The 72,089-nt window shown below is 32.2% G+C and overlaps 2 protein-coding genes and 1 pseudogene across 3 annotated transcripts in view; all 3 read right to left on the bottom strand.

Annotated features, from left to right (window-relative positions):
* Positions 1-3,553: 3,553 nt before the first annotated feature.
* On the bottom strand, positions 3,554-5,680 carry LOC132743086 (tubulin alpha-3 chain-like; annotated as a pseudogene).
* A 20,925-nt stretch (positions 5,681-26,605) lies between these two features.
* On the bottom strand, positions 26,606-34,751 carry LOC132743087 (ficolin-2-like). The gene is made up of 7 exons (XM_060731596.1): positions 34,350-34,751; positions 33,899-33,986; positions 33,073-33,249; positions 31,952-32,085; positions 31,161-31,257; positions 30,376-30,543; positions 26,606-29,007 (listed from the first exon to the last, which is right to left on the bottom strand). Exons 1-7 carry the CDS (start codon positions 34,665-34,667, stop codon positions 28,739-28,741), a joined length of 1,251 nt encoding a protein of 416 aa, XP_060587579.1. The 5' UTR covers positions 34,668-34,751; the 3' UTR covers positions 26,606-28,738.
* Positions 34,752-62,685: 27,934 nt separating this feature from the next.
* Positions 62,686-72,089, bottom strand: part of LOC132743088 (uncharacterized) — a 20,847-nt gene continuing 11,443 nt past the window's right edge. For both annotated transcript variants that reach the window (XM_060731597.1, XM_060731598.1), the window contains exon 2: positions 62,686-65,492. In XM_060731597.1, the coding sequence (XP_060587580.1) occupies positions 63,599-65,314 (1,716 nt within the window). In that variant the 5' untranslated portion in view covers positions 65,315-65,492 and the 3' untranslated portion in view covers positions 62,686-63,598. The remainder of the gene's footprint in view (positions 65,493-72,089) is intronic.

Here is a 72,089-nt window from a genome sequence, read left to right on the forward strand (position 1 = left end):
CCAGTATTTAATTTGGCGGTTCGGTTGTACATATTAAGGCGCCAGAATTAGTTGGTGCGTTATGAATATTTACAACAGCTGCTCTCGTTCTTTTACATGCCAGGTGTAAAATACTGATAAATGTGGCTTTGGTTTATAAGGCCTTATCATAAAACTATTAGTGTCATAAGTGATAAAGTGGGTGATCCAATTTGCGACCCCTAGTTACGACTCCGCTTTCAATTTCATTGACCAGAGATCAAAGTACAAATAAAAGAGGGCATTTATGAAACAAAAAGTTTGGTTTACGTCGCACCAGTACTGTAAAGGTCATATATCGACACTGGTGCACCTGAGGTGCCCTTCTGTAATTTATTTCTATCATGTAGCACCCTGAGTAGAACCAGTGGCATTTCGTACATTAGCTGGAAACCCCGCCGGGATACGAATTCACAGCGGTGAGGTGCAAGTGGTTTGAAGACAACGACCTTAGCTACTCGATCACGGACGCCAACTAAAACCTTAGTACGACCAAGTTCTACTTTTTTTCTATGTGTGAGGACTTTCCTCGATAGGTTTATTCATTGTATTTTTTGTTTATCGTAACTGTTATCAATGACATTGTATTGTTTAGCTTGCAAACATGTTTAAAGTTGAGAGTCATATGTTTTCGCGGATAAACGTTTTACATACGTATTTTGATATTCATCTATATATCATCATATTTTTACTGTTTATTGTTAATACGCATTTTATGTGATAACTATGAACTTTTTGTAAGTAAAATACAGTTTAATAATTGTTTAGACAATTATTTAGAATAGCATGTTCATGCCATATTTGGAAAGAGCTCGGTAAATGAACCCAAGGGCAATAAACGACATAAAGTCGAACATGTAACATATTGTTTGAACATTACTAAATAAACGACATAAAGTCGAACATATAAAATATTGTTTTGAACATTGTTTATATGCTATTTGTCTCTCTGAACATATAAAAATTCATTATTATCTTTCATCTTTTGTTAAGTATATACAGTTATAAGTGCCAAATTAATTAATTGTCAGTATTATCATTTGTGCCAATGATTTAGATTGTTATTGTTTTATGCATAATAGTAAATTCTCAAGTTAAGTATCTATAGTAGCAGTTTAGTAATCATCAGTTTAATATGTTTTTATTTCAATCAGATATATAAATAATTAAGGTTGTGTTGTTAATCAGGTTATTATCATTCATTCCAAACATTTTACATTGCAGTATTATAATGATAATGATTTATATTTTAATACTCTTTGCATGTACCCCTAGACATGAGTTAAGTTGAAACGTTGTTATATTTTTAGTTGAACAATTAGTTAGTTAAATGTTTTATGCCACATGTTGTTATGCAACGGCAGTCTCCACCATGTTTTAAGTAGAAAGAATAAAGGCAATGAATTAAGTACATATTCTTTTCCTTTTAGACTCCGTATCATATCTTCAATTTGACCCGGCCAACATATGTACAGCAAGTGGCCTGAAATAATGATGTTAGAATTTATGTTTTCTGATCTTGAAAACATTACTTTATGGAAACATAGATACGCCATCACTTCAATAAAAGTTTCGCTAAAGTCATGGAGGGTTTCACGAAACCATAACAATGTTTCATGAAAGTAAGATTCATATCTGGAAAACGTTGATACAAATTAAAGGTTGTTAAATACGAAAGGTTGCGAGAAAAATATCCATTTACGGGGAAATGCCCTGTCTGGATTATCTATTATTTTCAGGAATCTTCCCTTTATAAGTAGTGGCAGTTTTAAGCATTAAATAGATAGAGGATATTTGTTTAGTTCAGTGTAAGATCGGAATATATTTCACCGAGTGAGCACCAAAAGGTATATTTCACGAGTGGCGCAGCCACGAGTGAAATATGAACTTTTGGTGTTCACAAGGTGAAATATATTTCGATCTTACACTTAACTAAACAAATTTTCTTTTTTATTACATGCAAAGAAACGTTTAAAAAAGACATCAAACCTAATACTGAATGAAAAGCGCGCCAAATAATAATACAACGTGACGTCATTTACGACGTCATGTCATTAAGTTGGTACCCAGTACTGTGCACGCTGCTATTTCACTGAAACAACGTAAGGGGCTTAAATTCAAAGAGTGAAATTATCAAAGTGGTAATTTCACTGTTTCAAACAGTGAAATTACCAATTTTATATCACTCTATAAACCACCGAAAAGCATGTAATAAATAGAGGATATTCAAGTTTTTTTCTATAAATACATGATTTATTTTCATCGAGTGGTATGAAAATAAATATTTCATGAGTGGCGGTAGCCACGAGTGAAATATGGTAATTTTCATGCCACAAGATGAAAATAAATCATGTATTTTTAGAAAGAGAACTTGAATTTTCTGTTTATTATATACATTTTTCTCTTTTTTTTGCGATAAAATTTGAAAGACTTTCCCTTAAATTTTGTGTACTGGCAGAATTTAAAAGAAAGTAGTCCGGCAAGACACCAGTGAAAAATACGGAAAATATGTTTCACTGCAGTGAAAAATAAATTTTTACAGTGAAAATACGGAAAATGAAAATCGCATTTTATTTCATCAATATTTCTCAATATTTCATTTATAAGTATATAATAAATCTATTTAATGCTTAAAACTGCCACTTCTCTTTAGGATCATTAACCACATGAACGTTTTTCCTTGTTTTCTGATAAATTAATGTTAATTTCTCAAGAAAACAAAAATATTTTTTTTAAAAAAGTTTTTTTTTTTCGAAAAGTTGTCATTGTGATGGCATATTCGAGCTTCATTGTGAATTTAATGTTGTTCATTTCTGCGGCAGCTGTTGCTTGAGATGGTGAGATGGCAAAATGTCCAACTTATTATAGGTGATATTACCTCACACGTGTTCTTACATTTTTAACAATTCTAGTAGTTGTTCATATACAATCTTGGAATTTAAATTGCGTCTTGCACAGCACATTGTTACATTTATATCCAGATATAATTTTGAGCTTGCATTTTATGTATCTACATTTTGTATTTCTATAGATTTACACCAATATAAATTGACCAGTCGAGTTGTTTTTTGTACAGTTGCTCCCAGGAAATACATGTACAAAGCAATAAGACCATTGTGTCACTGTATAACACTGCTGGAAATGTGTTAGACAGATTAGTCGATAGAGCTAAGGAACTGAATACAGATTGTCCCTGGCTCGAGTCCCGACCAGCTTGCAAACTTTTTCTACTCTACTACGACATATTTTGACAGGTTATATGGCTCACATTTAACTGTACACCAAACAGCTTGGCGAGCCTTATATAAGAGGCCGCTACCTTTCATGTGCATATCAGCTATGGCTGATGTTCGAGATTTAGCTGAACACATAAAATATGTGCAGGATGAAAATGTGCACTTGACAGAGTTAAAGGATTATTCCGATACTGTAGCATCAACGTCAACTCTATATTTTCAGTGATATAATATGTACCTCATTGTACCTCAAAATTTAATGCTAAATTATCTCGTGTATATATAAAAAAAAACTAATATAAATTTCCCTCATTTTTATTTTATACATTCTTAAATTTGGTTTACTTAACAAAATTTGAATAACCCTCAAAATATAAATAAAGGAATACGAATTAATCAATAGATAAATAAATAAACGTTAAGAGATTTATCTAAAAGTGGATTTTACCAGTCATAGTTACATAGTTTTGAACAATTTAAATGTCTTATTGTTTACTTAATATTCTTCTTCTTCACCTTCAGCCTCAATGGAGTCGACACCAACCACCTCGTAATCCTTCTCGAGGGCTGCCAAATCTTCACGGGCCTCGGAGAACTCTCCTCCCTCCATACCTTCACCAACATACCAGTGAACAAATGCTCTCTTGGCATACATCAAGTCAAACTTGTGGTCGAGACGAGCCCAAGCCTCGGCGATGGCAGTGGTATGGCTCAACATGCACACGGCACGCTGGACCTTGGCGAGATCACCACCTGGTACAACGGTTGGTGGCTGGTAGTTGATACCAACCTTGAAACCAGTTGGACACCAATCAACAAACTGGATGGTTCTTTTGGTCTTGATCGTTGCAATAGAAGCGTTGATATCCTTGGGGACAACATCACCTCTGTACAACATACAACAAGCCATGTACTTTCCATGACGGGGATCACATTTCATCATCTGGTTAGCTGGTTCAAAACAGGCATTGGTAATTTCAGCAACTGACAGTTGTTCATGGTAGGCCTTCTCAGCAGAGATGACTGGAGCGTATGTGGCGAGAGGGAAATGGATACGTGGGTACGGTACCAAGTTGGTCTGGAACTCTGTCAAGTCAACGTTTAGAGCACCGTCGAATCTGAGAGAGGCAGTGATGGAGGAGACGATCTGACCAATTATTCTGTTCAAGTGTATGTTGGTCGGTCGATGTCAAGATTACAGCGGCAAATATCGTAAATAGTTTCGTTGTCAACCATAAAGTCAGAGTGCTCTAATGTGGTATGGGTGGTCAAGATAGAGTTGTATGGCTCAACAACAGCAGTTGATACTTGTGGTGCTGGGTAAATTGCAAATTCCAATTTAGACTTCTTTCCGTAGTCAACGGACAACCGTTCCATAAGAAGTGATGCGAATCCTGATCCGGTTCCGCCACCAAAGGAGTGGAAGATGAGGAATCCCTGGAGACCGGTACACTGGTCAGCAAACTTACGGATTCTGTCGAGGACAAGGTCGACGATTTCCTTACCAATGGTGTAGTGACCACGGGCATAATTGTTGGCGGCGTCTTCCTTGCCAGTGATGAGCTGTTCGGGGTGGAACAACTGTCGATAAGTTCCTATTCGAACCTCATCTAAAAGGAGAAATTATCGCTGCAGGTTTTAATAATATTCAGTTAATTTCAAAAATTTATAAATTAAATTACATATATAAAACAGCTTTACAATGTATTTTAGTTTAAAAATGCAATTGTAATATCGGTACATCTAGTATATAAAATGTATAGACATACCGACTACTGTTGGTTCCAGCTCGACAAACACAGCCCTAGGAACATGTTTCCCGGCTCCAGTCTCGCTGAAAAAAGTGTTAAAGGAGTCGACTCCACCTCCGATAGTCTTATCACTGGGCATCTGACCATCAGGCTGGATACCATGCTCGAGACAGTACAACTCCCAGCAGGCGTTACCGATCTGGACTCCGGTTTGGCCCACATGGATGGAGATACATTCACGCTATAGAAATAACAATAAATAATTATAAAAAAATATTTTCAAAATTTTTATAATTCAAACAGTAGTTTCAAATTATTCCATACTTGAATATTAATCGGTTACAATTGTTGTGGTAATCAAAATAGAAAAGTGTACTTGTAAACACAAACAAGTCATATGTTTGTCCAATTCACATTATTTTGCTTTTCAAATATATTTAATACGAGTAATCATAAAAAAACGGAAAAAAGTACCATTGACAAATAAAGTTCAAACAATCACATGCCCACAATTAGTATTTTTTAAATTAAATTTAATAAAAAAAATATATAATGATAACTCACCATTTTGATAGTTTTGCTACATTTTCCCTTCTGATACAAAGACAAGAATAAGGAAAGAGCGGGTGTGAAGCGTTGCTAGCGACAAACGTTAATTTATAGTTGTGACGTACGGGGTATGTACTTCACGTCATTATTAACGCGATGCTAATATTTGACTATTTCGATGTAAACAAATCATCTTAAAGTATTTGTCATGTGAAAATAACGAAAACTGACACTGAATATGTGGTTAAGCTATGTTCAAGTAAACGGGCCATTTTTTAAAGCAAATCAAAATACACACATACGGCTGCTGTGGCATTATACTGTAATCATATTTCCAGGAATCCAATATTTTACTTGTAATAATTATCATTTGTGAGAACCTGGGGCTTTATATCTTTTATAAGAGTCTCTGGTGAAAATGACGATCTGACAACCGTTTAGAATGCGACATTTGTGGAAGTACAATAACGCATATAAAACTTTGTTATTATGATAATCGACATGCCTCGGAAATTTACCAAACTGCTAGTCTCATATATTATATTACCGGTACATTGTAATTTAAAATATAATGTTTAAAAAAATATTCAGTGCATTATAGCATCTCATTTTACCTCCATTGGGAGATATTTTGAATTATAAGATGTGCTTTTGCCTTTTATTATTAAATATATGTATCCTGACGTAGGTTAAGGTCTTCAGCGAACCTCTTTATGCATGTTACTAAATCAATGACAGCTCTAAGATCTGTGCTGTCAATAGCTGTTTAAAAGCAGAGAGCTGTTTCTATGTACAAGAAATACTACACAGAATATTTAGTAAGTTTTGTAAGTAATGGCTTTCTTAGAGATAGGATAAACAAGGTATACATTAATTGATAATCAACGTACTTACCGTTAGCCTCATTTAAATATTATTATTGAAAAATATGGTAAAAATGGGAAAATATATCTATACAATATGGTAGAAATAACACGTTATGTACGAAGGGGTACATACAACTTTGGTTTTAATTTTACTGTTGTTGAAAACTTTTTCTTGTCAAGTCATACGCTAGTATTAAGGTTACTAATGTAATAGTTAATGCTACTTCTAGGAAAACAGCGGCCAGAATTTGGCCAGTATTAGTATTTGGTCGTAGCAAAATCTCTGTCAGATGTTGACTTGAAAATCTGAAAGTGGTAAGGTTGCGTACTTATACCTAAAAAAAAATTGGAATCCCCTCAGTAAAAGTTATTTTTCTTTAAAAAGAGCATGTTCAATAAAGTCTTAACAATAATTTTAATTTCCTTGAAAAACATTACCCTCAAACCATTTAAATTTAGATTGAGACAGTTACCTGACAGGGTTTTTTTAGTTACTTTTTCTAGGAAATGGGGTATCTAATTAGTACGGAAGCGTCCTGGTGCCAATTCATAATGTTCTATTAAAAAATCCTACATAGGAGATAAAAAAGCCTAATTAGGAATTTGTAACTTATAAAGTCCTGCGTAAGTTTTTATAACTCCTACGTAGGAGTTTATAAGTCCTACGTAGGAGTTTATAGGCTTTACGTAGGACTTTATAACTCCTACGTAGGAGATAAAAAGCCTAATTAGGAGTTTATAACTCCTACGTAGGACTTTATAAGTCCTACGGACTTTATAACTCCTACGTAGGAGATAAAAAGCCTAATTAGGAGTTTTTATCCTGTCACTTGTATCAATTTCGGCCCGATAACAAGGTGCCGTATATTTTTACTGATCTACGGCACTTGATCACGTGGTATGCATGTTTGCCGGAATACTTTTTTAAGAAAAGATATATAAACTGTCGTCAAATCTTCTGTGTGTAGAATAACGAATTTTGGAAACGTTGATAAAACTTTGTTTATTTATTTTATTTCACTCTATAATTTTTCAAGCGAAATAAAAATTATTAAAAGTGAAAAAAATGTAAAACTTAACTCGTTTGCGACATTAAAATAGCGTACTTGATTTGATTGTTTTGCACGTGCTGTTTGGCGCTACATTGTGACGTCACGTAAACAATACTTTAAACGTCTGTACAGCGTTAACGACTGAATAAAAGATATTGGTGTTCGAATTCATTTTCTTAGTTAGACCATTTTCTTTCATTCTAGATAGTTTTCACAACAAAATTCGACAAAAAATTGTTTTTATTTATCACATTTTTCAAACAAAATGGCGCCCTCAATGTGACAATACACAGGGAGATAATAAGAACGGCGAGTGCATTGTTGTAGAATAATGCACGCTTCGGGCCTTCTTTGTTTATATAGAAACATTTCCGATAGTGTGATTAAAGGTAGTTTGCCTTATAAAATTCTTTTGAAAAAACGGTGACAGGATAAATAGAATAATAGATTGGTGCCGTGGATGGAGAAAGTTTATCTGGCTCTGCACCGGAATTTATTGGGTTCGCCTTCGGCTCACCCAATAAATTCCTCCGCCTCGCCAGATAAACTTTCTCCATCCACGGCACCAACCTATTATTCTCTATATAACTCCTACGTAGGACTTTATAACTCCTACGTAGGACTTTATAACTCCTACGTAGGACTTTATAACTCCTACGTTTGAGATAAAAAACCTAATTAGGAGTTTGTATCTCCAACGTAGGACTTTATGACTTTATAAGAAATGCATACAATGGAACAAGACACTTAACCCCCCCCCCCCCCCCCCCCCGGCCTAAATTTCAAATTTTAAATATAGAGGACATTTCACCTTTGGTTTATACAGAATTTATTTAAGTTTGATTGTGTAGGAAGCTATAAGCTTATAGACACACTTTCGAATCCGTTCCTGGAATCAACCAGTGCGTACTGAGCAATGAGTGTAAAGTTTCTTGCTCAAGGAAGCAACGGCTTGCACCTAACGGGATTTAAACCCATGCGGCTAGCGATCATTAGGTTACTTGTCACACGGCCATGCCGCCACACTTCACCTTTTAATCAAGTGTCTCAGGTTTCTAGAGTGTACAGTGTCTTAGGGTGAGGTGTCTGGAAGCATTTGCGATGTATCCCGAAAAATTGCTTTACAGCTATAAGAAAAACTTACTCGACAACAAGCATACCTAAAATATGAATATATCAAAATTTTAAAAGGCTTTAACGATTACTTTTTTCCATACGAACTAGCTGAACAAAACGAGCAATTTATCCAATTTCGGCCGTTTCAAATGATTAAATCCTTATAGGGGGCAGGGGGGGGGGGGGGTAGTGAAGTGTCTTGTTCCTGCTCCTTAAACTTTAAGAAGAAAACGGTTTGCGGAGCATTATGCATGCATATGTTTAATAATGAATGATATCCTACTTTGAACAAAGTTTAACCCATACATTTTTGTACATGTGTATAATCAAAATAACTAAACGTACATATTACAGAATCATCGTTTAATATATGCAGAGAATGACAAAATCATCTCTGGCTACAGACTAAGGGTATTAAAAATTTTACTTAAGCGGCTTTCCACAATTACAACTTGACACATATAATTTGTTTTACTACATAATATGCTATCTTAAGTTATACTCTAGCATACATGACCGTCGAACTCTGTGCTTTCAGTACTTTGATATGTATCCTACGTAGGAGTTTAAAAGTCCTACGTAGGGTTTAAAAGTCCTACGTAGGAGTTATAAAGTCCTAATTAGGCATTTTATATCCTACGTAAGAGTTATTAAGTCCTACGTAGGAGTAACAAAGTCCTGCGTAGGACTTATAGGAGTTATAAAGTCTACGTAGGAGTTTTAAACTCATAATAAACCTTTTCATCTCCTACGTAGGTGTTTATTTTTTTTATAGAACATTATGAATTGGCACCAGGACGCTTCCGTAAATTAGGCTTAAAATCATTTTTAAAGTCCGCTGATGTTGATTGAATAAAGGTATAGTATGACAATCATACAAGTGAATTATGTTTGGTGAATAACTGTCATGATTTGCAAACACATAAGAGGCTCGGAAACTACGCCTGTGAGTGTTATTGTTTTCTTGCTTTCTTTTGATCTCAGACCAGTCGCTAACGGTAAATACCAAAAATGAGCGGAATGATACGTTTATTTACGATGATGCAGTGGGCGGGAAAATGGGCGGAGCTTATTTTATCTCCTATTACAAAACATGTACAGCCGGATTATGCTGGTTCGAATCGTGATGGTTTGACAATGTAAAGCTAAGAAAGTAACTTCTGTTTTTTGGCATATACACGAACAATGAGTATTTGATGAACATTTGGTATTGTTACTCTCAGAAAACCAGTTTATGTTTTGTGGTTGAACAAAATGTATTTTGTTGAAATACATGTTTACAATGTTAAATCGGCTAACTCAGTCCGAGAATGCAACATTGGAGTTTACATACACAGGAATACAACTGTGTTTTGTCCGTAAACAATCTGTTCAACTAAGATCAACAAGGCTGGATTTTTGGCAACGAATAGCCTCCATAGCTAATAAACAACAGCTTGTTGATGTGTCAGGTAGTTTTTGGGGAGGCTATGCCTACCCAATGTTAATACCATCCGTCAAATCTTACTGCCGCGGTAATCAGGTCAAAAAATAGTACCTTGATTTTTTCTAAGCTGACTGATCACTCATCACAGACATTTACAATATGAAAATATTTTCATTCTTTTATTTCATACCTGCAATTTGTAAAGATAATAATTCTCTGAAAAAATTTTGATTTTTGTTTGTTATTTTTTCAAAATCACTACTCCGTTACGTCATACTGCCGCGGTAATCAGGTTTAGGCATACGTACGTTGGTAATAAATAGTTCTGGTATGAAAACCCTTCTATATAATAACTTTATCAATATTTTTTAAACAAAAAGCATGAAAGAAAAGTTATAGGTAAATGCTTTAATAAGGTGGCAAATATTCTTTATTATTTTTGATAACAATTTTCCAATTACTACGCAGCGACCAACTGTTTATGACGGGTCATTAACTAGAACGTTGCAACACCGTAGTCTCAATATCATGCATGTTCTTTTGTTGTTATAAACCATTAATAGTCCTTAATATTTTTTTAAAGACAAATAATGGAAAACTGTCGCTTACATTAACTAAGGAAAACTAACTTATTAGTACACCTTAGGAGGCTGTACGCGGAAAACGCTCATAAACCGCTATATCATATAGCTGTTAGTAAATATTTTGCATACATTTAACTAAAATTCACTAATGGTGATGAACATATAGTTTGAAAACATTATATTCTTAAACCATGTATCGCCGAAAAAAAAAAACTATTTAACTACAAAATCCGTAAGGACCCTCCGACAAAATTTCACCACAAGATTACATTTCATATTAGCAAAATAAAAAAAGCAATACTTATATTTTCATCTTACATAATTCATTAATCAAACTTTTAACATAAAAGTATCTTTTAAAAATATGTCTGGCAATTGACAGATCCCTACTCTGATCTTTTATTTGTAAAGAAATAAATTTAAACATGTGCACTTTTGTTTAGGAATATTTTGTAGTGAAAGTCTTAATATATCAACTAATCTCATCATTAGAATTAGACAGGTCAGGGATTTATACAACCAGTAGTTTAGTTATCTACGCCCATTTTAATCCCAATAGAAACATTCAAATATTTGGGGTAAAAACATGACCAAAGTACCTAGTAGTCGTTTACCCGGTGGTGATCCCATTAAACTGATTATAGATTCGAATAGAAAACACAAATAGAAACATGTGTTTCGGTACAACAAAAATCGGAAGTAAAGTGAACAGTTAAATGACAGAAATATGTGGTCAAATAAGTTTTAACAAGGAAATAATTATTTCAGAGAAAGACGCAAAGATCTGTCTTCAATCAAATGAATGACCCCGTATTGTGTAATAAGAAAGTTTATTCAATTCTAGGGCAACGAATAATAATTTGATAGTCCATGTGTAATAAAATTTTCAATACAGATTATGAGATACATAACAATATTAAAGAATAAGAAGCTTTAAAAAACAAAACAAAAAAACGCATATATATACGAATGACTTACAGTCGAGCATCGGAAATTCATCAACATATCTTACGAAATTTTAATTTGAAAACGATATTTGCGTGCGCTGAAGTGATTAATGTTTATTTGAATAAATCAAATAAAAAGAACTTATATGTTTGTGTTCTAAAAATAATTGGCGGCATAAGACGAATTTCGTTTTCATTTTACAACACTTGAAAAATTACTACAGAAAATATGTTGTTGTTTTTGTTTTGTTTTGTTTTCAACAAGAGTGTGTGTTTTAAGTTCATTTATTCTCGGCACCGGAATAACCATATGTCCGAGATTATTGCATCGGGGTAGTCTTTTTCAAGCAGAATCTTCCTGGTAGCCCATTCTTCGTTCGTTAGTGGTAAAGGAGACGACAGTACTGTCAAGGCATCAACTTACTGACTGACGACAACAAAAACGGCATTCATTAGCGCCAAACCTCCAGAGTAAGTTACGACAGGTCAACCAATCACCTCTGGTACTTGAGATGACTTGACCTTGACCTGCCGTGTGCCTTCTCCGCGACGTGCATACCTCTGGAGGGATTTGGAGAAGTTTCAACAAAAACCTACAAAACACGCTATTTATAACACCATTCATAGCACTGACGCTTCGATGTTCTCATCTATTTGCGGGAAATAGTCGACGTAATAACCGCACACCCTGTTAACAACAGATTTTCCGCAGTATATATTTCAAGCTAGTGATGTTTAAAATCTATCGATTAACTACCATAAGTTGGTTGAGTGTTGGTGGTAAAAAAGAAATCGATTTTCACTTAAATTGATTCAATTTTGAATAAGCTTTGCAGATATGTATTTTTCAAGAAATATTTAGCTTTAATATTATCCGAAGCCGTCAAAGTCAGCGACGAGTAATGAGTAATGGGAATAATTTTCTGAAACGTGATTTTATTCGAGATTTGCTTCGGGAGAAGACAACATTCTGTCCGTAGAGCATGAATATTAATACTCATCACAAGACAGTGTCTTATTGATCTCAATTATGGTACATGTAAATATGTATAATTTTTATGTTCAATTAAAATGTTGCTTAACTTGCAGTTGTTATTATCATTCAATGATATTAAAATGACATAAAGTATTTATGATGAACAGTCCTAGAATATTTTGATAAGGAACCGTCAGTTGTAAAATGGTATTATGATCTTATAATGAACAGTCGTCATACCTGCTGGTATGTCATTTATAAATGGTTTTTAGGTTTTATAAAATTTGCATGATTAACAATCCGAATGTAGACCTCAATGAAATGTTCTGGAATATTAACAAAATGAATAGTCAACCATATTTACCAAATATATGAATGGCTGAACGATAAATAGCGCAATGTGCATATCTTCTTATTTAACAGCACATTTTAAGCAAAAAAGAAAAGAAACTATAAGTCTGAAACATTCTGTCATAGCCTCCCCAGCAGTACATTCAGTGCTTTGATTATTTGTTTGGGTCGTCAGACCAAACAAATAATGGTAGCGAAATTTCAGAGACTAATGTTGTTAATTGCAAATGCCGAAAGTAGTCCACTTTTTTGAAGCGGTTACTTCCCTTTTGTATGTACATTTACGCCGAAAAATTCAGGGGAGACCACTGCGTAAAGATGGTCAAAGACAGACGCATTAATTTTCAAGCAAAGTAATTCCCGAATGGTCGAAGATTTCTAATATTGTTTTATTGTATTTTCTGATCGAAAATAAGTAAATACAAAGCGGACATTCAATCTCTGACACAGAAGTTTACGACAAACCTAACAACAAGTAGTTCTCAAAACAGCTTAAAACTAGCGACTTAAAAGAAAGAAATATTTTATTTTCTTACAAGTATCCAACAAATTACAACGCATTCAAAGTTAAACAATAGCGTTGGCTTATAGAATTGTCAATAACTGCACAATCACAAATTACGCGGATGAATATGATTTTATCAATGAAAATACTATTTTTAGCGATGTCGATTACCGAATACTACACAAACCGAGTAGTGGAATATATAGATTCTACATGTCGGACTGTTTGGGCGAGAATATTTTCGCTAAAATATTGACTTCAATTTTAAACAACAGGTTTATCCTGAACAAAATACCTCGAAATTAATAAGGATTACAAACCCGAAATGCAATGGAAGTTCTAAATTTAGAATCACTTGATGTTATTCAGACTTTGTGTGTGTAACTTCTCTGTGGTACAGTGGTAACGCGCTCGCTTAGTGAGTGAGAGGTCTCGAGTTCAAATCCAAGTCGAGGAAACTTTTTTTTTTGGTTAAATTCTTTTTTAAGTGTCTTTGTTAAGGAAGTAGCCATGATATGCAAGGATAAAGTGTGGCTGTCGTAAAAAATGAACATAAATGATTTTTTGATGCAACTCTAGTTATGCAGAATTCCGTATGAATCAAACTCTGGTGCCTTGCAAAATGAATTATAATACATAAAAATAAACTTATACAGAAAAATGCATACAGATATACAGTACGATTTAGATTGCAAAGATCAGAAAATACCACAGAACTTGCAGCCCTTTGATTCTTTATAAATATACATGCTTATAGTAAGCTCCAGGATTATTTACATCTGTGTTAAACAACAGTTAAAGTCGTTACAAACCCTAATTTAGAATAATATGGTTTTCTTCAGGTCGTTCACATATAAATTCACCGTGGCTGAAGGGTTTTCGGGCTCGCTTAGGAAGCGGGAGGTCTGGAGTTCAAATCCCAGTAAAGGTAACTCTTTTTTTTCAAATTGTTAAAGTCAAATAAACATTGGATTGAATATCAGTGTTGCAATTAGTCTTATAGCCAATTTACTACAATTAAAACGCTGGAAAGCATTGGTGGCACTATACATATAATCTCACAACCTGCACCTTTCTTACATTCTGAGACCCAAACAAATTTAGCGCCTTCTGTGCTTTGATTCTTCTACTTCAAGTATAATATGTCGTGTTCCCAAGATTTCAATCCTTGGGCCCCTCCTCTTTTTAATTTACGTCAATGACATGTCAGGGGTAGTGACAAATAGACTGTTGTTATATGCTGATGACTTTGAAATACTTTTTTCTGGAAAAAGTTTATCTGAGGTGGAAATTTCTGTATCTGAAGATTTGTCTTCAGTAAGTCAATGGTTAATTGATAATAAGTTATCGTTGCACTTAGGTAAAACTGAGTCCATTGTGTTTGGGTCTAAACAAAAACTCAGGTCACATTCCAAATTAAATATAAATTGTTACGGCACTGCAATAGAAGCGTCCACATCTATCAAGTACCTTGGGGTAACTATTGATCAGTACCTGTCCTTTGGTTCCATGGCAGACTCAGTTATTTAGAAGGCAAACGCAAGGTTAAAGTTCCTTTACCTTAAGAAAGATTTGCTTAAACAGCATACCAAAAACACTGCTTGTCAATTCCTTAATTCAGTGTCACTTTGACTATGCCTGCAGTGTATGGTATAATGGTTTAACTCAGGTCTTAATTTTTTTTTACAGACATCACAAAATAAAATGATTAAATTTGTTCTAAACCTTGATTCCAGAGTTCATATTGGCCCTTCCCATTTTAAATCCCTTAATTGGTTACCAGTTTGTAAGAGAGTTGAACAAATTATGTTATGTCATGTTTTAAGGTTAAAGACCAAATGGCCCCAGAGTACTTAAGTGATTGTTTTGTTTCTCAGGAATCTATTCATACTTATTGTACCAGACTGAGTAAAAAAGGAGGGTATTGTCTTCCTAAGGTTAAAGGTTCTGGATCAAAGTATTTTACTTTTATTGGTGCTAAACTCTGGAACAGTCTTCCAACGTGTATGACTGAAATTAACAATTTTCATCTTTTAAGGTAGGCATCAAAAGTCATTTTTTAAGTAGCATGTGTTTTTCTTAAAATTTCTTGCAAGAAAATTTTATATATTTTCATTTTTTATTGAATTATCTTTCGGCTCAGGTTTACTGTTTCATTTTTGAAATTTGTTTTAATTTCTTTTATTAAGACTTTAAAAACTTTCTATTTTTTGAAAAGTGCAATCTATTGCATGTTCTTTCCTTACTAACTCATAACTGTATGATCATATTTTAGTTACTCTTAATACACCATGGTACCTGTGATAAGATTTCGCAATTACCCTATAAACTCTGATAAGTTTTTAACGTAATCTTTTCTTAATATGCACGTGGTTATTTCTTAATGTGATACTAACTTTTTAATGAATTACATTACATTGTGATAATTTTAAATGATATCCTTCATTAATGTGATTTTTCTTAAGTGATGTTTTTTTTTACCTCTCTTTGTCATTCTACCAAATGCTAAGGAACACAATGGAAATAAGAGCTTGCCCTATTTGTGTTATCTTTGGTTTTGGAACATGTCATGGTTTACATAATATAGTATTTATTTATTTTTTTGTAATTGTTTTAATCTATATTGTGTTTGTTTATCTTATAACATGTCTTTTTTGCCGAAAGAAATTTATCTATAATGTGAGTAAAAGATAACCATGTTGGCCAGATATACCATCCTAAAACAATACTCCTTGTAAAAGACTTGTTTCAAATATCAAAATATTGTAGCTTTTATAATTGTTAACGGTTACTGTTTTTTTTCGAAATCGCTATTCACAATACACAATATTTTTTATATAAAACTTTATCATATATATCATACATATCATCAAAACAAGAAAAAGTCTTCTCTTTTTATTGAATAGCTTTTCATATTACTCCTGAACATTGTCTATATGAAACTTTTTACACCCTGCCGAGCCATACATAGTAACTATAAAATATTTTCCAAAGGGCACAAAACTGTAATTTTTATTAATTTGTATTTTAGGGAAAAAATATATTTCCCAATTTTTAAAAGCCATTTCTTTGAAAATCATTAACGACAGACTCACAGATTACCCATATCACACAGACTCACATATTATTAGATAAATCATCTAGAGTTGCATGATCAGAACAATAAAAAATAATTCTGATATCAAATACAAGTAATATGGTTAAAAATAATAAAAGCACATTCACTGATCATTTAACCACAAACGTGTTCTTGGTTGTTTCTAGCAGCAGTAGTAAAAGATGGGAACCGTTATATCAACTGAACACATCAATCACTAAATTGCCATAAATAACTGCGTACGGAATAAATATATCATTTTATATCAATTGTGTGTTTTTCGATATTGTTTTAACAATGAATTTATGGGATCGTCAACATTATTGATGGTCACGTTATTTTCGACAAAATTTTGTAACTCATAAATGACGCTTAAACAATTTCAGAAAGATCATTAATTTAAGCCTACTTGTTTAAGAGTAGCAATTGAGATTATCAGATTACAGTTTGTAAATTAAAAATTACCAATGAAATTTCTACTAACATTGTATATGAAGTCAAACACAGGAAGTCAAACTGATTTGAGAAGCCATTCGGCCGAAAAAGTATGGTAGCAAGAAGGTGACTTGTTTTAAATTCAACCTTTACTCACTCTCTGATATAGCAGAAATTTTAATACAAAAAGAAGCAAAAATGGGGACTTATGTACTAGTCATTTGTAACCAAAAACCTATGGGTGCTAGTGAAAGTAGGGAAATGACTCCAGTTTTTACCTTCACCTGGCTTCGAGTTTTCTTTCACATAATTCTTTACTGATTTTAACTTTAATATTTAGTGCAGGAAACATTTGTTGAAATACGATCCGGAAAGGAAGTTCTGCGTTAAATAACAATACCTTAATAACGCTATGTAAAGTCATGTTCACAACTATATGCACTTGTATACTTTGTTTTCGCTAAAAACATACCTTCATCATTTTTTAAAAACCCCATAGGCGGGAGTTGTTTTTAAAGTCGGAGTTAAAAGTATCAAAAAGTCCCCCCAAACCCCTTTTTGTTTTCCCAAAAAAGGGCTGGGAGGTCAAACAAAACATCGTGTTTTTAAAACCGAACTAAGAAAACCCAACTAAAGAAAGACATTAACATCGAAACGATTTTTGGTTTTAAATTTTTTAAGGTGGCTTTTTCTAACACCGTTCCAAACCCCTTAAAAAAAAACGTTTTTTTTAGGTAAATTATTGAATTATTAAAAAAGAGGTTTTCAAAAAAAAGGGAAAAATTATTTTCCCAATAACACCCGTGACTATAAACTTCTCTTTTTAACAATAATTTCGAGTTATATGAAAACACCTAATGGGAAACTATAGGCTTAAATTTTCCCGAGCCAATTATACATTTGAAATTCCAAAGTGACAATTTAAAGGTCACTTGTAAGAAAAAAAAAAACAGTAAGCGTACCAGCTGAGTCTTGGAATGTTATCTACTCTCACATCTGTGACCTTGCCATATCTTTTTGAAAATGTAAACTCCACATAATCTGTCTCAAAATCATCTGGCAAACCGCTAACAAACACACTTTTGTTTCCGGAAGATCATCAGCAACTTATGGAGGAAAAAATAGTATAATTTACTTTATTGGACAGTCCTGTTAATGATATGGCCATAATTGATATGAAACAGGTATAAAGAAAAACAGAATCCATTAAAACGTCCAAAGCGGCAAAATTGAAAATGTTGCAGACTCGATTTGACACATTTTTGTTTTGCTTTTCCGTCTGTCGACTACGTCAATTTGTATATTTGTAAAAAGATTAATTGTCGAAACAATACATACCTGTGTTTTCAAATTTTCAAATGAGTATTAACATACTGTAACGTGTCTATAAGTCTTCACAACACGTTAAAACAATGTTCAATATATATATAATTTAAATGCTTATTTTGGTATAGTTATCGTTTTAAACAATTCTTTTATATAAAGTTTACTCATTTTGTTTCCCAGTTTAGGCCTCTATTAGGGTTCCGTTTTACTCTATTTCACTAATAAGCAACAAGGATTAACTATCAATATGTCCTCTTATAAACTTAGCAATACTACTAATAAGTACAAAAAATGAACTAATTGAGAATTCTTCAAAATTCAAATATCAACTGGGAAAGGCGAGATTCAGTGAGATTCTTGTATGCTTTAAGATCGTTAGATAACTCAAAACTTACGTTCTTGTTATTCTATAATTGTATTTTATAAATTAAATGTAAATTTGTATGTACACATGTATATCGATTTAAGTTAGCCATAATGGTCGCTTATATTTTCTTCGGATTCAAAAATTTTAGCATCGTAGTAATAAAGTACATGACGTTAAATCATAACAAATAGGGCAACATGTCCGGATGATATGACGTCATACGGCCATTGAATCATTGAACGATATTGACCATGTGAGTTGGTTGAACAATAAAGGCACAAGGCGCGAATTATAGAACAAAGACCAGAACGTAAACTATGGCGTACAAAACTGCTATTACAAAATCTTAGAAAGAATAACTATCAAACTATCAATAACTTATTTATTTTATAACTTTAAAAGAAACCTGTTTAATATGACCTGACTTTCGAGAAAGAATTACAACGCCTGGGAAAAAAAGGTATATACTGATTGATGCATGCTTTTGATTATAATCATGATGATCAGCGAGTGTCAAGTGTAGAAAATGATGTTGTGTAATAGTTATAGTATATGAAACGAGTTAGTTACGAGGATATAACACTGGCTGGGGCGACATCAATGGATGTTTCTGCTAAAACAGGGCCGAGACAATTTTTTTGCAGAAACATCCCGAGATGTCGCCCAGCCAGTGTTATATCCTCGTAACTAACGAGTTTTACTATAACATTTTATCGTAATGGCATAATGTTTTCTTTTCTTGTTATAGAAATAAATAAATTAATTAATAAATAAATAAATCGTTAGCTACCTTATAGTAATTTATGATAAGGCAGTGTTTCAAGTTGTTTTCGCTGCCGCAAAAAGATAAACAAAATACACCCAATGTTAGAGGCGGACTGTAAACTGTTACTAATATTGATTCAAGATTAAAGGGCTTTTTTCAATGGAAATAATTCAATCAGCAAATGTACCTTTTGATTGAATAAGAGTAAATTTCATTTCATTAAATATCTTTGTTTATATTTTTCATTGTATTTATTTTATTTTATTGATTCCATTTTTTTGCTACTGGGATTGTTCGTTACCACTGCCCCATTGGAGCCTCTGTGAAAAAAACTACACTGATATATACAAGGTGCAAAAAACTCAACTGCTATATATCAGTCGAGTTTTTTTTCTATATGAATCAATGAAAAAATGTACTGCTATAGATCAAATCAGTTTTCAAATGCTTATAGAAGTGTACTGAGTATAATGGGTTAGTAAGAACAAAGGAAAAGTTCAAAACTATGTGATAAATCATAGTTTGGGGACCTTTCTGTTAAAATGTGTCAAAGTTAAATCGTATACATATTTATGCACAGTGCGTTAACTGGAGTGCAGGTATTAGTTACCCGCACTCCAGAGCATGCCAATTGATTGGCTCATTTTTGCTGGGGAACTTTACTTATTGTGACGGGAGAGAAAGGGAAAACGACAGAAATATCATATTCAGATGCTTGTTCTTATTGGTTACTTTTTCCCGGAGTTTCATATTGTGACAACATTGAACGTGTTTTTGTATTTTCTGATCGCAGATAGGAAATACAATGCTAACATTAAACCTAACAACAAGTAGTTCTCAAAACAGCTTAAAACTAGCGATGTAAACGAAAGAAATATTTTTATTTTGTTACAAGTATCTGACGAATTACAACGCATTCAAAGTTTAAAAGTAGCACTGGCAATAAATGCACAATCACAAATTACGCGGATGAATATCATTTTAATCAATGAAAATGCTTTTTTAGCGATGTCGATTACTTCAGAGCGTAGTACACAAATAAATCTGACTGTCGAGTAGTGGAATATATACATGTCGGACTAAATTATTTACATCAGTGTTAAACAACAGGTTTATGGTGAACAAAATACCTCGAAATTAATAAGGATTACAAAACCGGAATGAAAATTCTAAATTTATAATTATTTGATTTTATTCAAGCTTTCTTCATATAACTTCCCGTGGTGCAGGGATAACGCGCTCGTTTAGGAAGAAGAAGAAGAAGAATGATTTTATTTACAACTTGTACACAACATATGGTACATCGTTGTACAATATACATTTACAAAATATATGGCATATGGTCACTATGATTGATAATGTTATCATTCTGTATCAGCAATCAATAATGTTTAAGTAAAGTTTTTATCTATTAAAGACTAAATAAGTATGTGTATGTTCTTAAGACATTACCTTAAAAATATGTACTTAAGTATTCATCTTAGAAAAAGAAAAATCAAATTTGAAAATAAACTTAAGTAAAGTGAACAAATACTTTCTATCAATTGAGCAATCGTACATGTTAGAATAAAATTAACACCTGTTCTAGAAGTAATTTTTTTTTAACTGATTACATCAAATATTATTTTCAGCAGTAAAGAAAAACAATTTATAAAAAGTACTATTGGAGAACGAACGGAATATCATATAGTCCTTGATAATATGGACATGTCCTCAGCATGTGCTTCAATCAATAGTTATACATGATTAAGTAAAGTAGATATTATGCATGTATATGCCATAAAAATATTACTTTTGGTGTTTATTGAGAAAAAAGACAACAATCTATAGTAAAGTACTAGTGTAGCATCGACCACAGATATATGTTTAATACGTTGATGTCGTTTCAGGCCGTGACAAAAAAGCACAACTAATCAGACTTGCAGTTATTAAATAAAATTAGTGTGTTTCTATATTCAGTTTTAAGCATTAAACATTCATCATCGAACCATGGAGAACTATTATCACGTGGCGTGTTCCTATTATTTGGATTACCCTTATATTCTTTTTTAAATAATGAATCCGCCGCGTCTAAAATAGCTCGCGAGAACTGCGTTACTGCTGAATCTACGTCAAGAGTATCATCAAAAACAGTATTATTAAAAATATTTAAATTTCCAATAATATTGCTTCTAAATGATGCCTTTTTATCAGCTTCCCATTTATAGTAAATATGTGATTCGGAAGAAAGTACATCTGTATCTGTACGACACGGCTCAATTCCATTTATATTAAACGACAACGCTGCGTGGTCGCTAAATGTGTTGAAAGGTAATATTTCAAAAGAATTAAGTGCGTGAAACTCTTTCAACAAAAGATAGTCGATTGTACTGCTTGAATTGCGGTTAAAAATGTAAAGGAGACGCCCGTTAGCAATTCGCAAACCTGTTGCTTTACACAGATCTAACAATTTTAATCCCCGGCTATTGCATACGATATCGCATGAGGTTCTGGGAAGGGTCTCATCGGGTATATAATTCAAATCGTCCGTAAAATTTATATTTGAATCACAGAGTATATAATCTGGCCTATTCCCTACTCTACAATTCCAGTCCCCCGCCAATATAATAAATCCGATTTGATCAAAGTAATAGATGTCTTGCATTAATAGTTCGAACAGATCCGCATCAATTACATTAGCAGCCGGCGACTCATCAGACCATAAATATAGACCACATAAGTAAATATCTCTATCAAAATTGAAAAACATTGCATTTAGCTTTAACCAAATGATAGTATCAAAGTGATTTTTTACTACTGACACTCCTTCATTACAAGTATTTCTAACATATATGGTAATTCCTCCACTATTACGCTTAGCTTTCTTATACTTAAAGTTCCTAAAAAAGTTATATGTAATAAAATTTTCAATATCAACAACAGAATTATTATCGGTCCATGATTCACTAATAATAATAATGTCATATTTCGTCAAAAAAGAAACAAATTCTGGGTCTGATAGTTTGCTGTCTGTTAAACCGTTACAGTTCCAGGCAAGAACACTCCGTCCGTTCCTATTGACACTTAACTGGCTGTCCATCGATATAAAGGGTATCATATACCATCCATGCCTTTAGGGTGTGAGAGGTCTGGAGTTTAAATCCAAGTTGAGGCAACCATTTTTAAGTGTCTTTTTAAGGAAGTACCCACGATATGCAAGGATAAAGTGTGGCTGTCATAAAAATTGAACATAAATGATTTTTGATGCAACTCTAGTCATGCAGAATTCCGTATGTATCAAACTCAAACTGTTAAAGTAAAAAATCTAAACGCAGTCGCTGCATCTCGGTGCCCTGTAAGATGAATTATAGTATATGAAAATAAACTTATACAGGAAAATACATACAGATATACAGTACGATTTAGATTGCAAAGATCAGAAAATACCACAGAGCTTGCAGCCCTTTGATTATGTTTGGCTATGATACAAAAGAGAAAGAACATCAAAACACTCGACAATCTGATTGATACTCGGGGGCTAAGCCCCCTCGTACAAATCAGATAGCCTCGTGTTTCGAAGCTCTTTCTATTACTTAGGACATTATCTTGTTACTTTATACAAGGCGAGGTGGTGCATTTATATCAATTTTTTACTGTCGATGATTAGTTTTGACTTGAAATACTGCGCTAAGAGGTATAATTGTGTATATTTTATAATTTATGTTAATAGTAATTACTTTCTTAAAATATAATGTGAATATAGGTGTTTAATAGGTGGTTGTATAAAGTAAGTCTGACAGACAGCTTGATATATTTATATTGTGATATAGGCGTACAGTTTTAAATAAGTAATTAAAAAATAATAACAACGTGAAAAGCACATGTTATTTACAGAAGCTGATAAAACTAAATGGAAAATGTAACTGTCTCGCTTCATAAAAAGTGTTTATTAAAAATAAATTGAACAAGAACGGCGCAGCTGTTCGACCAATTTTAATGTTAAGACCTACTCTTTTTTGTCGTATATTTTAATGGAAATGGCATAGTGCTTGCAAAAGTGTTCACACGGAAATGAAACAAACTTAAAAACACTGTTTTGTCTCGATTTGTATTGTGTTTTACGGCATTGTAATTTATGACAAAAACTGATATTTTGGACGCGCCAAAAGGACGCGCCAACATCTGAATGTCCAATGTCAATGGCGATGAAAACCAACAAAAGACCAGAAAACCACATCAGCGTTGTTGTTCCTGAAATCTTATAAAACTTCTAGCTTTTGTATATAGAAACGCAAGAAAAAGGCTTTTCATTTTTTTAGTGTTATTATAAATTATTATACAAGTATATTATAGTTATGTTTTACTTTTCTAAATTTGTATCAGGTTGAATGATTGTTATACTAAATAAAAAATATTATTTTTTTCTAGATTTCCTTTTTTATTTGTATGATATAACAACATGGTATGTTCTTCTTTTAGACAAATTCAAAATGTTGAGTTTGAGACAAGATGTTGCCAGATGGCTCCATTTTAATTTATTAGGTAGACAATAATGTATTCGTATATCCGGCGCTTATTCAGCATTTTCAGAAGTAAAATGTGTCCCTTCTTTGTCCTCTGCTCTTTTTGATTGATGTAAACACTGACACGTGTTGTAAAAACAAACCTTTACTGCAGCAGAGGATTTTGTTAGTTTCTAGTAAAAAAGATGTGAAACTGCATGTTTGATAACAAAAGACATAAAACAAGTTAGTAACTGGTTAGTTGATTGCAAACCACAATAATATATAATAACAAATTTTCATTACATCAAGAGACAACACAATCAATTCTATTTGGGTCTAAAATCAGTTTTAAAATGGAATCAAATCTTAATATCTGTATTTTATTATAATATTTGTAATGGTACCCTTTTTAAGTAGACTGAGTCGGTCAAATATTTAGGAGACATCAAAGACAAAAGTTTGAGCTTTGACACTATGGTAACATCAGTCACATTAAAAAAAGCAAATGCAAGACTAAAATTTCTTTACAGAGAATAAACGTTTTTATCTTTTTATACCAAGAAAATGTTAGTAATGCGTTTAATTCAATGTCATTTGACCATGGAACAAAGAATTGTTATCATTGTTTTCGCTGTGTTTCAAACTGTTATGGTAATTTTGACCGTATTTTACATAAGAATTGGATAGCATGGACTGAGATAAAAGTGTGATGCACGGGAGATAAGTAATCATAATATTCTTGTTTTATTTGTAAAAGTTACCTCTTATATCACAAGGTTTTATATGTGATTGAAGACATAATCATGATAGTAACTTGATAATACTAAATAAATGAGTTGTTCGATGTAGACAAATAATTTAATTAATGTAAAAAATTATATTTATTTTCTCTTCAATATTGTATGGTGTTTAATTTTCTAGTCAGTATATTGGGCTTGTGGACGTATAATGTTCTGATGAATGTATTATAGATATGTGACATACCTTAAATTAATATTCAACCTTAAGCATCTTATGAGAAAAATTGCATTTAAATTCTATAATTATTTTGGTGTATTTTGTTTCTGCTTTGTTTGATTTTTTCCCAGGCGTTGTAATTCTTTCTCGAAAGTCAGGTCATATTAAACAGGTTTCTTTTAAAGTTATAAAATAAATAAGTTATTGATAGTTTGATAGTAATTCTTTCTAAGATTTTGTAATACATGTAGCAGTTTTGTACGCCATAGTTTACGTTCTGGTCTTTGTTCTATAATTCGCGCCTTTTGCCTTTATTGTTCAACCAACTCACAAAAAGTCATGGTCAATATCGTTCAATGATTGAATGGCCGTATGACGTCATATCATCCGGACATGTTGCCCTATTTGTTATGATTTAACGTCATGTACTTTATTACTACGATGCTAAAATTTTTCAATCCGAAGAAAATATAAGCGACCATTATGGCTAACTTAAATCGATATACATGTGTACATACAAATTTACATTTAATTTATAAAATACAATTATAGAATAACAAGAACGTAAATTTTGAGTTATCTAACGATCTTAAAGCAAACAAGAACACAATGTGTACATACTTTTTATTTTTTAATTGTACATCTTTCATTGATTGACATATGTCTTTTAATATTTTGTGGATATAATATTTAAGTACCTATCTTTGAGTGAAGTTTTTGCAAGGACATCCTTTATTTATTGACATATGTCTTTTAGTAATAACTTTATATTTAAAGAAAGTACGATTTACCAATAAATTGTCTGATACTTAAAGATAATATCGTATTTTATGTAAGATTGTTTGATATTTTATTATAATATCACGGTCTTAATTGGATCGATTACTATTCAAATACAATATTACAGTATAAAATAAGATGGTTGAATGAACGGAAGTTCGAAACACTTCATGATCTTCAGAATGCAGAGTTCAGAATCATTCGTACAATTCCAAGTGACTTGAACAGGGCCACTTTTAGGAAGTTGGTTGACCGCCACAGGCGATGCATCGAATGTAATGGGGAATACTTTGAAAAGTTGAGAAAACGTTTACCGTGCGCCGTTGCAGCTGAGATTGCATTAGTTTTTTGTTGCTCGTAATGTCGCATTTGCTATTTTCGTCATAATTTGTTTAAATTGTCAATAGAGGAATGATTGATGCAAAGTATTTTGTAGTTTTTTTTTTCTTATGCGACCTACATATAACATATTCCACCAGTGCACTAATATATTGGACAAGCCTCGTAATATAATCAAGTACGATATCACAGTTTTATAAAATCGGTTCATAGTTCAAGTTTATATCACAGTCTTAAATCAATTTAAATTTAAAGACATTATGACTGTCTTTATTTAGATCAATTGATACGTTACGATAGATATACATGAATATAGAATATGTAAAATCATTAACTGCATTTCTTCGCCTTTCTTCGCCTGTTATCTGTCCAGTGAAAGCTTGACGTCTGGGGAAGAAATTTCAGTGCTTAACTTAAATCTGGTTATCTCATCTTATTACACTAGTATACAAAAATTCCGTTGACTTTTGCAGATGAAAAGGTGCTATCTGCTGTAAATTTAATGTTTACTAAATCTAAATTAACGGGAAATTGCAATCCAAAGTTCGACAAATAATATTTGGCAATACATAGCCACAGACAAAGCCTTTTCAACAGCTTTATATTCTGGACGTCATAGATAGTGATAGTCGTTATTAGTTGCCACACAACAATCATACACAGACAAAGACAATAAATATTTTTCTGTATGTTTAATGAAGAAGCATATAATATACAATTGATTTACAGTTTTCACACAGTAATTGTACAACATGAACGACGAAAGAATATATTTGTCAGAACCATACAAAATACAACTGTATTTACAAGTCTCACATACTATGAAAGTATATATTTTTCTATACATATAATGCAGAAGCATATATTGATATGTTTCACATTTTTCACAGAACAATTATTCACGATAAAAGTATGTATTTGTCTAGGTACATTGTGTACATTTGTTTTACATTTTTTACACAGTAATTATACATAATGAACAATGAAATTATATATTTGTTAGCACATTTGATGTAGAAAATAACACAATTGTTTTGCAATTTTTACAAAACAACCTGTCCCTATGAAAGTATATATTGGTCTAGGCGATTAACGTAGAACCATACAATATACAACTGGTATACATATCATAAACGCTGAAAATATATATAAAATATAATCAATATAACCATTCAAAATACAAAAAAAAAATGTGAAAACATTAAACAAGATACGTGTAATGGACTGGTGAATAATAATGCATGATATCAAAACTGCTTGTATCAGTGATTGGACAACTTTTGTCAAATATCTAATGCCAGTTAAAATATAGATAAAATAACTTTTTCTGCATTTCAGGTCTCCCTCACAGGGATAAGACGTATGATCTGATATTCAGGGATTTCCTTTTGGTATATTTTATAGCCGATATTCGGTCATATTCCCAATTGATTAAAGTATATTATTTTCCTTATCTACAAGAAAGAATTCCCATCGAAAGTTTCAATATATAACTATTTAATACGTAATTCTCAAATCTTCAAAAAAATAATGGGTTCTTCAATGTTACAGTGATTAAATGTTTAAAGATACCATCCTAGACAGTGAGTGTTTGCATTCCTTTAATCACTGCAAAAATCATGCACTCTTCCCCATTTTTTTTAACAAAACATCTCTTAAGTTTATGGGTCATGTTCTCAAAATCCTCGAAAAATATCTGGATATTATCCCCTACCGCTACCCTTGTATAACTAATACTATAGAGGTATAATGAAAATTATCTAAAATTATTGTTGTAATGAATACTAAATGTAGAAATTGACTTTTAATTATATTTTGGGGGATGTAACAGGTACTGGGGGAGGGGGGGGACTTTTAGGGATAATATCAGATCCAAGTGTATATCCCTGAGGCTATCTAACATCTTTTTTAACCTCCGACACTATATTTTATTATGGTCCGTAGGCTATGAAACTACATGTATGATAGGGTTTTGCCCAGTTGATCAGTTAATTTTTTTCCACTATAGAAGGGAATTATATATTACGTTGTTTGAACTTTATTCAGAATATAATCGCGACACATGCTGTTTAGATACTTGGCGCTTTATGTATATTTTGCGCTTGTAATAATTAACATTATCGGTTTATAAGGATGAAAACACTAACCCTATAAGAATTTATTAAGTTCAACGTTTGATTTATACATCTAAATATATCTATATATTGGTTGCTTATTTATTTTTTTATTTTTTTTTTATTTTTCCCTTTTTTTCAAAAACTTCTTTACTCGTACAATAGCTTATTTTTTTTTGTTAAAAAGGAAACACATTTACTGTAGAAAACACAAAAAATGGTGTTGAACATAAAATATGACAATGCCCTCAGATTTTCATCAGATATAATTTTGATTTAAACAAATTCTAACAGAACAAGACATATATACATTTAAACAAAAAAAAAGGATTTAAAAAATAAAAGTTCTTTTTTCATTTTGTGTTGTCACGTAATTACCTGCTGACAAATGGTTAAATATTGTCTTGTGATAATAGTATTTCAACAGATTATATGATGTCGCGTATTTTTTATGATTTCACAAAGTTATATACGGTGACGTAATTTAATGTTGATTACGTGATAATATGCTGTTATGTGATAATGTCACCAATCCGATAACTGACAATGTCAATGTATGACAGCAGACTACAGTCATAGATAAGATTCTAAAATTCACACAATTTCTAATGCAAAAAAAAAAATATAAAAAAAAATCTTTTGAGTACATCATTCCGAACTCTAAGAATTAGAGAGCTGTTATTTCGATTACTTGTTTTATTTCCTTCGTATCATCATTGATGACGATCTCAATGCATAATTTTCATCAAACCCATAATGGTAGTGTCCACAAGAACGATCCAAGGCACCGGGAAATTCACATAACGTGCCTGGTTCCACATATAATCCATTTAGATTGACAGCGGTACAATCATTATACCACCAGGCTCCATGTACCTTTACAGCGCAGTTCCCATCTGATGACATATCGTATTGACGGTCATAAGTGGAAAATCGAATTTGATGATTATAAGCAAGTCCTGTTCCTGCATAGGAATAAAATACATCATTTATTAGTTCTGGCACTGTAATTTTTACATTGCGTCAAGACAGTTTGCATGTTGACAAGCCCATATTTCATAAATCCCCACAATCATACAAAACACCTCATTCGGTTCATCACGGATGTTATACAATTATAATAATACGTATTTACATTATGACAAAGCAGATCCAATATCAGATCAGTAGAACCGCAGTGGGAAACTTTGCTCCATCAGAGACCAGGTTAATTAGTCAGCGACTGAATGAAGAACGTTATGATAAGTTTCATATTATGCACAATTTCTGCTTTTTTTTTCATAAATACATTGAAAGTTTCATACTATAATGTATAAACGAACACTAAAAGACGATCTCTAAATTGACTATAGCAAAACTTAATATTCTATATCAGGCAAAATATAGCAACATTAAAATTTCAGACATGAATTGGTTCTGCTGTAAATAAGATAGGAATGGTGAAATCTGTCTTTTGTTTTTGTATTTCTGTCTTCTTTTATTTGTTTAATTATGTATAATTTAAAGTCACAGTATACCTCAGAAACAATAAATTAGAAAAGAATAATGATTTCAAAACATGTTAGATGATTGTATCTTGACGAAAGTAGCGATAAATGTGAAATAATTTACATAGACGTAGACACAAAATATTAACAAGGTAGTATTCTGACTTTCATACAAAATTATAAACCACTATATCTGTACTAAGTGCCAAAACTGACAGATGAAACAGATGGTTCAGATTATCAGTCAATGACTCGTGTTTTGGAAATAAAATATAATAAACTTTTGCGAAACAAAAATGAAAAACATTTTTGAGGCAAAATGTGTCTTTATAACTGTATCTATAATACTGCACGTTTGTAACGTCATTTTTCATTGGATAATCACGACGTTTATATGATTTTATATACACGACTGCTGTCGATTCATGAAGAAATCTTACTTTTTTCTATAAAAATGATGATTGCTGTATTATAAATTCGTTATAAAGATTGTTGACAGGTTATATGGCCGTATATAAACGGCTGTTTGCAATATAACACTCGCGTAACGGCTCGGGTTATATATTTACAAATAGCCGTTTATATAGGGTCATATAACCTGTCAACAATCTTTACAACTAATAATATACATAACACGACGAATCAACTATTCGTGAGAGATTCTGTTTACTAGTCTTAATTTTTCTATGAAAAAAATGAATTTCTTTTTGCCTCATACTGTAACTGGTGTCAGTTGCTTACTTTTTATTAGTTTTAAAGCTGATGTGCTTTCATTTAGCTAAGTTAAAAAAATAAAATGAGCAAAATATAATAGAGAAGAAGCCAAAAACCGTCAGCATAAATTACCTGTCACGCCAACACTTGTGCATGATTCAATGTTTAGTTTATAATTTGTTCCTTCTGTTAACTGAAAGTCTTGACAAGTTTCATGTCCTGTTGTACTATCATTTCTTGCCATGTCAAGACGAATCTCTGTAGAACCTTGCTCAGCTAGTTCTTGTATATACTGTAAACCTGCGAAAATATATCATTGTAAATAAAAATATTTAGAAATTTTCCAAGATCTTAAGTAGAATTCAGTCTTCACACTTCATACCACAAAATTACAAACTGTTACAATCATAATAAAATTGCGTTCTATTGCTATGCTGCCTAATGCATTAAACTTCAACAAATATACTTCAAAAATTGATGCTTTTCAATACACTTCAACAACTTAATATGTCTATCAATACACTACAACAACTTATGTTTTAAATTATCAATACACTTCAACAACTTTATTTGTGTATTAATACACTTCAACAACTTATGTTTATCGAAATACTTCAACAACTAAATATGTTTATCAATACACTTAAACAACTTAATATGCTTATCAATACACTTCAACAATTTATATAAGCAATGCATACGGTCAACAAGAAATATTCTTAGTGTATCCGCTAATTAAAATATTTGTTTACTGTAAGCAAACTAGTTGTTCCATGTTTAAGAAATCTACCTTACGATTGCAACAAAAGGTGTTTTATTTAATTGCGATGATGTTGTACCTTAGGTGACTACACAATCACTGTACTACATTTGTTTTAAAATGTCAATGCTACAAGGAATAAAATATTTTTTCATACCTAGCCACAACTCTCCATCAACGTTCCCAAAGCCATTCTCATATTCTGTAATGTTGCGATAAAAGTCCACTGACCCGTCCATTCGTCTATGAAATATCTAGAAGAAACGCAAACAAGTTGAGCGCTTACGAATTATGTAAATAATTATTGCTTTATATACTTAACTCAATTTGTTTAACGTAAGTCTTATATAGCTAAGGCCTACAGGTCATTTCATAGAAAGGACTAAAGTGCTTATTCTTTAATTTGCTATTTGGAATGGAATTTTTGTACTTCTAATCATTTACCTGTCCCATAACAATTGACTCATTGACTCCAACGTCAAAAACGTGGTTGTACACATTACTTCATGCTTTACAGTAGATGTTGAAATCATATTTTGATAATTTCGCAATGAGATGATAAAATATAATTTACCCAACACCGGACTATATTTGAATGCGGATGAAAAGAATATATAATACGATATTGATAATATCGGCAGAAATAAACTCTGTCGTACTCTGTCGATAGTGTATTTATACGGGAATTAAAACAAACAAATATAGTCTGTGTATTTTTACATCGAAAGTATGCCTGAAAATTGGAGTAAAAATTGATATTGGCGTCTATTTGGTGCCATTTGACTGGTTGTCCGTACTGAACAGAAGAACAGCACATCATGTTTTAAATAAATGTTAAAATAGAAATGTCTTTAAAGTAAATATATTTCAACAATTTTATCACGTGAGTATGTGAACCAGGAAAGAACAATTTGCTTATCAAACATTGGAATAAAAGAATCTACATACCGTCCAACCACCGCCATATGTTTCCATGTCACAATTCACAGTCAGAATTTTACCAGATGTCCAAAGTTCTATCTCATATTGTCCACTTTTCGCCTCAGGAAACTTATCAAGGACTTCTTTACAATCACTTGGTACTACGCAAAGAACAAAAAAGCATTTGCGTCAGGAATGAATGATTCAAGAAAGTGTTTTCACCAAATGACATCATAAATTGTGTAAATAAAAACGACAAAAGAAACGTTTATCTATCAAAATAGTTATACATAGTTGGTAAATCCTACTATGTCTAAGATCTTTTATGACGTAATAATATATGTATGTCTGGTCTCAGCTTATTGTACGCAATTAGTCATTATTTTTCATGACATTTTCCTTTCCAGAATATTAACTAAATGTATTTAGTAAATGTGCAATGCATGATGCAATTTTGCTATAAAAATATACTCACATGTAAACTAATGTAAATCATAATAAGATGTATTTAAAGGTAAGGTAATTGAGTAGGCCAAGCTACGTCTTCTTGTTTTGTAGTAATGGTGGTCTTATTAAACATTTTCTTTAACTGACCATTGAATAAAGAGAACCGACAGGAAAACTGTCTTCAAAGACTATTATTTCATTTCTTTACAATAAAACATTGTATGAAATACAATGTTAATAGAAATACATGCTTAAATAGGCAAAAAGTAAAGACATTTATCATCTAATAATTTTTTTTCATGTAAATAATAAATATAATATTTAAAATAAAATAATTTGCCGTTTGAAAGATACTGTATTAATTCTAAAACAATTATAGTGTAAATATACCTGCTATTTTGACATATCCATCTTCATTATCTACTATTGAAAAAAACAACAATATTAATAGCTTGATAAATATACAAAATGTAATCGTCTAAAAGACACCATCCACTATATCATCTATTTTTCTGTCTATATACAATAACATTTAGATAATAAAAAAGCATTTATTTACATAAGCATTTTACGTGCCAAAGTAAATGTTTGTTTTTTTTGAAAGACCACCTCGCCAGTATGGTAACTTTTATTCTACCGTCATGGCTAATTTGAATGAAGTATTAAGACAAGAAAAGAACAGCAATATTTTAATACGTTACATTTTCCTTTCGTACACGTTGCAGGCTGCCATTTTCCCGAAGCCTGACATTTCACCTCTTGTTGACTAGGAACATAACCAGTGTCACATTTTACTAGAGCTACGTCAAGGAACTTGTTTTCGCCAGGTGCACTAATCTGTACTTTACCATTTTCAATTTTCTGATCAAAAGCACAGACTGGAAATAATAATAATAATAATAATAAGGTATTGTCTAAACAATAGTTAATACTTTACAAATAAAAAACCCCATTTCTAAATGATCATCGATTCACGTGCAAATTGTGATAAAGTATCCTATGCTAAGTTTATAATGCTTTTTAGTTTTTCTTTCATTTTGTTATTGCTTCGTTTTTTTAAAAAATCTTATTTGTTATACAGTATTAAAGAGACTTCACTGAAGTTTTATGACTAAACCTGACTGGAAATTATTTTTCGTTTGATCTAGGTCTAGATTTATAACTTGTGCGCAAAATTTCAGAACATTCGCTTACTTCAATTTTCTAAAATGATTATTGCAATTGCCAAAACGGCCCAAAACGATGCTTTTCACTCAAATCAGGCTAAGAATAGCACAAAAATACGAATGACTTAATTTCTGATTTTAATTTGTAAACTATCATTTGTATGTCTTTCTGGTTGATCTGCATAAGAAATTCAAATTTTAGGGTGTTTTTAGACTTTTGGACATCAGTAGAGCTCCTACAATACGCAAACGTATAAGTAAGTCGGATTTAAAAAAAATAGTTCTTGAAAAATTATTCAACATTAAATTCAATAACAATTAAAAGTGTAAAAATAATGTTAAAATAGAAGTTTTTACACACTTATGTGTTTGCACACATGTGAAGCACCATTTTGGAAACATCTTTGGTTCGCTTTACACGGCCTTGAGCTACAACTTCCAACCATTGCCTGTAAACAGAAGAAACAATATAAAAAAATATAAGTAACATTAATTAATTGCTTTGTTAAATTACAAGAACTATTAAAATGCATATTTTCTAGACACACTTTTGTAAGCGCTATGATTTTATATTATAGGCAATGAGTGAAAGAGAAACTTCTGAGATAATTTTTCGAAATAATATTCTTTGCACAATAAAATGTTAGACATGAAAACCTGTAAATAATATTCACATGTTACGATAACGATATTTTTTTCAAATAGAATTCAAATGTAAGAATAACTATTTCCCTCTAGTTATTTTTTTTCATTTCCGTCTCCAAAAGTTTCACATACATGTATTATTCCAGTGAATAAATTGAGATACTTACGCTAGGCCATTCGCTGATATCAGAGAAAATAGCGCCTCTTTTTGTTTCAAACTCCGATGGATCAACGGACGACTTGTCAACATCGTTTAATTTACACACGTGCTCGTTTCTGTCAAAGTCGAACGATTTACAGACGGACATTGACATACAGGTTCGCGCACAATCGTGATGGTTTTTATCATTAACTTCTAACACGGAATGACCGATCAAGGCTTTATTAAGATTGTCCTTGCTTGCTTCAAATGAACTACATTTGTTTGAGTAAACTGTCCCGAATAGGACAGCGTTAATTATTATAATTCCAGCAGTAAAAGCCATTGTATTAAAAGAAAAATATTACAGCTTTATAAAATGAAATCAAACAACGACCGAATCAATGTCCCGTCTCTATGGTATGGTACATGTGTGCTATATATATATATGCGAGCAGCAAATGTATAAAACATGCCCTTGTTATTGATCTTTGGTGAATCGTCCAATTAGAAAACAGTCAGGTGTTTCATCTGTTTATAATTCAATAAATGCATAACAACCAAGTATATGGTTTTGTTTACATATCAAGAACTTTCGCTTGAAGCATTGATATATGGCCGTGAATAAAATCTAAAAACCGGTGTAACGAAGTAGTTTGACACCCACTTATGACAATCCGTCATTACATTTAAAACAGTATTGACTCCCCCGTTGGGTAACATTTTAAAACATTATGACATCCTAACCATAGTAGCCATTAGGTACGTTAACGAGATGTCAATTAAGAATTTGTTTTAAAAAATAAATCGGGCAAAAATATCTTAAGATTGCTCAACAGAATGCATGCCTTATAGTTAAATTTGATTATAGAGCTAACTATGATACATACAACAACAACAACAACAGTGACAACGACGACCAAAACAACACCAAAGATGGCGGCGGCGAAGACGACAATTATAACAAAAACAAACAGATATTTATAAGAATTGATAAAAAGCAACATCGGCAATTACTTAAACATAAATCGATAATATGCATAAGAAAAGGGCTCAACACAAGCTCTTTGACAGCTTTTATTTTACATTTCACTAGCATGACCATATTTAGTAAAATCCATTGGCTGACACATAACTAGAGACTCAACGAACTTAAAACTGCACACTTTCGGCCACACAATTCACGCAACAATAACTTTTTCTTTAAAGCTTTCATGTTTTATCTTATATCTAAATTGAATCCATCCATCGGAATTCACTTAAATATAATTTCGGGATAATTACAAAATGTTATTCCTTTTTGGGAAAAAGATATCGTGAAACGGCAATCTACCGGAAGTTGATATTGATGCGGCGTCTATTGCTATCTATTTTATATTTCTTGAATAATTTGCATAAAAAGGTAATTATTTTGACTGTTATTTGTCAAAACTTGTACAATATACCTAAATCGGTCAAAATTAATCGTCCTTTATGATAAATTCATCAAACGATCATAAACGCGCTAAAATGTCCCATTTCGGGAAAAATACTTTTGCAAAATAACGTATTGGGTTGGTGGTAAAAGGCAATGAATTCGGAATGGGAACCAAAATGTTACAGATAACCTGTAAACCTATGAAAGACCGGTGGGGACTTTCAAATTCATAAATTCCCGAAGATTTAATATCTTAATTAGCTCCAGCAGGTGAGAAGGTTTGGATCCCTGGAGATGCTTTAAGTTTGTAACACCCGAGATAAGTCAAAATCATATTTTCTGTTTCGGCACCATATGACCTAAATGTAATTGGTGCGCTGCAAAACCAAACCTTACATAAAAAGTGTTAAATATCACTTCCTCGTCTAAAAATCTATATGTTTAAGTAGCTTTACCTCATGCTCAGAGAGTGTTGTTGATCTATATACTTAAACATCGGAGTCAAAGGGGACAAACAAGTAATTTATGTTGCTGGGCAAGTTCGATCTATATACTTAAAGATCGGAGTTAAAGGTGTTAAACTTAAGTTGCCGATCATGCTCAGAAAGTCGTATTGATCTTTATACTTAAAAGTCGGAGTCAAATGGGTAAAACAATTAAGGTTGCTGGGCATGTTCTAAAATATAGCTGTCGATACTTTAACCTAGAGATCGAAGTCATGAACTATCGTTAACTTCGTTAAATTGAAATCCTGAATTCGTGAAGTTGAAATGTCCCCATAAGTGCATTTTCAGCGCTACTTTTGTCAGCTTTGTAGCATGTATCATGCTCTAAACCCTTAATTAAAACATTATTCAACATATGTTTGGCTTCTCAAAAGACTTAGAAGGTAAATAAAGATTTTTAAAGCTTAATTTGTGTCTAAATATATTTTGTATTTTACCCATCAACGGCCTGTATGTTTTCCGTTAAATTATTTCGGTAATTTCCGTAGGTAAAGTACTTTTCACATCATGTCCGTACATTGTTGAGTAAGCGACACCTTTTAAGATTTTTATTGGTTTTAGTATACATGTATAACAGTGGGTATGTCGCATAAGAAAGAATACGTGAAATGGAATATATGTCGAAAGATGTAAAAGATTTGTTAAAGCATGCCCGCACAGTTACAATTGCAAAGTTACGTTATGTACTTATGAGTTGATACTTTAAGGCACACGTGAAACTTCCGTGTTGTACACTTTCAATTTAGTGAAAATAATAAAAGTAGTTTCTAATTTTGTTTTCACACACATTTGGTGACAATATATTTCTAGATGAAGAAATTCCATGGCCGACTTAAAATCACGTGTCCTGTATCATTGTAGGTTCGAATCCCGCAAGGGAGTTTTGATGTTGTTTTTTTTCATGCGAGGGAGCTATTAGGCAAGCTTAATGAATGTTGATGGCTTAACTAAGCTAGTCCACAATTGCTTGAAAAACTACAAAAAGGAGAACCTGTGATTCCAGGAATTAATCTCTATCTGACAGTGTCAGTCGGCTTTGAACTCCAACAAAACAAAACTCAACAAAACATTTTTTTTTCTTGATGATGATAAAGTATATTATTTAGCTTCCTACCCTCAAAATGGTTTCCATCTTTACATAAAAAACATTTCAATTAAAATAAATGTATATTCATAGTAAAGTATAATAGTAATTTTTAATTTTTATAACGTTTCCAATGGACGTCATTAGTCTTCCGACTTGATTGGCATGAATAATGCTTACCATGATATGCTTTGATATCTAATTAATCTTATGGTACGAAAAGAAAATTTAAATTTGAATTATTTATATTGACATTCAAAGCCATCGAAAATGATTTATTTTAAATGAAATTAATATTTGTATTAATATTTACACTGTTTTAAATTGATGTCGTAAAACATGTGACGTAAAAGATGTGTTGTGAATTTTCTTTTGATAAATTTAATTGCCTTGAGCTGAAAACATATTGAAAAATGAATTATTAATAACTACATTTTCAACTATTTTCAATTATTTTGAACGTTTTTTTTTTGTTGTTGTTTTTATTTCTACAGAAATGATAGGAAGGTCTTAATGGCAGAAACGTGCCGTCCCTTGCCTGTAAAAATAACGAATGAGCAAGTTCAAGAATAAAAAAAAAATAGAAAAAAAAAAGAAATTCAGTTTCCACTTTTCTTTGCCCTATTGACACAAAATTCCATGTCTTCCAATTTCCTAGCCGCTTTTTAAAAGTTGACAGATCTGTCAACACTTGTCTTCAAATAAGTTTTCTTTCTTCTTAAAAGATGTATAACTAACAAATCCAAATGATATCCCTCTGAATCAAACAAAATTATTTTCCTCCTATGAAATACACAACTTTTAAAAATGGCGGCGCTTACATTTCACAGAGCCAGGTCTAATATAAGTTTGCTTCTTTAAAAAGAAGCATGCGAGAGGTCTCTAATAAATAATATTTCTATACACGGTTCATAAGGTCATAAAATAGAACTTGGCTATTTAGTTACGAAATTACTCGTTTTTAACAAAAATCTGTCAAAAACACGTTTTCGCTGAAAATGTAAAGAATAAGTCCAAGTGAAAGCATGATTATAAAATCAATTAAAATAAAATTATGCATCACAATTATATACTAGCAACAGACTTAAAGCATTTTCAACACTTAAACTACAACAACTCAACTCAACAACAACCACTCTTCAACTCCAATACACTCATAGAGCCCCAATCGAAAGCACAATCAGCTAGCGTTATTTATGTGCAAAAGTGGACTGACGCGCGACACACTTGCGTAAAACAAGTCTGCACGGTTCCTTGCACGACTAAATGCTGCGCGTGCTAAAATGCCTTAACAATGTTCAAAACGGTGCACAAGTAATTCAGATATACAGACTGTTGTGCAATACAAACATAAGTACAAGAAACATAAATATACATCAATAGCATAACATTTGTACAACATTGCATCTTACAAATTCGTAGTATATATAGTTCTACAGATACTACAAGTAATAATGATGATTTGTTGAAAAAGGATTGGGTAAATGCTTTGTTTTTTTTTTTCAGTATTCTAGCTAGACTTAAAAACCCAATGAACGATGAACTTAATTGTTTTTTATTCAAAATTGAAATCTGACCTTTTGCATGTTGTGCATGTTTTGATTTTGTAGTCATTCGCCACTAAAGAAGTCATTTCAATTTTGCATAACAACAGTGCAACTAAGTGCAGCATATACTTGCAAAAAGTTAATATATATTTGTACTTTTTATGGTATACAAGATTGATACAGTAACTTTTGACTAACTATTCTTTAAAATTGTCAACAGCAGAAAAATAAACTGAGAAAATCCCCTTTATATAGCTCAACATTTCAACCTGTATAATTATAGACAAAGCAGTAATGATTTTCATTCATAAAATCTAATATTTTTTTCTAAAAATAGTACTTAAAATTTGCGACCTCTTCAGGGGGTCGAACGTATAGCGGTGCGATACTCCGTTAAGCGAGGTGAAATTATGCGATACGGACTAATGGCCGACGAAAGTGGGAATGAGCATGTTTCTTTTCAAATATTTGTTGTATAATGTAATTTCTTGAAGAATAGCATTGTGCATGCTGATCAGAACTTATAATTGTAAATGATCGTCAAAATAAAATACTTAATTGATGTTATTTAGGTATGTGTTGCTGCATATTCAACTGTCAACTTGATATGCACATGCAAACGAATAATGTATCAGTAGCATATCGTATTGCGTGCACTGGTCGGAAAAAAACGCCTCCAATCCTTTCTAAAGTCCATTCAATACCTTGAAAAGTACATGTAATAAAATGTGTTGTTGTTTGATTTGTTTTTTTTTTTTGCAATGGAACTTGAAATTTTATGAAAAAAATACTGGTTTGATTTCCTCTATGGATTTGATGTTAATATGTTTTTTCAAAAAATTAAAAAAAAAAAAAAAACATTGACAAATGCCTATTGGATAACCCCTATTTATATAATGTCATTTTAGGTCAAAGATTAAAGCCATTGTGACACTTTTATTATACAGGCTTGAATGTAGTCTACTTTTGCCTACTTTCCTACTTTTTTGCCATACTCCTGCTGTTTATACAAATATTCCTACTATTCCTACTTTTTGAATAAAAATAAACTGAAAAAATGTATATATAAACATGTAAAAGTTGCAGCATGAAATGTGCAACATGATATAAAGACTGATTGCATATACTGTTTGTAAAGAGAATATATCAATTACTTATATCACAATTAGGTATGTGTTCACTCTATAGATGCAAAGCAAGACATTATCAGTTCAGTATAGGTAAAAGCACGGGTGTAATATAAATCCGTGGTAAAAGTTATGAATTATTCATCATAGTGCTTCTTAATGACATGATGATAATCTAAGCTACGAATGTTCGCGGATTTGTTACATGCACGTTTTCCGCGGGAAATGTATTCAACGCGAAAAGCGCTAACTTAATAACCGCGAAATAATCTCTAGGAATACAGTATTGCCTAATCAATATCAAGAGCAAAAACAAATGTCAGACATATCATAGATAAACGAAAGTGGAAAATAAACTACAAAATGAAATTGCATAGATTCTTCTGTAATAAATTAGACTACAGAAAAATAACTTAACACAAATTCCATGATCAAAAGGAAAAATGAATCACAAACAAGATACAGTACAGTACAAAAAAGAAGACTCTTGTTGTTGAAAAGGGCGACCAATTTTTGGAATGAAGATACAGTAGCTATGAACGTTGTTAAAAATCGAGAGATGACACAAAATATAGTTATCTATGATCTTTGAGCAAAGGTTACTTTTTCCAACTCCTAATTACCACATGTGGATAGCGGTGATTCGCAGCATGTCATGTTAATAAATGAGAACGGGAACAAATGTTATTGAAAGCAGTATAAAAGTCAAAACAAAAAATAAACTTTTTTAAAATTCCATAATTTATTTCTTACATTTGTATCTTCTACAGGAAATTACTATTTTTTTTAGTAAACTATGTATTTTTGGCGTCCGCGCCGAAGCGCGGCGCCCCTTTATGGAATGAAATCAGATTTTGTGAAAGGGCGACAGCAACTTCTCGAGCCTTTTAGTCGGTCATAATAAAAGCCGATCATTCCGAACGGTATGAAGGTGCTTGATTATTAATTAATCCGTGGTACAATGAATAGCGAACTTGCAAACATTTTCAAATGAAATAACCTTTTCCGTCAATAAATCGCGCTCTTCGGTTTTTTTATTTACACAGTGGGTTATTATGGTATGTTATTGTTGTACATTTATCCGAAAGCTGTAAATAGAATGATGAGTTGATGACCTAAATATTCCGAAAATCTATTTATAGAGGGATGTGCTCCTATCGGTAATTCCCGGTCTCTCCCGGTCTATTTTGACCGGGATTTACTAGTGACCGGCGAATAGTACCACACGTTTATTGTCCGGTCTCTCCCGGTTTTGGAGTAGATGTTTGATATCGTTACAGAACAAAACAAATATTTTACAGATAAATAAGCTTTTTTTCCAAAATGAATGTTTGTCAGTTAATTTGGTTACAATAATTAATGAACACAGATCAACTCTCAAATTTATTGATATTTATTATACATAAACATACAATTCGAAAAAACAACAAGAACAACAACAATAGCATGTTTCGTTTTATCTATATGAGATAAAAACAATAAATATGTACAATAATTGAGAAAAAGGTACATTTTTATGGTAATAATACGACACTATCAACTTTGAAACATTTTATTTAATTTGTTATTCGTGGTTAGTAAAGATGCCGAGGAATTATTCAAAGTTACAAATTAGATTTTATGAATTATTCAATTGATTGATAATTTAAAAAATGATTAAGAAAAATACAAATGTACATGGTTTAAGAATATAAGAATAAACAATATTATATATTGAAAGATTAACCATTATTTACTGACCTTTTCCAGTTAATTTATTACTTAATTATAATCGTCGGTCAATATGACAATTGAATTCTTAAAATTTATTTAACAATTTAAATTAAAAAAAGCAAGTAAACATAAAAAAGCACATAAAACACAAAAAAGAAAAGAAAACAATATTCATAAAATCTGTAATTTTTTATCAAAATTAATATATATTACATTTATTGTATAATAAACAATTATGCTCAACATGATCAACATGTAAAATTATGCTCAACATGATCAACATGGTAATATAACCAGTGTCATATTTTTACTAAGTGTGAATAGATACCTTAAGAGGGGGTCTTCGCTAATAGCGATAACATAATAAGGGACAATTACACAAGTTTGGCGTTGATCATGCGTTACACATATGGATTATAAATGATTGTTTACATGTATATCCGTTGGTCGCCCATATGGTCTCTTTCCAGTGGCGAGAAATAAATAACGCAAACACACAAAATCCGTTGCTATTAATAACCACGGTCATAAAGAAATAACAAGTAATATTCTAATCTCTAGCATGCCAATCAAAGTTCATAATGAACAATGTCTTTCGTCCGCTCATTCATAAGTGTAGCCCAACAAATTGTGCGCTTTAGGGCTTTTTTTGTATATTCGGTGGTCGCCCTTCAAAGACAGACATCTATGAAATATCAGATTATAAAATCGGTCTGTCTTGCCGTCGAAATATTGAGACTATCATAAGTGATATACAATTCTGGTAAAAACTATTGAAAAGTTTATAAGAATATCTTGACATCATATGTCTACTAGTTCATCTTCACTTGCTGCATTTCTTGCTTGGACGCCCTTTGATGCTTTGCATCAATGCTTTTCTTGTGATTTATTGGCGCCCGCGCCGAAGCGCGGCGGCTTTTACGTAATGAAATCAGATTTTGTGAAAGGGCGACAGCAACTTCTCGAGCCTTTTATAGTTGTTCATAATAATAGCCGATCATTCCGATTGGTATGAGGGTGCTTGATTATTAATTAGTCGCGATTTGTACAATGAATAGCGAACTGGAGAATTTCGCAATGCAAACATTTTCAAATTAGAATCTAAATAACCTTTTCCGTCAATAAATCGCGCTCTTCAGGGTATTTCTATTTATCATTTTGTAGTACACAGTGGATTATTATGGTATGTTATACCGAAAGCTGTAAATAGAATGATGAGTTGATGACCTAAATATTCCGAAAATCTATTTATAGATGGATGTACTCCTGTCGGTAAATCCCGGTCTCTCCTGGTCTATTTTGACGACCGGCGAATAGTACCACACGTTTATTGTCCGGTCTCTCCCGGTTTTAGAGTAGATGTTTGATATCGTAACAGAACAGAACAAATATTTTTACAGATAAACACGGATTTATTAATATAAATCCGTGAGATAAATAAGCTTTTTTTTCAAAATGAATGTTTGTCACTTAGTTTGGTTACAATAATTAAGAAACACAGATCAACTCTCAAAATTATTGATTATTATTATAGATAATTAAACATACAATTCGAAAAAAAAAATCCAACAACACACATCGCATGTTTTATTTTATCTATATGAGATAAACACAATAAATATGTACAATAATTGAGAAAAAATGTACATTTTTATGGCATTAATATGACACTATCAACTTTGAAACATTTTATTTAATTTGTTATTCGTGTTTAGTAAAGATGCCGAGGAATTGTTCAAAGTTACAAATCAGATTTTATGAATTATTCAATTGATTGATAATTTAAGAAATGATAAAGAAAAATACAAATGTACATGTATATGGTTTAAGAATAAACAATATTATATATTGAAAGATTAACCATAATTTACTGACTTTTTGCAGTTAAGTTTTGACTTATAATCGTCGGTCATTATGACAATTGAATTCTTAAAATAATAGTAAACGTAAAAATTCAGTATAAAAATAGTGCATAAAACACAAAAAAAGAAAAGCAAACAATATTCATAAAATCTGTATTTTTTTTATTAAAAAAGATATTACAATTAGTGTATAATAAACATTTATGCTCAACATGATCAACATGGTAATATAACAAGTGTCTTATTGTTACTAAGTGTGAACAGATACCTTAAGAGGGGGTCTTCGCTAATAGCGATAACATAATAAGGGACAATTACACAAGTGTGGTGTTGATCATGCGTTACTCAAATGGATTATAAATGATTGTATACATGTATATCCGTTGCTATTAATAATCACGATCATAAAGAAATAACAAGTAATATTCTAATTTCTAGCATGCCAATCAAATTTATAAATAATGAACAATGTCTTTCGTTCCTTCGTTCATAAGTGATATACAATTCTGGTAAAAACCAATGAACCATTGAACAGTTTATCAACATATATCTACTAGTTCATCTGCACCTGATGCATTTCTTGCTTGGACGCCCTTTGATGCTTTGCATCAATGCTTTTCTTGTATTTTATTGTTGTGCCATAAATAAATGACAGTCCGAAAATCTATTTATAGAAGTAGTTTTATTTAGCGAGTCTGAAATTAAACGAAACGGTCATTCGTGTCGCGCTTTGGTAATTAATAACGAACTGGTCAATTTGCAGGAAAGGAAATGCAAACATATTCAACAATAAATTGCACACTTTATTAATTTATCGAAAAATTTTAAGCAGCCATTTTTACGAGTATTTTCATTTTGAAGTTGTCTTTTCCGTGGGTTCTTTCCGGTAGATTAATAGCTCTTTTCTTTTTTACGGCACTGATTGTACTTTTGACATTTTTATACCGTGAATATTTATAAGGACCCTGATTTCACGAATTTTTGCTGTTCGAGGTTGATTTTATTTTGTTTGAAGGCAATTGGTTTTATGGTGGTTTGAGTGGAATGTTGATTTGTCGAATACTGTGACATTATAACAGCAGAAACATTCGTCTGCGGTTTTAACATGAGGTGTTATGGGTTTATTGATTGGAATGTAAACATACTGGTGGGTCAGACGAGGATATTGAAGCAATTCAACAAAATAGTAGATGGATATCCCAATAAATCATTTAACAATAGTTCTTTATTCAGCACTAATGTCAAGTAGCTGTAATATTTTTGACTCGCATGAACATGATGTAAGTGAATTCCCTCATAACTGTGTAAAATTAATGTATTATCTTCCATTATATTGATGAATGATGTTTCAACATGCCATATAAATTTATTAATGATTTTTAATGTACCGTTATTTTTGTTAATGCCTATAACAAAAAATCCTGATTTTATTTTTAAATTCATCCCAATTGTTTCATTCCAGTGTGTGTTCTGCTTTCAGTTTTTATTTGGGACTTGAAATATAACTACTTTATCTAAAATTCCATGTATTAATAGAAACCTTTTTTTCTTAATTTGATATGAAAAAATGCATGCAAAATTAATAATCTGGTCATCAGATGTCTACTAGTTCATTGTCACTTGCTGCACTTCTTTGATGTTTCTTGTTACATGTATATCATGATGTACCATTTGCCGCGAAACATGTAACGGACACTTTGAAAATAGTGTCGATGAAAGTTTTTGTTTTGGCTTATTTACATATGGATTTTTTTCGACGGACGCGCCCTTAGGCGCGTTCAGAGCTATGTCATGTACACATGGGATTTCGTCGGCTACAGTCGCGCATGTGTCCTCAACCTAATAACAGTCCAAAAATAGTACATGAATTTGATCCTATAAAACTGCCATACTTTGTCGAGATATCTTAAAATGCTTCAATATTTAGCCTTTCCGATTTCAAGTTTAAATATGAACGTATTTGATTGATAAAAACGCTGTAGCCCCGTAGTATTATTGCGCAATGTGCAAATAACTGCTGAAACGATTTACCGCTGTCGTAAAAGTAGGACAGCAAATTATGCTATATTAAAGGAGTAAGCTCAATAATTCCTGGGAATTATAAGTAGGAAATAAATATTCCTCCATTAAACAAAACATTTTTATTAAAAGATCAAAAGTTTTTCGTGACTCAGCAATTCTAGAATAGCTCGCGCATTAATTACATATTTTTCGAGGTCACGATCAGCTTCTGAGATTTTTGATAGATTATAATAGATAACACTATTCTTAAAATAGATTTTACCCAATCACCACTACATCGCCTGTGATGACTTTCGGACAAGCGATTAGGTAGTACACATTATACATGCAATAAATTAGCGGATACTTACTTTGTTTACATGAAATTCTTTAAGACGTTTTATACAATTGTAAAGAGCAAACAAGTTGAAAATGGAATTTAGTGTGAAATTGAAAGGGACAACTAAACACTGTAGTGCTTAAGAGACATTTAAATTAAAATTAAAACGATGTGCTCTGGCCTCTACACCTTTACCTTGTCAATGAAAAAAATCTAAAAAATACACCATTAATTGCTGATGGTTTTGACCAAAAATATTTTTGATGAGACATATCCAAGAGTAAAATAAAAACTTAAAATACTAATGACTTATATTTTATTGTCTATATGCCATCTATGATATAACACAAGCCATTCTAATTAACATTCTCGCAACATAGCTTCCTACTCGAAAAATGTTTTCAATCTTTACATAAAAAGATTTTTCAATTAAAATAAATGTATATTCATTGTAAAGTATACTATTAAATTTTAATTTTTATAACGTTTCCAATGGACGTCATTAGTCTTCCGACTTGATTGGCATGAATAATGCTTACCATGATATGCTTTGATAGCTAATTAATCTTATGGTACGAAAAGCAAATTTAAATTTGAATTATTTATATTGACATTCTAAGTCATCAAAAATGATTTATTTTAAATGAAATTGATATTTGTATTAATATTTTTAGTGGTTTAAATTGTTTTCGTAAAACATTTGACGTAATAGATGTGTTCTGAATATTCTTTTGATAAATTTAATTGCCTTGAGCTGGTACCATATTGAAAAATGAATTATTAATAACAACATTTTCAACTATTTTCAATTATTTTTAATGTTTTTTTTTTTCTACAGAAATGAAATGAAAAAGCTTAATGGCAGGCACGTGCCGCCCCTAGCCTGTAAAAAAATGTATGAGGAAGGTCAAGAATAGAAAAAATAGAAAAAAAAAAGAAATTCAGTTTTCAAGTAATATATTGAGTTTGCTTTGGCTTATTGACACAAAATTCCATGTTTTCAAATTCCTAGCCGCTTTTTGAATGTTTACACATTTGTCAACACTTATCCTCAAATAAGTTTTCTCTCTTCTAAAAAGATGTGTTCCTAACAATTCCAAATGATATCCCTCTGAATCAAACACAATTATTTTCCTCCCGTGAAATACACAACTTTTAAAAATGGCTGCTGCTTACATTTCACAGAGAAAGGTTTAATATAAATACGCCGTAAGTAATAGAAATAAGGATGAGTGGTTTGACTTTTTCTCCTACTAGAATTGTTTGTTTTTATTATTAAAACAAGCGATCAGTCATATTATTTGAATAAAATGAATAATATCATCGCCATTGAATGTGATTGTCGAACTTATTTTCAACCCAAGACTTTTTATTTTTTATGAGAAATTCGACTAAATGAGGCTACCAGTGGGGACAACATATTTTAATATTAAAGTTAATATTCAGGAAATTTCATTTAAACTTGTTTTTAAGCATAAAATTAAAAGAAAATGTGTTTGTTTGTTGTGTAAGATGTAATTTTATTTCATCTCGTGAGAATACTGTTTTTAAAGCTTAAACACAAACGGAAAAACGAGGTAACGCCGAATTTGTGAATGAAACACTGAAGCAAAAGCGGTAGTATCATTCATAGTAGCTAAACTTTATTTTACCAGCTTCTTTCTATTGTTATACAACACTTGTAGTTTGACAAATGTCTTAGTTGTGCAGAATATGAAAACATTAAGTTTTAAATGTGTTAAATGTATAGTTATTTGACGAAACACCAAAGTCACCTACAAAACGGTAATGAGGTTGTCTTTATCACGAATTATCTAAGAAAGTAAACAAAGTCCTGAAAAAAATTGTAATGCTGGTTAAAGTATAATGTCGAAGCATCCGTGTGCGCTAATTCATTTCTTTAAATTTGATTTAGAATACAAATTTTTGGTTAGTTTACTTACTGTGTTATTCGTTCTGGCCATAGGGTTGCACATATTCGGCGTTACTTTTCACGTTAATTGCACATTCCTGCGTTACTTGATATGCACGCACGGTGTTTAAGGTCATGTCAGGTAACTTAAAGTAGTCATTTTGCAATTCTTTTCCGCCAAATATAAAATCGGCCAATATCGTCATTTTCAAAGGGCTATTTTTCACACTCTTCGGTTTCCAATAACTTTCAACCGTTTATAACCGGACCAGAATTTAATACATATCGATAAAGGATGAGTGATTATAAATAATCTAATGCCCAAGATGTTGAACAAATAACGTTCCGATTGGGAAGTAACCAATTTGCTACGCTACTGGAATTGTTTTAACGTTAGAACTGTTTTGACAGGAAAGCATTACAGTAAAGGCCTGAACAGACGGTAGGATTTAGTTGAACAACACTAATTAGAGATAAGATGTACAATTTTCAAAGCAATACAACACTTGCATTCAGAGGGTAATTCTGCATTATGTAGGAATCATCTCAGGTTTCCCAAAAAAAAAAGTTCCCTCCCAATTGATCCCTTACATACTCTACTCACTAAATAATTTTTTTTCTCCATGAGTAATGATTGAAACACCTCCATTTAAAAAATAAATGTTAATTTTTTTATGTGCAGCCTGACCGAGACTCAAACCTGGGACCCACGGAATACCGTACTGAGGTTCTACTGACTGAGCTATCCGGTCGCCTACAAACTACTTCACCTGATTAGAGAACAGTTCAATAACGTGACATAATCATTTTCGGAACAATTTGGGATTCGAACATACCACAACTTTTGGTCTCCTGAAGAGTTTTTCAACATCATTTTTACCCCATGTTACTACTATGTTTACCTTTTAACTATAATTGTTCTGGAATTTCATTCATTACACCCATTATCAGGAGATAATTTGGTAATCGTTTACTTGTCATTGTGGGAGATCTGTAGAAATCTGTACGACAAGATTTTCAAAATAGAACATGTCCTATCCCTTACATCTAGACTTAGGGTTTACGAATTCAAGAAATAGTAGCCTTCACACATTAAGATTTACTTGTACATCTTAGTTTTAATTGGTGTTGTATTCCAAAGTCCTACCGTCTGTTGAGACCTTAAGACTACCTTTTATTATTACCGGGTGTCGTAACCTTTAATCGCGCAAGTTTGGAATGTTGCGGTTTAAAGAGTATGTCATATAAATCGTTTAAACGCATGGAAACAAAAACAATTGTTACTTTCTCTAACTTCATAATAATATCTTTTATTCCTCCAATATTGAAGAGCATAATACATATAACAAATTAATAATATTTTACAGACAGTAAATAGAGATATATGTACAAATCAATCAGAATCAAAATAGCAAATGCGTCCTTAAGAATCTCACATTTGTCTAAACGAAGAAATGAAGATCGAAAATGTCAGACAAAAGCGTTATTCATAGTACCAATTATTAAGTATAAACAACTGACAAAAAACAATGTCCACTGGTTCAAAGTTAACTAGATACGAAAAATTAAGAGTATGTTAAAGAAAAAGTGTTGACACGCTAAAACACCAACTAGGAGTTTTTGATAAAAATCCTACGGAGCGCAAATATTACTATCTAATATGGCATTTTTGTAAGTAAAACGAAAGTGTTACTTTAATTCGTACATTTGGCATGTACTACATGTACTGTAAAAATGATATAAAATACAATACTTTAGTGGCATTCCTTTATATTGCTTAAGTTTTGTGGAAGTTAAAAACTATGTTTTACTGAAAATACTTAATTTGATATCTTAATCTGCCGGGTAGTTAGTATTTCATCAGAAAGACCTGTGCGTCTTATGTCAGATTCTTTGGCGCGTCGCATATTTTCACCTTTTAGCGCATTTAAAAAACACTATATGAAGATACGACTATAAGTTCGAACGACATGTTCTTTTTGTGATAGTAGTGATGTATAGGTTAGTGTTTAATAATACGTATTAACAAAAATAATTGGTCAAGCCTGCCGCAGGCAGGCGACCAATTATTTTTGTTAATGCGTATTATTAAGCATTAACCTATTTAATGATCAACATTATTTTTTCAACCAAAAACAAGGCATTTCTCTAAATCACCGATAGCTCCGCCCTTTCGCTCTACAAGATGTCTACACCTTGTCAAGTTTCTAACATGTCACATTTAGATAAGCTAAATAAATGGCCCTTTCAACATATAATCAGGCACATTTTTATTGAAATGTCACAGATCTACAGTAAGACTATCATGTTTCTATAAAATATCTGAAAAGAAAACAGTGAGGAAAACGATGCAATTAGGTAAAAACAATGGAGTTAATGAAATGTGTATATCCTTTTAAAATAAATGGAAAATATGAGAAAATTACATTAAAGATTATTAATTATAAGCTTCAAGTTATTCGCTAACATTTAAAATCCCTGTTGATTTGCTCATTTGAAAAACAGTTCATTTTATTTTATTTTTCTGTGTATCAATTTAGGTTTACAGGTGGAGTGGGTCCATTTACAATGAGTTTTCCAGCCAAAAAATGTAATTATTGTATTCTTAATATCAATGATTGTTAATGCAGTTCATTCCTATCAAGTGAAAAAAAAAATGTTTTGGAAAATATAAAGTTTAAAACACTCAGCAATTTATAACAGACATTTTTCTTAGAGTTAAACGGATATAAAAAAGTTACTTCTCTGCGTACCCAACATATATTATCTATGTAATAAATCAATTGATTGTATCCTCACATTTAGAAACACCTGACCTCGACTATTCTTTTTATGTTGGCATTGTTTTGCTAACCTTGATATTTTACAACCACACCTCTAACTCCTCCCTAATATAATGCATTATTGAAAATTGTTAGACTGCGGTTATACGACAGATTAAGTGAATTTTATTTAGTTAGTACACATTAACCAAAGTTAGACTTAGCAGAAATTTGAAAAATACTACAATGTGATTGGACAAAAAATAATGTTGATCATTAAAGAAGTGATAGTAGTGGGAAAAGGGGATGGGAACTTAACCTTAACAGGGAGTGCCTTCTCTATGATTTGTATGTTCATGATATAGTTTAAGTAATCAATAAGTAATTTTTCATCATGTGCTCAAGCAAATAATAAATTATTTGAATGAAAAAAAAAATAAGGAAAAAAAACCAAAGAAAGTGGAAACCAAGTAAATATAAAATGATTAATGACCGCGTTTACGTTGGCGATAATGAATGGTTTACATAAATCAGTGTAAAATATAAATGACATAATTATGTTTAGTTCCAGTGGAAATAATCATTCCGTTAATTAATATGCTTTTATAGCACGTATGCATATTTAATATATTTGTGCACGCTCAGAAATGAACACTTTTGAATTTTCTTTTGAATGGGTTTTATGTTGCAACGACACAGTCTAGGTCATATGGCCACATTCCAACTTTACTGGTTGAGAAAGACCTCAGGTGCACTTTCACCTGACGATTGTACGCTAGCTGGTTTCACACATGAAAGAATCCAAAGTCCCTATCGTGATTCGAACCCACAGCAGTGAGGGCAAGTGGTTTGAAATCAACGACCCTAACCACTCGGCAATGAACGCCCAATAGAAACCAAAACCAGCGCAGCGTAACTTGAATATTGAATCTGGTAAAATCGTATAAAGTCAGTGTTATTCTACGCAAACTAAACATTGTCCATTAACTTTGCATTTGACGTGGTAGTCGCTATATTCCTAAATGTTACGATCCACTTGTAAATTGATATGAATATAAATATCAAATTTTTAAATTGTCGAAAATAAAAAATCCCTCTTAGCGCATTCGGTTAAGGGGTTTCATTTCAAGAATGTAAACGTAAACTGGTAGGTTCGCATCCTTATTCAGCGATTTATTATTTCTTTTTTATTTCATTTTAAAATTGCCATTCATTCTTTTAAAGCTCTTGCAAACCTTTTTCTTGTGTGTACTATCTGTGTAGTATTTTGAATAACTGCATTTCGCTAAAACATATACGATTACATAAGGCCACAAAGAGAACCGCTGAAAGATACTGTAATAAAATAAAAAAAAATATAACCATAAATAAAACAAAACACTCCTTAAAAAGTATCCTAAAACAAAAATCTGAAAACGAAGTGATCCCTCGGAAGCATTAATCACAACAAAATTGCAAGAGAATTGCAGACTCGGTTTGATTGAGTCTGTACATGAGGGATAATGAATGCAACATCCCTCACGTCCCCTAGCACCCAAGGCGTAGTTAAACAATATCAAATTAATTCTGACAAGAAAACTGACAAGAAAATTTAAAATTAAATTCATAACGTGGTGTTGGTATGGAATCGAACCAGGGATATTCAGATCGGTAGCCCGACATCTATACCAAAATACCACACCTCACTGACGAGTGAAGTCAGCAAATATATCGATATAGTCGATAGATACCGTTCAGTGTTTATCAAATGACCTTAACGAAAGTTAATGAAGTACCAGGTCAATATTGTTAGACAATAATTCAAATGATTTGCATTGTTTTTGTTTTTTTTTTCTATCCTTCTTTCTTTTTTACTGACGTCTTCACTATCAAATTCAATGTGGCAAATAAAAGCCTACGAATTCCGATACCGATCGAATGAAGGGAAAAAGTCATTGTTTTGAATTGTTTGTACCCTCATAAAATTGTTAAGACTGTTTTCACAAAATATAATATACAAATGTACAATTGCCACATAAAACAGTTATATATCATTGAACATATACTTCATTTGTACAATTAGTGTTATGTAATTTCATAACATTTATAATTGATAAGCTGAGAAGTAATATTTCAGTCATCATGTCATTTTGAAACTCATATACTTGTTATCTACTTGTGTTTAGAATGGCAAAGAGTAATTGGGAAAAAAACGAATCGTTTTGAAATACACGTGTATGCATCTGTTTTTAATTGCATTTATTAAAATCAATCTCACCCGGACTGTACTAACTTACTTACTTACTGGCGTTCGCAATTACACGACTACGCCAGTATCTACGATGAAAGATGTGGACCGTCTCAGTTCCTCAACATAACCATAAAGCCTCTGTTGGAGGGTTGTTTCCTGTGTCCACGTTGCAGCTCGCTCCTAGTCGTGTCGCTTACATCTTTGGAGAACATGCTCTGCAGTTTGGTCTTCTTCTCCAGCGCACGGACACATTGGGGATTGAACGAGTCTGTGCTTTTTGTTCATGTGTGCGTTAAGTCTGTTATGTCCTGAGAGAAGTCTGACCATCATCACTTGTTCTGGTCGGTTCAGAGAGTGATATGCATCAAGCTCTTGTCTTGGCTTTGTTAGTGCTTTTAATGAAGGTGACTTTTTCCTTATATGAGGTTGCTCTGTGGTCAGCTTCTTTGTTGCCAGTAATTCCACAGTATCCACTGTATGATAACATTGCAAATTTGCCCGGGCTGTACTTTAATGTACCGTTTTAGATACAAATGTACCGATTTAGATACATTTGTGCCGTTTATAGTACATGAATGTCGTTTCAGCTTCATACTGTATGTGCCATTTATATTACATAAGTGTCGTTTTAGCAACATGTGTGCCGTTAATACTATACATAAGTGTCATTTTAGCTACATATCTACCGTTTAAGTAACATATGTGCCGTTTAGGTTACATATATACCGTTTTAGTGAATATGTACATTCTTAATTTTATATGTACCATTTAAGTAAAATATGTACCGTTTTAGTTAGATATAAACCGTTTTCCCTTTTGTACATATCAACCGTTTTAGCTAAATATGTACCGTTTTAGTGACATATGTACCGTTTTAGATACAGTGTTGTTTTAATTAAATATATGCCGTTTATATAAGATAAGTGTCGTTTTAGTTACATATATACAGTTTTAGCTACATATCTACCGTTTTAGTCACACATACACGAATTTACATATTATTATGTTTTTGTTCTCTTTACATGAGAAATATGAAGCGCTGTAACACCGCACTTTGGGGTCAAACGCACTTTGGGGTCGAACCCCAAAGTGCGTAACGCACTTTGGGGTCGGACCCCATAGTGCGTTACGCACTTTGGGGTCCAATTTCGACCCCAAAGTGCGTTAAACAGGTACATATGCATTTTTCAACATCAGGCAAACGACCGCACTTTGGGGTCAGAGAAAATTTATGTTCATTATGTTTTAAATAATATAGTGTAGTCAAGGTCAATGGTAAACAAAAATCAAGGTATTAAATAGACAAAAAACATGTGCCCTGAATCAATAGGGATTTAAATGGTCTTGATTAGTAAGTGAAGAACTTTCACAAAATAAATCACCAAAAAAAGAATTTGTATCAATGCAGCACGCCCCCAGATTCACGCTAATTTTCATGAAAATTTTGAAAATTAATTTGAATGTATAATATTGTGGAGTAACCAAAAGGAAGCAATTTGCACATTATCAATGGCACCTATAACTAACGTAAATTACCAAAAAGTTGTCAAAATATGCATAAATAGCCCTTAATGCGTTAGTAACGCAGTAGGAATATAGTTGTAAATATTGAAAACTCAGTCATTGACCGCACATAACATGTAAAATATTACTTGAATCTTGAATCATTTTACATTTCCTATAATCGTAGTACATATTTCTCAAGTTTGATTTTATTGAAATATTTTGACTCATCTGGAGGCATGCAGCTTTAAGCTTAAAATATGTTTTTTCTAAAATTTTCCATTTATTTTAAAAGAATGTACATCTTTCATTAACTCCATTGTTTTTTTTGCTAAATGCATCATTTTCCCGTTTGTTATTTACACATTTTACAGAAATATGATAGTCTTTGCATAGACAAAGGTATAAATTCTGAGGTAATCTTAGTAAGACATTTCAGTAAAAAAAATTGCCCTGATAATATGTTAAAATAGCCATTCATTTAGCTAAATGTGACACATTAGAAACTTGACCGGGTGAAGATTGCGGCTTTAAGTAGTAGTCCGTACAGGCAGTCAAAAAATATCAACTATTTAAGTAGTCGCACATTAAGAGCGAGCTTCAGAATAATGTAAAATTCTCACTGGGGGTATAGAGGGGATTGTGGGGTATCGATCTCCCAGAGGTTTAAAAATAACATTTTAAAGGCCCATTATGCTTTTATTTGTTTTTCTTCAGCTTTTTTTTTATTTTGATGTTCTTTTATATTATCAAAAAAATACACATTGGCCAATTACCTGAACCATCTTTTTCATCTGTTGCATTTTGACAATGATGAGTACAGTACTGTTATAGTAGTGAAAGGTAGTTTACATGTTTTATATGGAAGTCAAATACTACATTGTTTTGACTACTTTTATGACAAATAATTTCACATTTATCGCTACTTTATTCAGGTAACAAGCATCTTAAATTTCTCTGATACCATTATTTTAACATTATAAAATTCATCTTTCTAAAGAAGTATGTAAGATTTCCCATTAAAAAAGCATCTGGCGAACGGTTGTTACGGAGAGAAAAAAATATTAGCTGCATTTTATTTCATTCCTTACATATTTAAAATGGAGCTCAACATGGCACCAAAAGTTATCAAGTAAATGACTGACAAAACGGGATATTTTTCGCAGCAACTTTAAACTTTAGGAATACACGAAAATATTTTGAACGGTGGCAAAAATGTGACATTTGCAACTTTTTTTTTGTTTTTGATACTTTTTTTTTTTCGTACATATTTTCTGTTGTGTTTTTTTTTTGTTTGTCATACATTTTTTTTTTAGTTTTGAAGACATACTTTTTTTTAGTTTTGCATACATATTCTTTTTAAGTTTTGCATACATATTCTTTTTAAGTTTTGCATACATATTTTATTTTAGTTTTGCATACATATTTTATTTTAGTTTTTGGTACATATTTTATTTTTGTTTTGTTTTTTACTTTTTTTTCGTACATAATTTTACATGACGCCATTTGCAAAGTAGAGGTTTGGATAAAAAACGCCATTTGTAAAACACCCCATTTGCAAACGCCATTTGCAAATACCAACATTTTCATTTTTGGAGGTATCAAAAAGATAATAACACTTTTTAGATATTATTTATGTCTCTGATATATACATGTACATATATATATATTTTCTAAATCAGTGGAATATAAGGACCTATTTAGATCTTTTATTGTGCATTATTGTAATACACCAGTCATTTGTAACCACCTCCCTTGCCCCGGGGGAGTGCGGGTTAAAAAAGAATCGTGTGATGTCTGCGCTGTTCCGGGGCATAAGGCAGGAATGTTATTATCTGAATATCCCCCGCAGGGCGAAGATTTTACCAGTGGTCGGCTTGGTTTAAAGTCAATGCCCCTCCCTCCGCTATACTCAGGGGGTGGGGTTGAGTGGTGCATATTCATTCACCAATCAACAGCCCTTTCCAAATAGACACTAATATAATAGTAGGTAATAATTTTAAAAAAATAAATACACTAATTATATAAAATACATATGATTTAAAAAATGGGCCGAAAAAGGTCGGCCGAAACCAGACTTGCGCGGCCAAAAACGACTGGGCCGATTCCAAAAAATGGGCCGAAATGTGACCAAACTACAGTGCTAGTTTTATACTCAACTATGGGCTGTTATGAGATGTGAAGGCTGTTTTGATTGGCTAAATTATGTACGAAAATCCAAAATAAAAAATGTACGAAAAACTTTAATAAAATATGAATGCAAAGCTCAAAAAAAAATATGAATGCAAAACTGAAAAAAATATGTATACAAAACTTAAATAAAAATATGTATGCAAAACTTAAATAAAAATAAATGCAAATGTCACTTATATGCCACCGTAATTTTGTTATGAACAATTATTATTATTTTTGGATATTTTAAATGGTTAAATTAATGAAACTTTTATCACTTAAGGATCATCAAAGTATTGACCGCCATCTTGAACTCCACCTCAAATATTTCAATGTCGAAGATCGAAAATAAGTCAGTTCTCAGTATTTAAGCAGAACTCAAATTACACCTTTGGACCTCTGGAACCCAAAGTGCGTTGATATGTAGCATATTAACGCACTTTGGGGTCAATTTCTCGATTTTGACCCCAAAGTGCGTTTGACCCCAAAGTGCGGTGCGAAGTTTAACGCACTTTGGGGTTGGACCCCAAAGTGCGTTTGACCCCAAAGTGCGGTGTTACAAAGCGCTTTAGCTGTATCTGTAACGGTTAAGTTACATATATACCATTTTAGATTACATAGTTTTATATATGCGGTTTTAATTGCATTTACTGTACCGTTTAAGACACATCTTCATTACATATAAATGGACATGATCTTATAATTTCATGCATGCCATAACATCATAATTCCTTAACAGAAAAATAAGAATTGATTTATACTTTCAAAAACACATCCCTTATTAAAAAGTGAATTTGCATGTTATCAGAACTTCAGTTACATTAATCTTCAATGTATTATTTATTGAATAAGTAATATATGTTCTGAATTTTTTTTTTTGTTACAGTTTGGGCGAAAGCTGGGGTCAAAATGGTTACATAATGAAGTCACGAAATAAGACCAGTCAATGTGGAATCGCATCGATGGCAACATTTCCCACCATGTAACTTTCATTGGTTTATGTGCCACTTATACAGACGGCGAGCTATGCAATTAATTTTATTAAGTCATCTATATCTTGAAACATTTGCTTTGGACATGATGTCCACGATATATCCTGTTTTTTATGTAGTCATTAATAGATCGACATGATTCTGGCGTCACCATTTTTTTTGTTTATTGTCAGAAACCCGGTGTTTTTCAAACTTACATTTCATTTGATTTCTTCTTCATTATTTCCCCTTCCTTGTGTATTTTCATTTAATTAAAAAGAATGTTGGATACTAATAAGAAGCAAGACAGACAAAATTAAGGGCCGTTACGCGTGGGGCTATAAATTGCGCATGCGCGAGTTGTCAAATCAATATTACACTTTTTATCTCTAGAAAGAAGAAAGAAAATAAATGGATTTTTTTCTTTCACCTTGCAAATCTGAGCTTACATAAAAAGTAAATGAGAAAACAATGAGTTTGACTTCAATTTGTGCTCACACTATTATGGAAATGTGTCTAAGTTGTCAGTAAAAAATACAGTATTTTGCTAAATGTAATCACAAAAATACACATAATGTGTACTTTACTGAAAACGGAATATATAAATATATATCATAAATTCTATGTTTTGAACGCAAGGCAATGCAAAGCAATGTCACCTTTTGTAATATGGATAAAAATTGCTAAGTATTAAGCACTAGACATTTATTAGATTCGCTTAAAGTAAGCCGATTTCTTTTAAATCTCGTTCTTCAAATCTTGACTTTTACTATCAGACTCATTATTTTTGCTTTCCTTTCTGAAATAACTGAAATTAAAGAAACAATAAGTTTCTATATGTAGACATCTAGTAAATATATTTTATTATATGCAAAGTTTAATTAAAAAACAATGTAATTGTCAACGTGCTCTATGTCTACTTGCACCTTTGATAGAACTCCAATTGTCACATGTTTGTCAAAAGATTTACATGTGAAAGCTATTATAACTCCATCAAACAGAAGGCGGTTTATTCTTCTAATGTTCCCGCTAATGGTGGGATACTGCGTCATCGTACATCTGCACAATGCTCGATGGCGTAAAATCCTTCCATTGGTGTGGTCTTTCTCCAACTTTCAAGCAAACTCCCCGCAGCCGTAACTTCCCCTGATCAGAAACAGAAAGTAGCAAAGCTTGACGTAACGGCTGTGAGGTGTTTGACGTTAAAGCTGGAAGGTTTACCTCTCCTTTCGATTTGAAAAATAACTACTTTATCAGACTACCATCTTTTTGTTTAAAAATACAGGGGAGACTAACACATATCAGCTTTAGCTACTTCTAAGTTGTGTTATCTCCCCTTTCAAGCAAACGCTTTTTGAAATTATTGCTCCGCGCCCAAAAGCGCGGTATATGACGATTGACTATTGACGATTATTTTTTGTCCATGAACCCGATTTTTTTATCAGTTAATCCCTTCGATTTACAACAAAAAATAAATTCGAATCAAATATTCCTTCCGATTTCTATTAATATGTAAAGTCATATGTTGGTTTCCCCTTCGGTGATTTGCAGCAATGAGAATGGGAATAAATTTCACGCCTCAACCGCTGGGAAAGCAGTATAAAAGACAAGACAAAAATGAACTTTAATTCGGCGATTTATTTCTTACATGTGTATCTTCTACACAGAGTTACTTATTATTTTGTAGATTAATATCCCAATAAATCAATTAACAATAGCTCTTTATATATCACCAATATCAAGAAGCTTTTATATCTTTGACTCCCACGAACATGATGCTAGTGAATTTCCTCATACCTGTCTTAAATTCATGTAATAGTCTTCCATTTTATTGATAAATAATGTTTCACCATATAACGGGTATTTCACAAAAATTCCTAAATTTGATCTTTTTAAATTCATCCCATTTTTTTTTCATTCCAGTGTTTGTTATAATTTCATTACATGTATTTATCTGGGACTTGACATATATCTACTGTTTCTTAAATCCCAGGTATTAATAGAAACCATTTTTTAATTTGACATGAAAAAAATCATGAAATACTACTATATTAGTGCCTTTTGTTACAATTTGTATATTTGTTACAATAATTATAATAATAAAAATAAACAGACTTTGTTCATTTTGAATACTGTTTTGTATGTTCCAAAGAAATACATTTAATATTCTAATCTCTAGCAAACCTACCAAAGTTAATGATGAACAACGTCTTTTGTCCTCCTATTCAGCCATTTATCTATGATATACAATGCTGGTAAAATCCAATTAACCATTAAAACCTAGTCATCAGATGTCTACAAGTTCATCGTTATTTGCTGTATTTGATGCTTGGACGCCCTTTGATATTTTGCTGTAATATCATGATATACCATTTGCCGCGAAACATACAAAGGACATTTTGAAAAGTTAAGTCCATGAAAGTTTTTTGGGGTTCATTTTTATCTTTCTTACTTCATTTGTACTTGTTTTATTCAGTTTTAAGTTTTAATAATGTTCCGATAAACAAATTATTCTCCTGCATAACAATGGAATACTACTGAATAAGGCCAAACGGTACATCTGTATATGCTGCATGTAATAATTGTAAGGACTTTGTAATCAAATGTTATTTTACACTCTTGGTTTAAAGGCACGTTATGCCTTATTTTTAAATTTTCAGATAGAGCAACCATTCGTTGTATAACGTTTATATAATGGTTTTAGTGCAATTTTTTACTTGAAGAAAGTAGCTCTAATTGTGAAATTATTTGTTATGAAAATAGCAAAATGTAAACAAAGAAGTATTTTGACTTTCTGAGAACTGTTCTATTCTCGATGCTTGACAGTAAGAAGAGGGACAAAACTCTGTAAAAATAATTAGACTGGAGTTATGGGACATGTGCCCCTCATGACAGATGGTCATAGATGACAAGTGTGTGACAACCCATTCCCTAAAATGGTTATACTGATATCAGCTTGCACGCAAAAACTTTATGAAAGTGTGAAAGCAATGTTGACGCCGACACCGGGGTGCAATTCGTCAAATAGTCGACCTTAATTACTATAAAGAATCAAGTAAATACTTATTTAATGTAACTATAGTGAAATTTTATTCAATGCAATTTCTGATCATTTCTTTTCAATGCATCTTTTACCATTAAAAACAGTTATTCGTGAAAACACCATGACGTCATCGCATACAAAGCAGCTCCACTCAAAGCATTTCAAAACATAGGCAAGAAGTACGTTTATATATTTCGTAGTTGTTTGTGTGCTTGCGTTCTTTAATCTTTTTAGACCATTTTTTCTAACCTTCTTTGATCTGGCATAGGACATCTTATCATTGGACCATTTATATTGATTCGACTAGAAAACCGCCTAATTTCTGCAAAGAACGAGTCAAATGACCAATCGCATCCTTGATCATTGTAGTCAAAATGGGGCTTTGAATCAAAGTTCAATCCCTATTGAATTGAAGGAGTTTATAATCGACAAACCGAATGAACCCGGTTATAAGAGTTATAATGGAAATAACTTGTTACCATTTACCGAGGTCGACGATGATCAAAAGTCGGAGTTCGATAGTCTTATTTGTGATGTTTAACTTTTTATTTCACACTTTAATTAAGGGGTGAACTTTTAATGCTATGTAATTTACTAATTACACTAATTATGGCATTAATTAAAGAAAAAAGAACTCCATAGTATATTACTATTTGTAGCATGTTTTTTTCTAAATGTATATGTCACATGACTTGATATTTCAATTAATTGCATTATTCATGTGCCCATATATTAAGTTACTTTTTATTATTAGTTATAAAGATTTTTGACAGGTTATATGACCCTATAAAAACATTTGTTTGAAAAAATACATAATACAAACTAAATCACAGAGAATTGAAACCATATTACACACTAGCTAGTATTCTTCTGTTTGATATTTGATATATATGTATAACATTTTAGAAACTTCATAATCATATAAGTTATTTGTAAATATACAAATGTTAAGAAAATTAAAAACAAAACAAAACGCTCCTTTCTTAATGTTTGTCAGTTAGGTAAAATACTTCCCAGACTGCAGCTGATAAATGCTGTAAAGGCACTGATTGACCAAGCTCTAAAAAATTTTTAATGCTTACAATAAACTATTTTCATAATTAAGAGAGATGTTAAAACTTTCCTAGTTTGACTTCCTAGTTACACGCATAATGTTTCGAGATGCTGAAATATGATTTATGATCTGTTTTTGTGTATTAGAAAACAGTTAACAAAATACATCTCACGTTCTTTAAGAGTTTATGGGGTTCGTCCTAAAACACCAAATGCTGCTGTCCTTGTAGAGCTTAGGAATTTCCCCGTTTCTATCATTTGCAAAGAGCGTGGTAGTGATAATTGAATCACAAAATTCACTAACTCATAGTATATAGAGAATTAGGTGATTTGTTAATAGTAACACGAGAAACAGATATTAAATATATGTTAGATAATGTATGATATAACGCTAACATCTTTGATACTAACTATACGAGACCAATATGAACAAGATTTGAATGACATTGTAGTGAATCAATCTGTTATTCTACTCTAAATAATTTAAAACTTTATCTTTGTACGCATTGACGATGTTAAAGATGAAACACATACATGTAGAAAACAACCATTTGGTCTCAGATTATGCTCCAATCCTATTGAAATTAAAAGAGGGAAGGATGTCGGTATTGATAGAAACATAAGTAAGGTAACATTTGTTCTCATAATACTTGAGTCCGAATACCAACACTTGTTATGTTGTCTCACTTGACAAAATATAAGATTAATAATTTCTTTGCATGTAGAATATAAGACGACTAATGCACTTTTTGCAAAAGCACGACGACGCATTGAAAACAAGAATCCGCTGGGCGAGGATATTATAAATTATCGTGAAAGTATGCGTCTAAATTGGTAATTCTTTGTTTTGTTATCTGCATTTCGTTTAAAAAACATAACTTGCGTAATACGTACTCTATTATGTTCTGATAATAAAACTACCGGGACAGTCATATTTCGTTCTAACATTGGGCCCAGAGTCACGCATTTTAAAAAACGTATAACAACGGCGCATATTGTATGCCGATATGCCAATATACATTAAAGTGAAACTATAGTCTCGATAAAATATAAGCTGAAAATGACCTTTAAACTAAGAGAATGGTTATTCAGATAAGATAAAGAAGTAAAATAACACAGGATCATATTCAAAAATTGTTTATATGTACATACACATGTTAAATGTTTCTTTTGCTAGACAAATACATTAAATAAGGGGAAAAACAATAATATGGCATAGATCAACTATATAAGAGGGATAAATCTTATCCTTCTAGAGTATTTAAAGCAGAAATATGCATATTATGTGAAAAAAAATCTAAAACAAAGTATTTGAAGAAAGGATATTTTTGCGCACATTAACAAAAAACTTTCATTTCAAAAGTTGTTGACATTATGCTTCTACTGTAAGAATTCCCACACTTGTACGTTTATTGTGTATATATGTGCCGTAACATAGTCATTAGCTAAGAAAACATATTTAAAGAGTTGACATATCAAGCTGGATTGGCTGAAAGTAAAAATAGTTGGCCGAGGGCAATAAAATTTTGGGAGACATTCACTTGTAGTAATACATGCAATGGACAGACAAGTACAAAAATAATATTTATATATTTATCATGTCCAATTAGTCCTATCTATGTACAATAAATGTCCTTCTTCAAAAGCAAATTAATGAGCAGATCATCGAAATCTTATTAGTGAATTTTTGACATAAACATACAATAGCCTTCAATATAAAAATTAACAATATAAATTAACAATATAACATGTATATATATACACTAAAATATGATAAAACTAAATTGAAAAATACATAACTAACTTGGAGGTCAGTTACAGGTTTACCTTCGGATAAATCATTCAATAAATAACTGAAACCCAGACCATCTATCTAACAGTGATTTAGCACTATGTGTCAATGAGCAAAGTTCACCTTATTATACATAAGACATATGTGTATGAAAATACACCTGAATGTCTATCAAAAAAATTATTACCCATCATGAATGAACAATATGAACAACAGGGGAAATACTAGTTTATTTAAAAAATTTAAAACACAGAGTATATCTTTATTTCATTTCCATCCAAACCAACAAATAGTTGTTTGGTATTATTACAAAATGCTAAGCACTTTGGGTTAGGTTCTTTGTCCGAGATTAGGTTATGTCGTTTTCTTTCTTCAGCTTGCTCTTTGTTTAAATTGACTAAATCTATTTCATGGTAGTATGAATCACAATAGTACAAAATACCTGCTTTGTCTATCGCCATGCCTGTTACTTCATCTCGACATGAACCTAATTTATCAAGCGTTGTGAAGTTATCACTTGATAATTCTACAATACGTTTATTTCCAGTGTTATCCGAAATATATGTCCTTGCTTCATCCTCATAACAGACAATATATTGCGGATTTTCGACATCGACACCAACCGATAACAGTAATGAACCATCTAACTTATACCGCTCAACTTTTCTTGTCTCATCATCTGTCTTGACAGTAACAATGACTGTATCATTAGAACTGGTAATCCCATAGCATTTGCCTGAGCATGTTATACGACAATTGTCTTGTTCTCTAGTTAATTTTGAAGTACCGTCGATTGATAGTAATTCAACTATTTTCTGGTCTGGGAATGTAACAGCTATTCGACTGTTGGAAACACATGTAACATCCCATGGTGCTGATTCATATTCTATTTTTGACACTAACTTATCTTCTTCCATATGAAATAGTTTCAATTTCAAATTGTTATTATCAACCAAAACAATACGTGTTTTCGCTAATAATGCAATTCCTGTTATGCAGCAGTTTTCCTCATCGTCGTCGTCTTTGACGTGCAAACTTCTTACTTTTGCAGCTGATTTTATTACATTAGAATCTGATTGTATTGACCCAAAACTACTTAGTTTAGACTTCATGTTATCTAATTCACCATCCGGCTCAAAATGATATCTAGTAATATTATAATGTTCAATGCATTTTACTTTCGTCAAATCCCGTAAATTTGACTTAATCTTCACATCAATATTTTTCATTGCAAAGAATAATTGGTCTCCACTGGATTTCTTCTTTCCGCTTAAGTAAGCACCTATTGTTCTCATGTCAAATGTTATAGCATCGCATTTGTTTTTATACTGCATGATTCTTTCTAAATCTCCTTCTCTCATTCTGTTTACTTCTTTACTAAGTTCTTTATATATACTTTCTATATGATCAATGGCAGAATGTTTCACATTTAACATTTCAGATTGAGCTTTACTATAGTAATAGTCAACGGTTTTTAGGCTTGAATTGACACGGTACATTATTTTATCCACTTCGTCGGCTAGTTGTCGCATTTTACATTCTATTTCGTTTTCCTCTTGTTGAAAGTCGAAAGTATATAGATAATCTTTAATATTTCGAACATCTTCACAGGTCTTATGATTTGTAGCTAAGCATTGCGGACAGCAAAGCTCTTCGTGTGTTACGCAATAATTATCAATCACTTGATCCCCGTGAGCTAGGCATTTTTCTGGCGGATCTGTGTCTGTTGTGTTTGACATACGTTCTAAAGGCATTTCATTCTGTAGCTTAACCAAATGAGTTTTTGTTGCTTTTAATTGTTTATGAACAGTGTGGCAATTCTGACACAAATATTCATTGCAGTATCGGCAGAAACTTACGGCAGTAGATAATTTATGTTCATCCCCAGTCTTACATGGGTCACAAAATATATCTAATGCTACTTCCTTTTTTTCCGATTTCTTATTTGAAGTCGCCATCAAGCGTATACAGCAGACAATAATTTGATTTCAAGTGCTAATCAACAAGGATATCCAGCAATTTAGAAGGAACTGGTGAGTGGTGAGAGGGCAGTAAGATCTTGACTTCGTTAAGAATTGCTGTATGTAAGAAATGTTATACGATGCGATTGTCTGCTCCTGTTCCATTGCATTTGTTCTGAAATAAACAAAACGCAGTTGTGCAGTTGAAACTTTTGACAAATAAATCATTAATAATAAATTGCTTGTACATTGTCATCCATAATCCTAGTATATATTTCTGACAAGCACTTGATATCCGACTGCTGTAAGTCGACAGAAATTGCCTAAATTGTGTCTATATTTGGGAAAACCTTATTCTGTTTATAACAGGGTATGATGATAAAAGAGCTACATGTATTCATCAATTTTGCATTAAACATGAAGGCTACAGATACATTTTTGATATCTAAAAAATTCTTAAAATTTTCATATCTATTGTACAATACTCATTTTTTTTTTCTGAGCTAATTATTTGTTAGATTTCTTGTAATTTCAAAACACTTTATTGATCTATTTAAAAATGATTAATAGTAAATATTTGCGTTCAAAACAATTATACAATTATGCCAACAAATTGTAGCTTCTGCCCCATTTCTCTCCACCCCGGATGTGACCTTTAGATTATTAAAACTCTGGTAAATGCCCCTCCTTGCAGAAACAATCAGATACCCACACACTTCGAGTTTGTAAAATCCCCAAAGTTTTTCCTTCAAAGGAATCTACAGTGACGATTGACCTCCATAGACAATTTCAGAACTTTTTACAGTTTCTAAGCGTAGGTAAGACCGAAATACAGTATACATGTAGTTAACTGTTTCATGAATTAAATTTTGGTAAATACTAAGAGAAGCTGATACCTTCTGATGTTGTAACCAAGGCTGCCTTAAAATTAACAAAATTACACACTAAATACGTATTGAAATGAATGAAACTTATATTTTTTTTAGAATCATACAATTGAATGAAAAAAAGATGCCAAAAGCACTAACCGGTTAAACATCTCTTTACGTGAATTCCTGAATTTATTTGTCTGGTTTGACTTTTATGATTAATGTCTACAGAGATTAAGGGTTGCATACATAAATTTAAGTAATTTTACAAATCTATTAAAGGTAGCAAAGTAATCCATTGATTGCTTCAAAATCAAGATAAACTAGAACTGCCACTGTCATGGCATGAATACCCCACTTTGTCAGAATCAACAGTGGTCGTTAAGAGCTCAAGGATTACCTCCCTTCCAAATCTGAGTACATTGCTAAGTTACGTATTCTACGTGTTTTAGTGGAAAAGATCAAAGTGACCTTTACCTTTGATCTGCTGATCTCAAAATGAATAAGCCCATGTGACCTTGACATTTGATCCAGTGACCTCAAAATAAATAGGGGTCATCTAATAATTATGACTCACCTCAATATTAAATATAAAGACTGTGGGACAAATGATTCTTATGTTATTGGGCGGACAAACTTTTTTTGGCCATGTCCTCTGTGACCTTGACCTTTGACCTAGTGTCCTAAAAATCAATAGGAGTAAACAACTTGGCATAACCAAACTTTGTACCAAATATGAAGACTGTTGACTAAAACATTCTTAAATAATTGAACGGACAAGCTTTTTAAACTTAAGGCCTTTGTGACCTTGACCTTTGAACCAGTAACATGAAAATCAAAAAGGGCCGCTAAATGGTCGTGACTAACATCCATGTAAAATTTGATGACTGTTGGTCAAAGAATTTTTAAGTTATTGAACTGACAAGCGTTTTGACGTCAAGGCCCTTGTGACCATGACCTTTGATCCAGTGACCCCAAAAACTGTAGGGTCATTTAATGGTCATGACAAACCTCCATGCCAAATATGAAGACGACTCTGGATCAAAGGTTTCTTAAGTTATTGGGCGGACAAGCGTTTTAAACTAAAGGCCCCTATGACCCTGACCTTTCCCGGCGAGTTAAGTTATTAGGCGGACACTTTTTTTCAAGGCCCCTGTGACCTAAACCTTTGACCTAGTGACCTCAAAATCAATAGGGGTCATCTACTAATCATGCCCTATCTCAATACTAAATATTAAGACGGCCGGTCGGACAAGTTGATTCCAGTATTCCCCCTTTACAACATTGTTGTGCGGGGAAAACTTATAAACACTTATTTTTGTCACTTTTGACAAACCTTTTATTTCCAGGACCGATTTAAAACTAGTAAGTATTATATCAATAATCGAGGCTTACATTATTTTTACTGTTGTACAGCTACTTTTTAAACGCTAAGAATGAATTACATTGTTGACTTCCTGTAAATGAACCGGTTACCAGCTTGACAGTTTACATTTTCGAAATACGTTATCTGTTTCTAACGGTTTATTCATTGTCACGTGCGCTTGCACGTATTGTGATGCACATTCAGTAATGTCCTTAAAGCCACCCTGGTGCTTTAAATAGGAACTTGATTTTTAAGGTATCATCAAAAAGACAATTAGTATTATTAATAGATAACCGGAGAAATCTGTAGATTATTTAAAGTGTTGTGATCGAGTGTGGATATTTTTTTACATATTATCAATTACATGATTTATATCCTGTAAATTTGTGTTAGAAGCAAAATCTCGCTAAAGACATGGATCACCAGTCCAGCCTTCTTACACTTGTATCAATACAGTAGTTTCCAAGTCCATACAACCGCATGCACTTTGCATTGTATCGTTCACGTTTTATGCGAGGTTGCTATGAAACGGACACAACAATGAACACTCTAAATGTCCAAATCTTAACTTGAAATTGAACTAACTGAAGGTGATTCTTTTTATCCCGATAAAGGTCATAAATACCTATGTTACTATATATAGTAACAAAATCTAGGGTATTTCAAGGCCATTATGACAAGATCTAGGTCATTATGCAATTTCGGCCGCCTTGCTACCCGGCATTATTTTTTTTCAATAATGGGCGAGTGAATGAGCGCACGTGTAAAATGACGTTATCAACTCTCAGTGACGTTCAATGTGGCTGCTGATGTTGAATGAACTGTACTGTAGTCATTTTCACACAAAATATTTTTAAAATAACATATTTAATCGCAATCAACAGAGCTTAACATTGAAGATTTATAAACTCAAGACAAAACATGACAAAATGATTTCAGATTGACGGTAGAGAAAGGATCGGATTAGTGGCATTTATACCTAAACATCAGTCTAAGAAACCGTTTTTGAAGGGACATAAGTTCATAAAAAAACTGGCACTAGATATAAATATGTTATTCTCACAAAAAAATGTGAAGAGTACTGCATTAATCGATAAAAATAATCAATAAAACAACATTTTCTCATATTTATTTTCTGTTGTCTTGTTTCCTATGTTAATCGGAGTACTAAACTGTATAATGACAAATATTAGTTTACAACTGTCCGTTTCTTAGAAAATGCGACAATTAAGATTAGCGCCGTATTTCGGACATAGGTATTAAAGACGTTAATACTTGGTTGCTGCTCGCCATTATGCGATAATGGCCCCCGAGTTCATAATGTCATTCGGGCCTTCGGTCCTCAGGCCATTATGCACATCATCGGGCCATTATCGCATAATGGCGAGCATCTACCAAGTATTAACCTCTAATTAATTTCTATATATTAAAAAAGATTTAATATAAATAATAACCCATGCAGGGATTTTGTGATAATATTCACGGTGATAGGGCGATTACCACAACTTTTCCGCGCAACGTCAAAATATCTTACTTCTGTCCGAGACACCGTATATTTCTGTGGTACAAAATGGACAGCAAGTCTGTAACCGAAACGAAAACAGCAGATAATTTGCTCAAATCAAGGTAAAATCATCATTTTTTCTTTTTCATCGAATGTGCCATTTAATTTGAAACTTATTTATTCTTACTACATGCAAAATGCTTCATTAATTAAGTCAGGATAGTGAAAACATTTAGGGCATACTGAAAAAAATCTTGCTTTAATTACGAAATATAACGTATTTCTAGTCCGTTCAGTTCATATAACTGGCCAAAATACAATATAAATATGTACATTGTTGTCGTATGAACAAGTTACAATACATAAATAACCAGTTTTTTTGTATATTTGGTACGATTTTTATGTTTCCACGTGTGTATTTTAAGGCACCGCACAACTTTGTCAATCATAAGATTAGGGCACCGCATTCTTCCTCCTTAAAATCACCGCATTTCTATATTTTTAGCACCGTTTATTTTTTTATATTAATGTTTGCTTTCAGAAAAAAAGACGTTCAAACCTATGTCTGAAAAAGCCAAAGCAACGTGTGAAATTTGCAAAGCTACATATACTTCCAGAAGATACTGCAGCAACTGGAGAGCGCCCAACTAAGTCTTCTGATATCAGCAGTACGCCAATGGATCAGCGCCTCCCTGTATTTCAGGACGATATGCTTAACGCACCACATAAGAAAAAGAATATGAAGTCAAACTTTCGCAAAAGATTGTTTAATAAAAGCACATTGGAGACCATAACTGAAGAGATTATGGAAATATTGCCCGGGTTCCTGCAAAAACTACACCATGAAAATTTATGTTATGACTTTTGCAACTTTATCAAATTAGTATGCAATAAGAAATTCCCATTAAAAAATATTTCATTCCTTTTTTTTCTCGATGTTGTTAGATGGTATAGTCTGCCAAGAACTTCAATCTTTTCATGTGGGGTTTATCAGTTTGAATAAGTTCGAAAAGGAAAAGACATCCTTATCTATATATAGATACCATTGCACTTATCTATAACTGGTAGTATTAACACAGATCAGACCTTCTGAAATTTTCCATAATATAACGTATGATAACAGCAACATAACGTAACAGCAAGTCAACAATCTTTCATCAAATGAATCATATTTGTATGAAGATTGCATAATTCAAAAGAAGACGGTGGCCAGTATTTATCGGTCTAACGGAAAAAGAATGCGGTGTTTGAATTCAGTGTTGTACGGTGCTCCAATATTCGGGTCAGTAGGCCTTTTTTCAACATATATTCCCTGAAATTTACGATAGAAACACACAATTTTGTATGGAACTTGAACTTAGGGTTAACCATAATAAATATACGAGCTTGTTAGGTCATAGAACAAAGACATCGTCGTTATAACACACGCTTTTGTGACAGGTACGAGTCATGTTGAGGTACACAAGATCTTTTGTAAACACTATTTCTTCGAAGTATGTGTTTTTTTGTGAATTGTATTGTGCAAGATTAACGATAAATTGTCTCAAAAATTCGATGGAATACTTAAACAATTGGAATAATCTTGCAATGTCCAGCAGTAAGATATTTTGTAAGCTATAACCTGGAATTTGTTTATCCCGCCATTAATATTTTGTCCAGAAATATCCGGTGTCTCGGTCAGAAGGATGGTATTTTGACGTTGCGCGGAAAAGTTGTGGTAATCGCCCTATCACCGTGATATTTGACTGACTGTGTGTTAACGTTGCCAAATTGAAACAAGAGGGCCATGATGGCCCTGAGGTCGCTCACCTGTATATAGGCCCCTGGAGCGGGGCCGCCAGTTTAAACCCCAGGGCTTTTATTTGAACAAACTTGAAAGACACCCATTAGAAGATGCTTCATGATGTTAAGTTTTTACGACACACATATAATGAAAAACAATGATCTTCCCCCTGCTTCTCCCCCTCCCGGCAGGGCCAATTTTAACCCAAGGGCTTTTATTTGAACAAACTTGGTAGACACCCATAATAAGATGTTTCATCCTAAACATCAAAGCTCTAGCTCATTGGGTTTTTTAAAAGAAGATTTTTTAAGTTTTTACTGTACACATATAGTTAAAAAACAATGACACCCCTGGGGCGGGGCCAATTTTGACCCAAGGCCTATTATTTGAACAAACTTGTTAGACACTCATTAGAAGATGTTTCATGCTAAATATCTAAGCTCTAGCTCTTTGGGTTCTTTAAAAGAAGATTTTTTAAGTTTTTACAATATGCATATAGGGAAAATCAATGATCCCCTGGGGCGGGGCCAATTTCGACCCCAGTGCTTTTATTTGAACAAACTTGGTAGAAACTCATTAGAAGATGCTTCATGCTAAATATCTAAGCTCTAGCTCTTTGGGTTCTTTAAAAGAAGATTTTTTAAGTTTTTACTATATGCATATAGGGAAAATCAATGACCTCCTGGGGCGGGGCCAATTTTGACCCCAGGGCTTTTATTTGAACAAACTTGGTAGACATTCACTAGAGGATGTTTCATGCCAAATGTCTAAGCTTTAGCTCTTAGGGTTTTTTAAAAGAAGATATTTAAAGTTTTTTCATTCGGTTTCCATGGCAACCAGAGTTCTGCATGCAATTAAATTCTGTGAACAATTTTTAAAGGTGACCACCAAAGAAACATTTCTGGGAAGTTTGGATGAAATTGGCTTAGTGGTTTATGAGGAGATGTCATTTAAAGTAAAAGTTTACGGCCGGACGGACGACGGAAGACGGACGCCGGACGAAAAGCGATCACAAAAGCTCACCCTGTCACTTTGTGACAGGTGAGCTAAAAATTAAATCTTATAACAAAATAGATTATAGATCTACTTACACCATTTCCAACCGAATAACCGAAGATTTTTCAAGATTCAATATTTTATTCAAAACCAAGGCATATAATATGCATCAGGTTATGATATATCAACAATATAATGAACAGTTATTCAAAAGAGATTAACAAAACATATATACATAAAATTATATAATAAGG

This window comes from Ruditapes philippinarum, unplaced genomic scaffold, assembly GCF_026571515.1.
Source record: "Ruditapes philippinarum isolate M1 unplaced genomic scaffold, ASM2657151v2 ctg9111_1_1_1_1, whole genome shotgun sequence".
Classification (NCBI taxonomy): domain Eukaryota; kingdom Metazoa; phylum Mollusca; class Bivalvia; order Venerida; family Veneridae; genus Ruditapes; species Ruditapes philippinarum.

Excerpts from the sequence above, each read along its gene's own strand:
- LOC132743087 (XM_060731596.1), bottom strand. The coding sequence starts at position 34,667 with ATGGCTTTTACTGCTGGAATTATAATAATTAACGCTGTCCTATTCGGG. Across the intron at positions 31,258-31,951 it reads CATATGGCGGTGGTTGGACG|ATATTTCATAGACGAATGGA; the intron begins GTATGTAGATTC and ends CGTTTCTTCTAG. Across the intron at positions 30,544-31,160 it reads TGATGGAGAGTTGTGGCTAG|GTTTACAGTATATACAAGAA; the intron begins GTATGAAAAAAT and ends ATATTTTCGCAG.